Source organism: Ursus maritimus (genome assembly GCF_017311325.1).
Source record: "Ursus maritimus isolate PB19 chromosome X unlocalized genomic scaffold, ASM1731132v1 scaffold_X1, whole genome shotgun sequence".
Lineage (NCBI taxonomy): Eukaryota > Metazoa > Chordata > Mammalia > Carnivora > Ursidae > Ursus > Ursus maritimus.
Genome location: NW_024423319.1, coordinates 30,127,189 through 30,197,375, shown reverse-complemented (window position 1 = coordinate 30,197,375; position 70,187 = coordinate 30,127,189). Strand labels below are relative to the sequence as shown.

General features: G+C 44.3%; 2 protein-coding genes, 1 long non-coding RNA gene, 1 other non-coding gene and 1 pseudogene across 5 annotated transcripts; 2 read left to right on the top strand and 3 right to left on the bottom strand.

Moving 5' to 3' along the window:
- Nucleotides 1-24,170: 24,170 nt before the first annotated feature.
- On the top strand, nucleotides 24,171-25,270 carry LOC103677740 (annotated as a pseudogene).
- Nucleotides 25,271-28,097: 2,827 nt separating this feature from the next.
- RPL39 (ribosomal protein L39) lies at nucleotides 28,098-32,488 on the bottom strand. The gene is made up of 3 exons (XM_040628576.1): nucleotides 32,336-32,488; nucleotides 30,613-30,716; nucleotides 28,098-28,352 (listed from the first exon to the last, which is right to left on the bottom strand). Exons 1-3 carry the CDS (start codon nucleotides 32,336-32,338, stop codon nucleotides 28,304-28,306), a joined length of 156 nt encoding a protein of 51 aa, XP_040484510.1. The 5' UTR covers nucleotides 32,339-32,488; the 3' UTR covers nucleotides 28,098-28,303.
- On the bottom strand, nucleotides 28,870-29,001 carry LOC121103865. Its single transcript, XR_005836153.1, has one exon. It is a non-coding gene; the product is annotated as a small nucleolar RNA SNORA69 (small nucleolar RNA).
- A 218-nt stretch (nucleotides 32,489-32,706) lies between the features above and the next one.
- On the top strand, nucleotides 32,707-39,732 carry LOC103677727. 2 transcript variants are annotated; one of them, XR_572510.2, is made up of 3 exons: nucleotides 32,707-32,919; nucleotides 38,733-38,773; nucleotides 39,140-39,732. It is a non-coding gene; the product is annotated as an uncharacterized LOC103677727 (long non-coding RNA). The 2 variants fall into 2 exon arrangements; XR_572511.2 differs by having other exon boundaries at nucleotides 32,707-33,156.
- Nucleotides 39,733-47,131: 7,399 nt separating this feature from the next.
- UPF3B (UPF3B regulator of nonsense mediated mRNA decay) lies at nucleotides 47,132-63,164 on the bottom strand. The gene is made up of 10 exons (XM_008706973.2): nucleotides 62,912-63,164; nucleotides 61,906-62,012; nucleotides 61,630-61,736; nucleotides 58,127-58,225; nucleotides 56,718-56,828; nucleotides 55,225-55,268; nucleotides 54,566-54,748; nucleotides 52,146-52,306; nucleotides 51,524-51,824; nucleotides 47,132-48,148 (listed from the first exon to the last, which is right to left on the bottom strand). Exons 1-10 carry the CDS (start codon nucleotides 63,065-63,067, stop codon nucleotides 47,999-48,001), a joined length of 1,419 nt encoding a protein of 472 aa, XP_008705195.2. The 5' UTR covers nucleotides 63,068-63,164; the 3' UTR covers nucleotides 47,132-47,998.
- Nucleotides 63,165-70,187: the final 7,023 nt, after the last annotated feature.

Genomic DNA, 70,187 nt, shown 5'->3' with positions numbered 1-70,187 from the left:
CTGGTAGAAGGCAGGCGCTCAATAAATAGATACTGATTGGCAACGGAATCACAGATTGAACTCAAAAGCAACAAACAAAACAAGAAATAGATAAATGGGACTTCCTCGGAATTAAAGGCTTTCAGGCCTCAAAGGCCAACTATTGGAAAAGTACAAGGACAACCCACAGAACGGCAGAAAATATTCGCAAACGTATATCTTATAAGGGTCCAGTATCCCGAATATATAAAGAATCCTCAACTCAACAACAAAATAACACAAACAACCTGCCTTATAAATGGGCAAAGGACTTGAACAGACATGTCTCCGAAGAAGACACATATGCAAATCTCCAACGAGCACATGAAAAGATGCTCAACATCATTAGTCGTTAGGACTCGGTTTTGTTTTGTTTTGGGGGAGGAGCAGAGGGAGAGAGAGAATCTTAAGCAGGCTCCACACTCGGCGTGGAGCCCGACGCGGGGCTCCAGCCCATGACCCTGAGATCAGGACCCGAGCCAAAATCAAGAGTCAGACGTTTAACCGTCTGAGCCACCCAGGTGCCCCTGTTCTTTGTTTTTTTAAGTAAGCGCTAGGCCCAAAGTGGGGCTTAAACTCGTGACCCCAAGATCAAGAGTCGCGTGCTCTACCGACTGAGCCGGCCAGGCGCCCGCACATCATCAGTCATTCGGGAAACGCAAGTGAAACCAGAATGAGATGCCACTTTATACCCACCACGATGGCTATGATCAAAAAGTGAGATGAGAACAAGCGCTGGGCGAGGACGCAGAGAAACAAGAAGCCTCACGCTCTGCTGGTACAGCTGTGAAATGGTGCAGCCGCTTCGGAAAGCTGGCAGCTCCTCGGAAGGTTAAACCCAGAGTCACCCTATGTGCTATTGTGATTTATAATAAATATATATTTGGTCTCTGACCCTGTTCCAAGGCACAGAGCTCCTAAAACCCTTGGAATTTCCTGTGATAAGAGTGATCATGGTGTCTTTTGTTATGTTAAACAGGTGGTTTTGGGGAAGCCCCCCCTTTTTTCCTTAAGATTTCATCCCTTTATTTGAGACAGAAAGACAGCCCAGAAGCAGCGGAAGCGGAAGCGGCAGCAGGCTCCCCGCTGAGCAGGGAGCCCGATGTGGGACTCGATCCCAGCACCCCAGGATCGGGGATCATGACCGGAGCCGAAGGCAGATGCTTCACCGACTGAGCCCCCCTGGCGCCCCTGGAAAGCCCTTAAGATGGGGGCTGGTTGCCAGGGGAATCAACCATGTGATTATACCTCCCCCAAAACTCCTGGGAGGGAAGAGGGCTTGGAGGTTGAGTCAATGGTCAAAGGCCAACGATTTAATCAATTGTGACTATGTAATGAAGCCTCGACAAAGACCCAAAAGGACAAGGTTCTAAGAGCTTCTGGGCTGGCGACCACAGGGAGGTGCTGGGTGAGTGGCGCCCTGGAGGGTGTGGGAGTTCTGAGCCCCTCCCCGTGCCTTGCCCTGGGCATCGCCTCCATCTGTCTCTTACTGAGTTGTAGCCTCTTATAATAAACTAGGGATCTAATAAGAAAAATGTTTCTCTGATTTCTGTGAGCTGCTCCAGCAAATTAATCGAACCCAAGGAAAAGGGCCTTGGAAGCTGCCATCTACAGCTGGTCGGTCAGATGCTCAGGTGACACCTGCGTTTGTGACTGGTGTCCAGAGTTGGCAGGGGAGGGGGCAGTCTTGTAGGACTCTGTCCTCAACCTGTGGAATCTGAGGCCAGCTCCCAGCAGACGGTGTCAGAATTAAGTGAAATTGAGTTCCATTGTGGGATACCCAGCTGCTGTCAGAGAGTTTCTCCTGGTTAGTGTGGGGACCCCCTGATACACACACACACACACACACACACACACACACACACACACACACACACACACATATTGGAATTGGTACAAGAACCTGTTTACTATACGACCCAGGAATTCCACTCCTAGTATCTAGGTATCTACCTAGGAGAAATAAAAGCAATGTCCACACAAAAACGCCATGAATGTTCATGACGGCATCATTCATAATAGCCAAAGGGTAAAAATAACCCTACTGTCTATCAACAGATGAATGGATACACAAAATGTGGTGGCACCATATGATGGAATATTATTTAGCCATGAAAAGGAATGAAGTTCTGATCTATGCAATAACGTGGATGAACCTTGAAAAGGTTATGATATGTGAGATAAGCCAGTCACAAAACACCGTATATTATAAGATCGCACTGATATGTCCAGAATAGGCAAATGCACAGAGACAGAAAGGAGATTAATGGTTGCCTAGGGCTGCAGAGGATGGGAGACTAGACGGTGATAGCTAAAGGGCAGGGAATTTCTTTTTAAGGTGATGAAAATGTTCTAAAATTGACTATGGAGGGGTGCCGAGCTGCGTCAGTCGGAATAGCGTGCAACTCTTTTTTTAAAAGATTTATTTATTTATTTTAGAGAGTGAGAGCAGGGGGAGAGGCAGAGGGAGAAGGAGAGAGAATCAAGCAGACTCGGAGCTGAGCGTGGAGCCAGCACCGGGCCTGGTCTCACAACCCTGAGATCAGGACCTGAGCCAAAATCAAGAATTGGACACTTAACAGACTGCATCACCCAGGCACCCCAAGTGTGCAACCCTTGATCTCAGGATGGTGAGTTAAAAAAATAAAAATAAAAAATTTAAAAAATTGACTGTGGTAATGGTTGCACATAGCCGTAAATATACTAAAAAACCACTAAACTGTACACTTTATTTTTTTAAGGTTTTCTTTTTAATTTGAGAGAGAGAGCACACACATGAGCAGGGGAAGGGGGCAGAGGGAGAGAGAGAGAGAATCTCAAGCAGACTTTCTACTGAGTGCAGAGCCCGACGCTGGGCTCGATCTCATGACCTGAGCTGAAATCAAGAGTCAGATGCTCAACTGACTGAGCCACTGAGGCGCCCCTACACTTTATTTTTTTTTAACTGAAGTATAGTTGACATACACTATTAGTTTTAAGTGTACAACTTAGTGATTTGACAATTATATACATTACAAAATGCTCATCACGACAAGTGTAGTTATCATTTGTCAACCATACAAAATGATTATAATATTACTGATTGTATTCCCTGTGCTGTATTTTTCATCCCTGTGATTGATTTATTTTATAACTGAAAGTTTGTACCTCCTTTTTTTTTAAGTAGGCCCCATGCCCAATATGGGGCTCTCAGCCCTGCGATTAAGAGTCACGTGCTCTACTGACCGAGCCAGCCAGGCGCCCCAAAAGTTTGTACATCTTAATCCTCTTCACCTATCTCCTCTGTCCCTCCACCCCTTCCCCTCTCGTAACTACCATCTTGTTATCTGTGTTTATGAGTCTGTTTCTGATTTGTTTGCTTGTTTGTTCTTTTGTTCTTTAGATTTCAACATATAAGTGAAATCTTTCGGTATTTGTCTTTGTCTGACTTATTTCACGTGGCGTAACACCCTCTAGGTCCATCCACGTTGTCATGAATGGCAAGATTTCATTCTTTTTTATGGCTATGGTTCCATTACAAATATATACACCACAATCTCTTATTGATGGACACTTAAGTTGCTTCCGTATCTTGGCTATTACAAATAACACTGCAATAAATAGAGGTGTGCATGTATCTTTTTGAATTACTGCTTTCAATATCTTTGGGTAAATAACCAGCAGTCGAACTACTGGATCATATGATATTTGTGCTATTAATTTTGGGGGGAACCTCCACGCTGTTTCCCACAGTGGCTGCACCACCTTCCATTCCCACCATCAGTGCATGAGGCTTCCCTTTTCTCCACGTCCTCACCAACATTTGTGATGTCTTGTCTTTCTGACACTAGCCATTCTGACAGGTGTGAAGTGGTATCTCACTGTGGTTTTGGCTTGCATCTCCCCAACGATGAGTGACGGTGAGCACCTTTCATGTGTGTTGGCCATCTGGAGGTCTTCTTTGGAAAAATGGCTATTCAGGCCCTTTGGCAATTTTTAAATCAGATTATTTGGTTTTTTGTTTGATTTTTAGTGTTGAGTTGTATGAGTTCTTTATAGATTTCGGATATTAACCCCTTAGCAGATATATCATTTGCATATATGTTCTCGCATTCAGTAGGTTGCCTTTTTGTTTTCTTGATGGTTCCCTTCTCTGTGCAAAAGCTTTTTACTTTCATGTAGTTGCAATTATTATTATTTTTTTTTTTTTGCTTTTGTTTCCCTTGCCTGAGGAAACAGATCTGGAAAAATATTGCTAAGGCTGATGTCTAAGAGATTATTGCTTTTTTTATTAAAGATTTATTTATTTGAGAGAGGGGGAGAGAGTGGGAGGGTAGGGGCAGAGGGAGAGAGAGAATTTTTTTTTTAATATTTCATTTATTTATTTATTTGAGAGAGAAAGAGCACACGTGAACCAGGGAGGGGCAGAAGGAGAGGGAGAAAGAGAATCCCAAGCAAGCTCCAGGCCCAGCACAGAGCCCCACGCAAGGTTCAATCTCCTAACCCTGAGATCATGACCTGAGCCAAAATCAAGAGTCAACTGCTTAACCCACTGAGCCACCCAGGCGCACCCCTTTACTTCTTCTTTACCAATTTCAATGCCATTTATTTATTTATTTATTTAGTCTGCTTGCTGTGGCTAGGACGTCCAGTGCTATGCTGGATAAAAGTGGTAAGAATGGACATCCTATTTTTGCTCCTGATCTTAGGGGAAAAGCTTTCAGCTTTCCACCATTGAATATGACATTAGTTGTAGGTTTGTCGTATGTGGCCTTGATGTTGAATTTTGTCAAACGCTCCTTCTGCATCTATTGAGATGATCATACGATTTTTTTAAAAAGATTTTATTTATTTATTTGACAGAGACAGCCAGCGAGAGAGGGAACACAAGCAGGGGGAGTGGGAGAGGAAGAAGCAGGCTCCCAGCAGAGGAGCCCGATGTGGGGCTCGATCCCGGAACACCAGGATCACGCCCTGAGCCGAAGGCAGACGCTTAACGACTGTGCTACCCAGGCGCCTCGATCATACGATTTTTATCCTTCGTTCTGTCAATGTAGTACATCGTGTTGATTTGCAGATGTTGAATAATCCCTTGCATCCCTGTAATAAACCCCACTTGATCATGGTGAATGATTTTTTAATGTCTTGTTAAATTCGGCTGCTAATATTTGTTGAGGATTTTTGTATCTATGTACATCAGGGATATTGATCTGTATTTTTTTTTTCGTAGTGCCTGATTTGGGTATTTGGGTAATACTGGCTTCACAGAATGAATCTGGAAGCTTTCCTTCCCCTTCTCTTTTTTGGAATAGTTGGAGAAGGATAGGGATTAAGTCTTGTTTAAATGTTTGGTAGAATTCACCAGGGAAGCCAATCGGTCTTGGACTTTCATTTGTTGGGAGTTTTTTGATTACCAGTTGAATTTTGTTACTAGCAATTGGTCTGTTCAGATTTTTTCTTTCTTCCTGATTCAGTCTCAGAAGATTGTATGTTTCTAGGAATTTATCCATTTCTTCCTGGTTGTCCAGTTTATTGGCTTATAATTTTCCTAGCAGTGTCTTATAATTCTTCCTCCTTGGTGTCAGTTCTAACTTCTCTTTCATTTCTGATTTTATTTATTAGAGTCCTCCCCTCCTTTTTTTCTTGATAAGTCTGGCTAAAGGATTATCAATTTCATTCATCTTTTCAAAGAACCAGCTCTTGGTTTTATTGATCTTTTCTACCTTTTTTTTTTTTGTCTCTATTTTATCTATTTCCATTCTCATTATTTTCTCTATGGTGTCAGTTCTAACTTCTCTTTCATTTCTGATTTTATTTATTAGAGTCCTCCCCTCCTTTTTTTCTTGATAAGTCTGGCTAAAGGATTATCAATTTCATTCATCTTTTCAAAGAACCAGCTCTTGGTTTTATTGATCTTTTCTACCTTTTTTTTTTTTGTCTCTATTTTATCTATTTCCATTCTCATTATTTTCTCCTTCTACTAACTTTGGGCTTTGTTCTTTTTCTAGTTCCTTTGGATGTAAGGTGAGATTATTTATTTGAGACTTTTTTTCTTGTTTCTTGAGGTAGGCTTGTATTGCTACAAACTTCCCTCTTAGGACTGCTTTCTGTATCCCAAAGATTTGGAACTGTTGTTTCCATTTTCATTTGCCTCCAGGTATATTTTGATTTCCTCTTTGATTTCTCTGTTGACTCACTAACTTTTTTTTTAAGATTTTCTTTATTTATTTGACAGAGAGACAGCCAGCGAGAGAGGGAACACAAGCAGGGGGAGTGGGAGAGGAAGAAGCAGGCTCCCAGCTGAGCAGGGAGCCTGATGCGGGGCTCGATCCCAGGACCCTGGGATCACACCCTGAGCCAAAGGCAGACGCTTAACGACTGAGCCACCCAGGCGCCCCTCATTAACTGTTTAGTAGCATATTGTTTAGCTGCTACATGTTTGTGTTTTTCCTGTTTTTTTCTTATCATTGATTTCTAGTTTCAGACTGTGTGGTTAGAAAAAACGCTTGATATGATTTCAATCTTAAATCTATTGAGACTTGTTTTGTGACCTAACGTGGGATCTATCCTGTAGAGCGCTCCATGTGCACTTGAAAAGAACATGTATTCTGCTGTTTGGAGATGGTAGGTTCTGTGTATGTATATGTTAAGTCCATCTGATCGAATATGTTATTCAAAGCCATTTTTTCCTTACTGATTTTCTGTCTAGGTGATCTATCCACTGATGTAAGTGGAGGGTTAAAGTCCCCTACTATTATTGTATTACTGTCACTTTCTCCCTTTCCAGCTGTCAATATTTGCTTTATGTATTTAGGCACTCCACTATCGGGTGCATATATATTTACAACTGTTACATGTGCTTGTTGGATTGATCCCTTTATCATAATGTAATGTTCTTCTTTGTCTCTTATTACATTATTTCTTTTAAAGTCTATTTTGTTTGATGGAAGTACCGCTACCCCAGCCTTTTTTGTTTGTTTGTTTGCTTCCATTTACATGGAGTATATTTTTCCATTCATTCACTTTTTGTTTGTCTGTGTCTTTAAGTCTGATGCGAATCTCTTGTAGGTCGCATAGAGATGGGTCTTTTTTTTTTTTAATCCATTCAGTCACCCTCGTGTTTTGATTGGAACATTTAGACCATTTACTTTTAAACTAGTTATTGATGGGCATGTACTTATGTCCAATTTTGTTCATTGTTTTCTGGTTGCTTTTGTAGTTTTCTGTTCCTTTTTTCTTCTCTTGCTCACTTCCCTTGTTGATTGATGACTTTCTTTAGTGTTACCCTTGGCTTTCTTTCTCTTTATTTTTTGTGTATCTATCATAGGTTTTTGGTTTGTGGTTACCGTGAGGTTCATATGTAACATTCTAAGGATACGGCAGTCTGTAGTAAGTCGATGGTCACTTAAGTTCAAACACATTCTAGAAGCGCTAAATTTTTACTCCTTCTTCTCCACGTTTTATGTACATGATGTCATATTTTACATCTTTTTATTCTGTGATCCCTGAATTAATTTTTTAGATGTGATTAATTTTATTACTGTGGTCTTTTAATACTCATCCTAGCTTTATAAGTGATTGAGCTATACTACTTTCATTACATGTTTGCTTTTACCAGTAAAATTTTTTTCATAATTTTCTTACTTCTAGTTACGTGCTTTTGTTTTCCGCTTAAAGACCCTTTAACGTTGCTTGGAAGCCTGGTTTAGTGGTGATGAACTCCTTTAACTTTTCTTTTTTTTTTTTAAAAGATTATGTATCTATTTTAAAGAGAGAGCAGGGGGAGGAGAAGTGGGGTGGGAGAGGAAGGGGAAAGAATCTCAAGCAGACTCCGCGCTGAGAGCGGAGCATGACATGGGGCTTGATCTTATCACCTCGAAATCATGACCTGAGCCAAAACCAAGAGTCACACACCCAACTGACTCAGCCACCCAGGAGCCCCGTTAACTTTTATTTGTCTTAGAAACTCTCTCTCTTCATTTCTGAATGATGACCTTGCTGGATAGAGTATTCTTGGTTGTCGGTTTTTCCTTTCAGCACTGTGAGTATATCATGCCACCTTCTTCTGGCCTGCGAGCTTTCTGCTGAAAGATTAGCTGATAGCCTTATATGCTTTCCCTTGTACACAACACACACCAAGGTATTGAATAAATAATGAAGGGATAGTACCAGCTCTTCTTTGTCCCTGTACCCCCAGTCTCCAGCACAGAAATACGAGCGTTCATTTTGTGTAATGCTCTGGGTCGATCCATTTCCTATTTGACACTTGTCTCAACCTCCAGGGCAGAGAGAGACCTGTAGGACTGGTGTCTGTTCCCAGAGAACCTGTGAACACTTGGCTTTCAGCTCCCATCACCCAGCAAAGTTGTTGCGTGTAGTATGTGGGAGGGTCAGGCTAACGACAGTGAGAAGTGGCAGCCTTCAGAAAGGAAAGAAGGAGGAAGTCTGTCAATAGAAGGCCGATGGAGAGGGGGTGCTTGGCTGGCTCCTGCGGAAGAGTGTGTTGACTCTTAATCTCAGAGTCGTGAGCTCAGGCCCCACACTGGGTGTAGAGATTACTAAAATAAATAAATAAACTTTAAAAGAAAGTTGGCCGAGGAACTAAAAGTTCTGGAGCAACGAGGATCCTGGGCTTGGGGGTAAGTTGTCTTCCAGGCCTCGGAGGCCCTGAAGCACCCCTGTGAGTATTCAGTGTTCAGTTGAAGAAGGCAAGAAGTTTATGGTGCGTCCTGAATAGGTCACAGGCGAGGGGGCACCTGGCTGGCTCAGTTGGGAGAGCATGTGATTCCTAATCTTGGGGTCTTGAGTTCAAGCCCCACGTTGGGCATGGAGCTTACTTAAAACAAAACCAACCCAAAAAACCCTCTGTTCTGAATATGTAACAGTCTGAAAGCTTCAGCTCATAAGGGGGTGATGCGCCCCAAGGTGTGATGGTCTTTTTGATGTGTCAGCTTAGCTAGGCCACAGTCCACGCATTTATTCAAATACTAATCCGGGTGTTGCAGTCGGGGTATTTTGCAGATGTAATTAAATCTAGAGTTCGCTTTAAGTAAGGGAGGTTATCCCAGATAACCTGGGTGGGCCTGATTCAATCAGTTGAAAAACCTTAAGAGCAGGGTTGAAGTTCCCCTGTGAAAAGAAATTCTGGGGCGCCTGGGTGGCTCAGTCGGTGAAGGTCTGCCTTCAGCTCAGGTCATGATCCTGAAGTCCTGGGATTGAGCCCCGCATCGGGCTCCTTGCTCAGCGGGGAGCCTGCTTCTCCCTCTGCCTGCTGCTCCCCCTGCTTGTGCACTCTCTCTCTCTTCTTCTTTCTTTCTCTCTCTGACAAATAAATAAAATCTTAAAAAAAAAAAGGAGAAAAAGAAAAGAAATGCTGCCTGGGGACAGTGGCTTCAGCCTGTGGACAGCCCATGCCTGTGAGGTCCGCTGTGCCCTTCTGAAAACCTGCCCTGTGAATTCCCAATTGGCCTAGTCAGACCTCACCATCGCAGAAGTCAGTTCCTGACGGTAAGTCTCTTAATAGGTATTTCCTACTGGTCCTGCTTCTCTGGTTGAACACTGACGGATAGGAAAAATAACTATGTTACTTCAAGATGATAGGTTCGTGATCAGATTAAAGTTTATTCAGATGGAAGATACCTACCACCGAGACGGTGATTTCTAATACCATTCTCCAATAAAAGAAACAAGCTTCCTTGTTTCCTTGGAGAAAAGGCTGATTCTAGGGCTGGGGAGGAACTGGATTATAGCACAAAGTATAAAAGAAATATCCATGTCCATTTTGATATAAAGAAATGATAGAAGGGGGGGCGCCAGGGTGGCTCAGTCGTTAAGCGTCTGCCTTTGGCTCAGGGCGTGATCCCGGCGTTCCAGGATCAAGCCCCACATCGGGCTCCTCCGCTGGGAGCCTGCTTCTTCCTCTCCCACTCCCCCTGCTTGTGTTCCCTCTCTCGCTGGCTGTCTCTCTGTCACATAAATAAATAAAATCTTAAAAAAAAAAAGAAATGATAGAAGGAATGAATGAATGAATAAATAAATAAATAAATAAATAGGAAAGAAGAGACGAATCTCACATGCAGAATAATTCCAAATAGTTTATGGAGATATTCCTTCCTTAAAGGGTGCTCCCCACTCCTTTAAAGAGCACTGTACATCGTGACTTCCTTCCACAGAGTTGTGAAGGGGGAAAAGCAACTTTCCAGTGGAGAACCCTGACCCAGACTACTTCAGCCGGTGATCGAGGTCCATATCAAGGGTGAGAAATCATATTGATAGTATGTACCCTTAAGATGATCTGATAAGAACGGCACCTCCCGAAACTTAAAACCTCAGTCTAAACATGAGAAAAACATCAAATAATCCAATAGAGGAGCACCGTCCAAACTATCTGGCCAGCACTCCTCAGAACTGTCGACGCCACCCGAAAGGAAAGTCCAAGACACTATCACAGCCAAGGGGAGCCTAAGGGGACATAACAACTATCTGCAAGGTGGATGGGATCCTGGGACAGAAAAACTAAGAAGATCCAAATAAACCATGACCTTTAACTCTGTATTACCTTCTCAATTTTTTGGTAAATCTCAAACTGTTCTTTAAAAAGTCTATTAAGACACTGGATCGGGGGCGCCTGGCTGGTTCCATTGGGAGAGCATGTGACTCTTGATCTTGGGGTGGTCACTTCGAGCCCTACGTTGGGTGTAGAGATTACTTACAAAATAAAATCTTCTTTTAAAAAAAGAAACTAGATCAGGAAAAAAATCAGATGAGGGGCACCTGGGTGGCGCAGTCGTTAAGCGTCTGCCTTCTGCTCAGGGCGTGATCCCGACGTTCTGGGATCGAGCCCCACATCAGGCTCCTCCGCTATGAGCCTGCTTCTTCCTCTCCCACTCCCCCTGCTTGTGTTCCCTCTCTCGCTGGCTGTCTCTCTCTGTCAAATAAATAAATAAAATCTTTAAAAATAATAATAAATAAATAAATAAAAGCAAATCTTGATGATTTCAGGGACTGGTAATTTGTTGACCCTCTGTTGATAGTGACTATCCTAGCTCCTAGTCAGTGCAAAAAACGTGGCTTTTCTACTCCCAGAGACATTAGCAGATAGTCCCCCAGAGATAACCTTACCTTCTATTTCATCAAAAGGATATAAAATACCTAAAAAGAATTTGTTCAACTTCCTGCAACCAAGCTCATGAACTGACTTGCATGTGTACCCATTTTTTTTACTCCTGTTATAGTAAGAACAGCTAGCATTGATGCAGTGCCAGGCACAATAGCAAGCCTCTTACATGCATTATCCCCTTTAATCATCAGAGCAAACTTAGGAGGTTCTCATAACTTTCCCACCTTAAAGTTGAGGAAACTGAGACTTGGCGAGGGTAAGTGACTTGTCCAGGGTCTCACAGCTACGTATTAGAACCAAGTATTCCAACCCAGATTCCAGAGTCTGAACTCTTTTTAAGTACTCTCTCCCCACAAAGTGGGGCTCAAACTCACAACCCCGAGTTCAACAGGCACGTGCTCTATGGATGAGCCAGCCAGGCACTCCGGAACTTTTTAAAAAATTCCAGCAGAGTTAACATGGTGTTATATTAGTTTCAGGCATACAATATAGTAATTCGACAATATACATTACTCAGTGCTCAGCAAGATAAGTGTACTTTTAAAGAGCTCACGTGTAAGGACGCCTGGGTGGCTCAGTCGGTTAAGCATCTACCGTAGGCTCAGGTCATGATCCCAGGGTTTCCGGATCGAGCCTGGCGTTGGGCTCCCTGCTCAGTGGAGAGTCTGCTTCTCCCTCTGCCCCTCCCCTCACTTGTGTTTTCTCTCTCTCTCTCAAATAAATAAGTAAAATCTTAAAAAAAAAATACGAAATCTTAGGGCTCCTGGGTGACTCAGTTAAGTGTCTGCCTTCGGCTCAGGTCATGATCTCAGGGTTGTGAGTTCAAGCCCAGTGTCCAGCTCCATGCTGGGCATGGAGCCTGCTTAGGATTCTCTCTCTCCTACTCCCTCTACCCCTTCCCACTTCCTCTCTAAAAACAAAAAGAGAGGTGCATCCTGGTGGCTGAGTGGGTTAAGTGTCTGACTTTGGCTCAGGTCATGATCTCGGGGTCCTGGGACCAAGCTCTGTTTCAGGCTCCCCGCTCACTGGGGAATCTGCTTGTTCCTCTCCCTCTACCCCTCCCCCCCCGCTCATGTTCTCTCTCTCTCTCCCACAAATAAATAAATAAATAACATCTTTTTAAAAAAAGAGTGAAATCTTGCCATTTGCAACAATGTGGATGGAGCTAGAGTGTATTATGCTAAGCAAAATAAGTCAGAGAAAGACAAATACCATACGATTTCACTCCTGTGTGGAATTTAGGAAACAAAACAGGTGAACATGTGGGAAGGGAAAAAAAGAGGAGAGAGGCAAACCATACGAGACTCTTAACAAGAGAGAACAAGCTGAGGGGTGATAGAGGGAGACGGGTGGGGGATGGGCTAGATGGGGGATGGGTATTAAGGAGGGCACTTGCTGTGACGAGCACTGGGTGCTGTAAGTGATGAGTCACTAAATTCAATTCCTGAAACCAATATTACACTATATGTTAACTAACTCGAATTTAAATAAAAATTTTGAAGGGGAAAAAACAGTACAATTTTTTTTTTAAGTGTACCTTTTTTTAAAGATAAGTATACTCCTAATTCCCTTCATCTATTTCACCCAACCCCCCACCAAGAGTCTGAGCTCTTAATTCCTAGGCTCTCCTCCTCTGTAAGACGAATCCCTATTCCTGTGCTGACCCAACCCTTCCCAGCCCTCAGAAGCTTCGATCCATTCACTATTCCTATTGACCCCTCTATCTTCCTACTTCTCCTCTCCTGTGTTCTTCACATCAGTACGCAAACACACTGTCACTTCTAGGTCAAAACAAAACCCCTCTCCTCACCCACGGCCTCCTCCACTTCTTCGGACTTGCACACCCACAACCCAGCTCTCTGCTGGGTATCTTCACCTGGAGGTCTTACAGCCATCCCGAATGAAACAGATGCCAACCTGAACGCTGGATCCCTCCACCTTTCCACCCAAAACTCTATTCTCATGGTCTTTCCCCTCTGAGTAAATGACACCACCACCCAATCCACCCTGTCGCTCAAACCAGAAACTTGGGCATCACCCTTGCCAGCCCTGTCTTCTTCCTCCCCTACACTCAACCACAAGGCTTGTTGCTTCTACTCAATCTCTCTTATCTGTCCATTTCACTCCGTCTCCGCTGCCTCGCCTTAGTGCTCACCACGATTTCTCACCCAGACTACAAACCCCAGCCTCTTACCAGTCCACTCCTAGCCTACCCCGCCTCACTTCCAACCAGTCTGATCTCAGCAGTCCACACAGCAACCCCGATGATTCCTTAAACCCACACCAGAGAGACCACTGTCCAATTTCGAAACCTTCCATGTTTTTCTGGGCCTCAGGATAGAATCCAAACTCCCTCTCAAGACTTAGAGGCTCCCCAAGATCTGACCCCGCTTATGTCTTCAGCCTCATCCCTCATCACCACCCCTGTCAGCACTCTCTCCTGCCATCGCCGAATATATATCCCGTCTGCACTTGGCCACACATAGTGACTCTCAGTTCCCTAAAGTCTCCAGGCTTCCTCTTGCCTGGGCCCTCTCACAGTCTCTTTCTTCTGCAGAGGATCTGAACACGCCACACTCCAACCCCCAGACCTAACTCCTCTTCAGCCTTCAGAGCTCCGTTTGCTCTCCCTCAGCCCCTCCCATGCTCGGGACAGCTACGCAAGCACGTAAGGCCTTCCTCGCCACCGCACTCAGCATTCGGGGCTGCAACTATCTGCGTGCTCGCCTGCAGACTGTGAACCCGTGTAGATGGGAGCCTGTGGCTGTGGCTCACCATTGCAGCCCAGCACGCAGCACGCAGCACCCAGCACCCAGCACCCAGCACTGTGGGTCTGCCTCATAGTCTGTAATGGGTGTTTATGGAATGAACAAGTGGGAGGTGGAGGCAGTTGACCTTGAATTTAGACCCACGGTCCCTCTGATTAAACTAATCGTTTCGTTGTAGTTCATTTGCCTCCCGTTCCCATGCCTTTCTCCTGTCGGTGAGCCCCGTGGAAACACTTTTTCTAGTGAATACTGTATCAAGTGCACATTCAGAGAGTTACAAATGTGGCGCTAGGGGTTCATGACTTTAGAACCAATTTCCTCTTTTCAAGTGGAAGGAAACTGAAGTCCCAAAGCTGAAGCGGTCGGCAGGGGCAGGGCCCACTGCAGCTATAAATCTGGGATGAGACCTCAGATTTCTTTGGGTTTTTTTTTTAAGTTTGTTTATGTACTTAAGTCATCTCTACACCCAATGCGGAGCTCAATCTCATGACCCCGAGATCAAGAGTCACATGCCCTTCTGACGGAGCCAGCCAGGTGCCCCCAAACCTCAGATTTCTCGATTCTCGTACTTTATCACCTCTCTTACATCATACTGTGACGGATTAAAGGTGATCACGAGTTCTTCGATACTCCTCCCAAGGGTGGGTTCTATATTTCCTTCCCTTGCATCCAGGTGGCTTCTGTAACTGCTTAGACCAATAAAATACAGCAAAAGAGATACGCTGGGAAGAGCCCGAACTGAGAATGTAGGATCCCTTCCAAACATTTATTAAGAATTTCAAGATGGTGTGGCACCTAGTTGGCTCAGCTGGGAGAGCATGGGACTCTTGACCTTAGGATCATGAGTTCAAGCCCCACACTGGGTATAGAGATCACTAAAAATAAATACATAAACTTTAAAAAAAAATAGAAGAGGGGCGCCTGGGTGGTTCAGTCAGTGAAGCGACTGCCTTCGGCTCAGGTCATGATCCCGGGCTCCTGGGATCGAGCCCCGCGTCGGGCTCCTTGCTCGGCGGGGAGCCTGCTTCTCCCTCTCCCTCTGCCTGCTGCTCCTCCTGCTTGTGCTCTCTCTCTGTCAAATAAATAAATAGAATCATTTAAAAAAATAAGAAGAAATAAAATATTAGAATAATTTTAAAAAAGAATTTCAAGACGGCAAAAGCAGGGAGGGCGGCTGCAGAGTCAGTACGCCCATGAACATGCTCCTGCCGCCAGTTTCAGGGCTCAGGTCACAAGAGCCTGCCAGCAGCTTCCAGTTCCTGTTTCTTGGAACACGCAGTCAAGCCAGATGCCACGTAAGCAGTCAACTAGCCTGAGATCGCCGTGTTGTCAGAAGCCCGAGCTACATGGAGACGCCCTGGAGGATGAGAAGCCATGCGGAGGGAAACAGACCAAGGAGGGCCGAGGTGCTCAGCATGGGAGTGTAGGGGTTCAGAACGATCACCCCAAGATGTGCCATTTTTGCATGCAGATTATTTTGAGCTAAAAACAATCAAGGTCCAAAAGACTCAGGAAGAAATTCTGACCCTCCCCCTCCAACTGCCTAAAAGAATTTGGATGAAGAACTTGCTCTAGAAAGAGAGCTAACATAATATGAACTAAGTATGAGAGACAAGGAGGCACCTAGCAAGGCCCGTTTGATCCAAGTTCTACGTCCCACCGCTTTGTGTGGCCTAGCCAACACTTGTTTACCAAACATTTACTCCTTTCTATCTTCCTGTGAGTTGCTTTCCTTCCCTTTGAAGTCCCAGGCCCCTACCCTCTTCTTCTTATTTCAGAATGACAAATATACCTCGTTTTACCTGTCTTTGGAATCGCTCATGTTTTGTGGATTCCCCATACATACCTAATTGAATTTGATTTTCCCTGTCGATCTGTCTCATATCAAGACAATTCTTAGACGAGCCAGAAGAACTTTGAAGGGTAGAGAAGATTTTTCCTTCTCAGCATTAAGTGAAGAAACCATCCTGGGAGGGGATCCTCCAGTCCCTGTTGCCCCCAACATCCAGCCAAGGCCTACGCAAGTTCCTGACCCACAAAATGATGATGGAAACAAAATGTTTTAGGCCACTAGGTTTTAGGATAGTTTGTTACCCAGCAATAGATAATGGAAAAACATACTGTCTCTAGTGTTCTTCAGAATGTCAGTGAAAAGCTTTTAAAGCACAAAGCTTTTATTTGTATAAAATGCTACCATTCTGGGATCCCCGAATTACATACAAAATATATGGTTATATGCACATTATAAACATATTACAAATGTCACTTTGGTGGTTAAAGATAAAAAAAATGTAAAAATGAAAAAAAAGATTAAAAATGCCTCTCACCCTAGGGACATACACTGTTTCGGCAGCAGCCTTAACCAGACCTTCTAATTTAAAATATGTGAGTTCAGAATACTTCCCTCGGCCCCTAGAAATACTTCTCTGTCACTGTACTTATGACGCTGTATGATAATTGCCTGTGTGTCTATTTCCCGGACTAGATCAATGTTTTTCAAACTGCGATGCAACCTATTAATGGGTTATGAAATGTCTTTTTTGATGAAATAGAATAAAATAAAAATGAGTATGTGTTGCACACAAGTATTAAATCAAGAAACTTGCAGGGGTGTGTGTGTGTCTGTGTGTGTCTACTGGACGAGACTGTGAGATCCCGGTACGGCGTCCACGCCTAGCCTATTCACCACGGTAGCCCCAGCAGCCAGCATGCTGTCTGGCCCATGCACATGTTCTATAAACATTTGTTACATGAGTGAATGTTATTCTTGACATTTCCTATTTGGAGATAAGCATCCTCATCTTCTTGGGACCCTTTACTGTTTCGTACTAATGCTGGGCTCCAGGCTTCCACTCCTTCCGTAAACTAGGGAGTCTTATCGCAGCTTATGTATTATTTATTCACTTTCAGTTTTTAGTTTTCAGTGTGTTCTTAAATATCTGCACCAGTGTGAGCTTTTTGTTAACTGTCTGCTGAAACAGAAACTGTCCATCCCCTCCCCAATCCAGTCAAAAGATAAAGAAGGAAGGAAAGGAAGGGAAGGAAGGGATGGAAGGGGAGGAAGGGAAGGAGAAGGAGAAAGAGAAAGAAGAAAAAATATTGGTTACAGATTTACTCCAGGAATGCTTAAAGATAACTTGTTACCATCTACTAAGTCCCAACAATAGACCAGGTGTTTTTGACATACTATCTCATTTAATTGTCACAGCAAGTCTGTAACACGGCATTATTAGCCCCCATTTCACATGTCCTCAGGGAGGTTAAGTAACTCCCCTAAGTCACCCAGCTGGCCAGTGACAGGCCATGTAAACCCAGAACTGCCCAGCTCCAAAGCTCCACGAGCTTCCTATATTCTTCTGCTGCTCCCACACAGTTAACGAAAGCAGCTACACAGAGGCTTCTACTAAGACCAGACAGCCTACAAATAGGCCATTTTCTCTGTCAACCAATGGGAAAACAATCTGTGTAGACACAACCTTAAGATACGCGTTACTGACGTAGACATCATCAGTGGACCTCAACAGCTTTTGGTGATGTGTAAGCATACCAGGAACTCACTTTCCAAAAGGCATGCTTCCTTCAACACCACCCTCTAAACTGCATACTTTTTTTTAAGATTTTTTTTTTAAGTAAGCTCTACATTCAACATGGGGCTCGAACTCACAACCCCGAGATCAAGAGTTGCATGCTCAACCGCCTGGACCAGCCAGGCACCCCTATTTCATTCTATTTTTAGACGAATGAGATAAATGTTTTATTTTCAAATAGTTTTAGATTTACAGAAAAGTGGCGAGAATATTACAGAGAGTTCCCGTATGTCCTGCATGCAATTTCCCCTATGGTTACTGTATTTTTTAAATGTTTTCAAACAAGGGGCGCCTGGGTGGCTCAGTCCATGAAGCATCTGTCTTCGGCTCAAGTCATGATCCCGGGGTCCTGGGATGGAGCCCTGCGTCGGACTCCCTCCTCAGTGGGGAGCCTGCTTCTCCCTCTCCCTCTGCCGCTCCCCCACCCTGCTCGAGCTCGCTCTCTCGCTCTCAAATAAATAAAATCTTTAAAAAATGTTTTCAAACACAACCACAATAATGAATTGATAGCAATCGAACAAGTTGCCTCTATCGTGTGCTGTTCGGAACCCATCAAAATACACATTTCAGAGGACTCGGATGCCAGGCGGTGGCGTATAAGGCAGCCACAAGGGCTTCTTCCAGAATAAGCAGCTCCAGATAAGAACATGGGACTCATCCTTGAGTCTCCAAAGAGAAGTAACATTTTATTCTAGTTTGAACTTCCAACTGGCCTTGTGGCCCAAACTAAGAATTTGGTCTAAGGTCAAAAGGGTCTGTCTTTTTCAAATCCCACAGCTCATAAGCTGGTCTAATTTATTTCAGGATTCTCCCTTGTTTACTTGACATGTCATCTTTCCCACATCTCAGTATTCTTGGAAACTTCTGAAAATACACATAGCAAAGCAAACTTCAACAAAAATCAACATAAAGAACCGTAGGAAGCACTGGGTGAAGAGAAGCAACCAGAAGAGGGCAGAGGCCCAGAGACGGAAGATGTTGCTGGAAGCAGCACCAGGACTAGCGTGCAGGTGTCTTATTCCCGGCTCGGAGCTGGGGGATGCTCTTGGGGCAGGTCCCCTCAGTTCCTACTGCTCTCTCTAAGCACCAGCCCACCCACTGGGCAGTCATGCTTCCCCAGGACCCTGCCTATAGTTGCCTGATTTTTGACTGGGCCAATCAGGCTCACCCTCTCATGACCTTGCTGTTGGAATTCAGAGATTTCCACCCATTTCTTCCTGGGACAGAGTGGACGCCATGTTTGGCTTTGCTCTAAGAGAAACAGGGGACACAGGTCTGCCAAGAAGGACAAGAGCAAAGTGGATATTCAGAAAGAACCTGAAAGAGAGGCCCCAGGGGGAGAACAGCCTGCCTGGCTTCTTAATGGCTTTCAAGACTCTGGTTCTGGTTCTTCTCGAAGCCTGCCTGTCCCCTGTCCTGGGGTTCCACAAGACATCTTTGAAGTATACAAAAACCGCACTTAAAAAAAAAAAAAAAAAGCAACATACGTGAGTGGCTCCATTCTAACCCTGAAAGTTAAGTTGACTTTTCCTGTTCTTTAAAAAGAAATTTTTTTTCTGATTATAAACACATGTTCCCTGTAGAAATTTTAATTAGCTTTCTTCCCATTATAAAAACATTTTTGTTAGGCCTATACATCCTGAGAAATATAAAATGAAAACTAAATCACTTGTAATGAGATGCATACACTTGGTTAACAAAAGATATGTGCCAAAATGTTCATAGCAGCTCTGTAAAGGCCCCAAACTGGAGACTATCCAGACGTCTATCAAGAGGGAAATGGGGAAATAAATTGTGTTATATTCACATGCTGGAACACTTGTGAAAATCGAAAAAAGGAAACCTCATTTAAAATGGAGTCAGGAGGGGTGCCTGACTCTTGGTTTCGCCTCAGGTCACGATCTCCCTGTGGTGGAACTGAGTCCCAGGTCGAGAGCCCCACCACGGGCTCTTCGCTCAGGGTGGAGTCTGCTTCGGATTCTTTCTTCCTCTCCCTCTCCTCTCCCCTCTGCCCCACCCCCCGTTCTCTCTCTTTCTCTCTCTCAAAATAAACGAACAAAATCTTCAAAAAATAATAAAAATAAAATGGGAGTCAGAAAGCCAGAAAGGCGAGCTCCCAGGCCCTAACGTTCACGGTCAGTTGCAGACCCCAAGAGGAAGTGTACCTTGCATTTTCCACAGGAAGAAGCCTCTATTACCCTAGGGGAGGAGGAATGATTTTCTCCTTGCAGAGCCAATGACCAACTGTCACAATCCAGCCAATGAAAAACCACCACACTCTGATCTCCCAGTTTAGCCCAGTGGACTTTCTGTTTATAACAGCCCCTTGCAGCTCTCTCCTTTCCTCTCCAAAAGAGCCTTCATCTCCTTTGCTGCTTTTGCCTTGGTTTGCATGTCCTGAAACACAATTCTCTGCTATTCCTGAATAAACTCATTTTTGCTGGTGAAAGAAGTTTTATTTTATTTTTTTAAAGTTGTTATTTATTTACTTGAGAGAGAGCAAGAGAGCACAAGCGGCGGGAATGGCAGAGGGAGAGGGAGAAGCAGGCAGGGAGCCTGACTCGGGGCTCGATCCCAGGACCCTGGGATCATGACCTGAGCTGAAGGCAGACGCTTCACCAACTGAGCCACCCAGGCGCCCCTGTATGTTACATTTTAATAGAATTTTAAAAATAGCCTATAATTCCAGATGAGGGGGGAGGTGTTCAATTTTAAACTTTCTCTTTTTCTTTGCTTCTTCTAGGAAATGACTTGGGTCTGGCCTATGCTGCCTGTCTTCGCTTTTTTGGTTTGCTTTTCTAACATTTCCCTCCCTCCTACTGTTATGTGCATCTTTGTTTTTCTGGAGCCTCTCTAAACTCTCTGTATTATCGGCTTCGCTGGAATCTAAATTATTCAAATTGATCAAGAGAACAGTTGCATTGAAGGTCAGGCTGAGAGCCAAGTCCCGTGGGGCTGCTTGGGTCTCCGTCAGCAGCGTCAGTCGCGCAGCCCCAAGTGGCCTTGTCGGGAACTGTTCTCCGAGCGCCTGTTACTGTGGCCAAGGAGGTGCTCCCACAACCGGGTGAGTGGTGTCACTCCTGCCATGCCTGAGCTGTCACGATAGGTCCCCTCCTCCAGGTCCCTTCCCTAGCACCTCATACTCCAGCTACCTCCCCACCGTGCGTGCGTATGTTTGGGGGGGGTCACAGTGTGTCCCCCTGGGAACCTGGCTGAGGCCTTCCCCAAGGCCCCAGGCAAGTCACTGCTCGCTCACTCCTTGTCGACGTGTTAGGCCCACAGTTTGTACCGCTCTCACTCACGTGCACGCCTGTTTCCCCCGTCACCCGTCTGCGTGCTCGGTCCGTACATCGACGGCGCACCTCCTTTGTGTCAAATGCTGGGTGAGGGGAGAGCAATGCGCAGCCAGCAGGACAGCCCCGTCCCTCTCCCTGTAGAGCCCGGGCCGATTTCAGAGGTACTAAGCACAAGGCCCCAACTGGATCGAGGGCAGAGACCGGGAGTCAGGGAAGGTCTCTCTGTGGAGGTGAAAAATAGGCTGAGACCTGAAGGACGACTGGGAGTTGGCCCAGGTGAAGAGGGAGAACTTTCCTTACCGGGACTAGCACGTGCGAAGGCTCTGAGGCAGGGCGGAGCTTGGGGCTCAGAGACCAAGCGGCCAGTGTGGCTGCATCCAGCTTAGAGTGAAGAGGGGGTACGAGCCATGCCATGTGTCTTTGGGGCCGCTTGAAGACTTGTCCCGGGACCAGTGTGAACTGGCAGGAAAGGGGACTGGTGTGCTGAGCCGATCTGTGTCTCAAAAAGCTCACTCTGGCTGGCTGCCGTGCAAGCAAGCCAGGACTTCTCAAACTCGCCACTATTGACATTTGGGGTCGGATAACAATTCTTTGCTGTGGGGGAATGCCCGGTGCATTGAAGGATGGTTTTTTGTTTTTGTTTTTAAGATTTTATTTATTTGAGAGAGAGACAGAGCACAAGCAGGGGGGCACAGCAGAGGGAGACAGAGAAGCAGACTTCCCGCTGAGCAGGGAGCCCGATGCGGGGCTCAATCCCAGGACCCTGGGGTCATGACCTGAGCCAAAAGCAGTTACTTAACAACTGAGCCACCCGGGCGCCCCGTATTGAAGGATGTTTAGCAGCACCCCTGGCCTCTATCCACTAGCTGTCCGTGGCACCTTCTTTCCCATTGTCGTAAACAAAGAGGTCAGACATTGTCAAATGTCCCCTGGGCGGGGCAGGGAGGGTTCTGGCAGCAAAATCGTTCCCAGCGAAGAACGACTGTCAAGCCATTTATTTCGGTCAGGCCAATCAGTGTTCTCTGATCAGGGTCTGCCACCATCCCTCCCTCGGTTCCCAGACACGCACATATGATGGACACAGGCACACACACAGGTGCACGCGGCCCTGACCACAGTACTCTTGCAAGTCATACTCGCCTCTGGCTGCCCAACACCCACCAGGGTTTGCATGGGCAGGGGTTTCGTGTTCACTTCTCTGGAACAGAACAGGTCCAGTGAGGTGTAAATGGTTAATACATTTACCATTTACATTTACATTACATACCATAATACATTTACCATTTACCATAATACAGTGAAATGGTTTCACTCCGTTCGATCTGGTTCTCAGTGCCATTCCTGCTTACAGCAGCCACCTGGCAGCTTAAGCACTCAATATGTTAGCTGCTATTTTAGCAGGAAATGAGAGTTGCAGAACCTTCTTTAATCTGTACAGTGGGAGAATACCCAGTACAACTGATCTTTTACAGACATTATCAATCCTTACAAACCCAAGGTAGGTATGATTTTCAACAGAGCACAAGCAGTGGAGAGGAAGAAGCAGGGAGCCCAAGGTGGGGCTCGATCCCATGACCCTGGGATCATGACCTGAACCCGAGGTGGACGAGTGATGGACTGAGCCACCCAGGCTCCAGAGATGACAGCTGGTTCAGGGATGGAGCTGGGACTCCACCCAAGGCCTGAATGCATGGCCCGGGATTTTCACTCTCATGTTGCCCTGCCCCCTCTCCAAGCCCTTGAGGGGTTCATGTACTCCGAATTAGAATCCTGGAATTGGAAGGGAACCGGCATCAATCTAAGGCTGACACTGAGCACCGACTCCCAGCCGGCTCTGCCTGACTTCTCCCTTGACCATCTGCCCCTCCCCACTAACCCACTTTTTTTCCCTGCTTTATCCAGCACATCGCTCATGTCTGCTGGGGAGGGATCCACACCAAAACTTTAATCCTGCTCACTCCCCGTCCCTCTTCTTTTCCTAGCCAGGTACCAAACCAAGTGCTGTAGCCTACAATCACATCTCGTGCTCACAGTCCTCCGAGGGAGCTCCCCCTGGCCTCACATCACAGATGGGGACGCCGAGGCTTTGAGTGGGCAAAGGAAGAGCAGCACTGGAATCCCAACTCTGCAGTCCCCGCACACCCCAGACCTCTGCGGCCGGAGGCAAGGGCTGGGCAGTAATAACACAGGGTCGACCCCACATCGTCCCAAACTGACCTCTTAGTGCTACGCCTCCTGTAGTTTGTCCGTGTAGATCTTAAGTGTCTCAGAGCTCCCAGTAGTCCCCCTTCAGGAAGCACCATCCTAGTCCTTCACATCTGGGAAATCGAATACAGGCAGCTGTACGAGCTAGAGAGAGACCAACGGAACCAGGATCTGCACCGACCTCCCAGGCTCAACAGTAACCCGTTATGCACAAGCAGCTTGCCCTCCTGTCCGCGTCATTTTCCCCTTTCATTTCTACCACTACCTGTCAGGTCTGTAGGGACACTCACTCTGCAGCAGGGCCACCTTCGCCCTGTCCCAACCTACTCTGAAGAGGCTAAGGCATTTTTAATGCTCCAAAACATCACATCACACGACTGCCAGTTAGACCAAGTCCCCCCGCTGTGGCCCGGTGGAATATTCTTAGCAGCCTAACGCTTACTGCTATCCACACAGCCGCAGCTCCCAGGTTCCTAGGCTGCTTAGTTGGTACTCTGAAGCCCACTCTTCCAACTTCTGGTCAACACTGGTCCTTAAGGATTATGGTCATCGGAGCCTGCTACCGGGGTCCTAGGTTAGACCCCTGTGCCATGCCGCCCGTACCACTTGCTGCCTCTGCTTCACCCAGCACGGGGTTCCTACAAACTAGATATGGGGTTGCCACCAAGCTTGATTCCCCCCTTTCTCTTGCTATAGCTTCACCTTCATTCCACAGGTAATTAGGGAATTTCTCCCTTCCCACCTTTTCCAGACATTTGCTTTGGCTTCCGTAGTGGCCTGTTACTAGCCTAGCTAGCATACATGTGTCTATCCACCAACTAATCCCAGGTACCTAGAACAGGGCCTGACACATAAATGCCCAGGAAATCAAATGTAGTAGGTGCCAAAATGGTCTTTTGATTTCTCTCAACAATTTTAAAGATGCAGAAATTTAGTTCACAGGTTCTACAAGACCAGGCAGACCAGTCTGATTTTTCCTGGTTCAGCGGATTCCTACTTGTATTGAGGACTGGCATCAGTCCGACCCCGGGTCCCGGGCCGTGAGGAGCCCGCCGAGCCCAGCTCTGTGCGGAGAGCGGAGCCGAGGCCGACCATCCGCAGGGGCTGTGAGGAGCGGCCCGGGCCACAGCCACGTCCCAGCCCACCAGCCGGTGGTGCACTTGCTCCCTGCGCCCCCGGGGGGCGGCCGGGCCTCAGCATGACCCGCAGCCACCAGGTCGCAGCAGGCAGCGGCTGCCTGGGCACCGTGGAGGTGAGGATCAAGTTTGCAGCTGAACTTCGTCGGTTTTCACTGGAAAGACCAAAACCTGGAAATTTGAGTTTTATGGATTACTGCAACAAGATACCCAATGTTGACGTTTTAGCAGGCTATGCAGACATCCACGGAGACTTACTACCTATAAATAATGACGATAATTATCCCAAAGCTGTTTCCACGGCCAATCCACTGCTTAGGATTTTTATACAAAAAAAGGAAGAAGCAGACTCCAGTGCCTTTGGCACAGCTATACTAATAAAGAAGAAGAAGTATCTAGATTTGTCCCAGGAGGCCTGGCTCAAAGCGCAGGACTATTAGCTGTTAATGATGAAATTTTAGAAGTTAATGGCATGGGGGCGCCTGCGTGTCGTTAAGCGTCTGCCTTTGGCTTAGGGCCTGATCCGAGGGTGCCAGGATCCAGCCCCGCCTCAGGATCCCTGCTCCGCTGGGAGCCTGCTTCTTCCTCTCCCACTCCCCCTGCTTGTGTTCCCTCTCTCGCTGGCTGTCTCTCTCTCTGTCAAATAAATAAATAAAATCATCAAAAAAATAAAGGAGAGGAATGCATATTTATAAAAAAAAATTAACGGCATAGAGAAGAGTCTTGATCAAGTAACAGACATGACACAGACATGATGATCGCCAACAAGCCGCAACCTCATTATATCGCTGAGACCAGCAAACCAGAGGAGCAATGCTGTTCCGAGCAGTCGGACTTCTGGCAGCTGTGGCCAGTCCACAGGTAACAGCCTCCTGGGCAGAACCAGCAGGCAGAACCGAGCTTAGAGCCAGAGGACCAGGACAGTGAAGAAGATGACATCATGGTTGAAGATAACAGAGTGCCGCAGCAGATTCCTAAGGCTGTTCCTAATACTGAGAGCCTCGAATCATTAACGCAAATAGAACTCCATTTTGTGTCTGAACAGAACACTTTTCCTCCTTCTAATGAAGTGAGCTTAGCACCTGTAGCAAGTGGCACAAATACAGAAACACATGCTCCGGATCAAAAACTCTTAGAAGATGGAACAATCATAACACTATGAAACCTTTGTCTGAATGTCTTCGGAATGAGGAGGCCATAGGAACTTGTAAATTTGGCTAGTTTAAAGCATATATACCTCCGAACCAGTAACCGGGAGGAGGCATGAGAAAAATAATATTGCAAGCTTAAAATGTTATTAAAACAGTAGTTTGATCATTGTTAATATAAACTTCGGTTTGTCAGAGGTGAGTTTAAGTCTAAAAGGGGCCTTGGCTAATGAAACTAGGTGCTTTTGCTATTTTGTCTCTAGAGAACTGGATGATAGAGGACATCTCAGAACTATGAGAGGACCAGATCATTTCCCTTCCAAGGGGTTGCATTATCTAACCTGCCGTGCAGGGCCCAGTTAGCTTTTCCTTTAACTATATTTCTTGAAATTCTAATGTGAAGAGGTCTGACTCTGTCCTTTGGTATCTTGGGGATGTCAGCTCCTATGTTCCCTGTATTTCATTTTGATTTTTCGATGTTGTTCCTCGGTTGCTAATTGTTACAATTTTTTTTTCCTTTTTAAAGGTGTTATTTGTCAGAGAGAGAGAGCACAAGCAGGGGGAACGGCAGGCAGAGCAGGCAGAGAGAAGCAGACTCCCCTCTGAGCCGGGGGTCCGACATCGGACTCAATCCCAGAACCCCGGGATCAAGACCTGAGCCACCCAGGCATCCCACAAGTAATTTTTTCAGATGCTTTTTTTTTTTCTCTAATATCTAAGAAATCAAACCAATTGCCTGTTTTGGGGAGTTCCTTTCTATGTCATGCTCCTGAATTAAGAAACTGTTAACAGTTGCTCAAGTTCAAAGCTTATTCATCCTATAGCGTTCATTTACAGACTCATTCCATATGCGTATAACTTCAAGTCACAAAGACAGTTCCATCAACTGGTAACATGTGAGACTCCCTTATCTCACACTCATTCCCATCTCACTGGCAATCATTCCTGTTGTTGTTTTGTTGCTGTGCTTTTATACTCTGATGTATTTTAGTATGAACCATTTTGGATTAAAAATTGCACCCAGATTAAGAGATTTTTTACACACAGGACAAACTTGTGCACTTTTTCATGAGATATTTGGTTTTTCCTTAATGGGATTTCTAGGAACACTGCCTACACTTTATGAAAAAATAGAGTATTCACTGTGGACAAGCAGAGTTTATTGCTATTAATTTTATGAGGCCATTTTATTACTTTTATTACTTTATTACTTTTTGCATCCACTTAGACCAAGTGAAGGGTAAGGGGGCTGAGTTCCATTCCTCACCTGATTTCCCTGTACAAAGTGCACGAGCACAGCAGTGGGCTTGCATATAGAAACCCAAGACCATGTGAAGCACGTTAAGATCCCTGTGACTTATGGCTATTTCTCAGTTACTTATTAATTTGATGGTAGCGCTGGAACGGTACCTTTTTAACAACTGCATGCTATGGAAACAATTAAGTGACTCTTTTGAAGGATATTTTCTATGGTAAAGATGTATGAAGTCTTGGACTAAAGGAAGGTCACTTGACTCAGAATACTTAATGTACTTTGCTGAACTATTAACTGCACATTATGTAATGCAATGTACTTTTTTTATTGAATTCACCAAAGTTCTTCCACTTCTATACCATTATTTGTTAATGGCATTCCAGCTTTAACCTTCTGTGAGGTACAGAAATTTGACTCTATAAGGTCAAAATGTTAACATGTAGGCTAAATTTCACTTAAGTGGTGCAGGGGTTCAACATTTTAAGTAAAAATCCTTTCACACACTTGTTAACAAAGTCTTAACATCCGAACTTTTCTCGGGGCAAAAATACTTCACGGCTTGACTTTTTGTACAAATTTTAACTATATAATGTACAGATCTGTCTTTTATGTATTCATGAAAATGGTAATCAAAGCTGCCAGTGCTTTTTAATTTTCCTGCTAAGGGTGTAGGTCAGTGGTGTTAAAACTAAATTTCTCATTTAAATTACTGGTGAAATAATTACTATACATATTGTAAAACCAATAGATCTTGGTTATACAATGTCAGTCCGTTGGTGGTCCAATTATTTCAAGTATACCTTATTAACAGAAATATCAGTGGATTCAGCATAAAACTCTATAGTACTAAATGTCAAGCCTGTGAATTTTGTTCTGTATCTTGAGTAAATTTATAATGTTCTCATGAGCTATCAACAAAACATATGTACTTTTATGAACTATGAATTTCCTAATTTTACATGCGACATGATTTTTACAATACTGTTTAAACTAACAAATGTATTTTACTACAATTTTATTATAAAATGTACATTATCACTAAATGAACTTTGATTTTAAAAATCAAATTGGCTTCAGTTGTTTATAATTTTTTACAAATAGACTTGTAAAAAAAAAGACTGGCATTATACAATAGCAGATAAAGATGCTATTGAAGAATGCTACCCACAGGTATGAGAACACATATACTCACTTCCCGTAAGGTGTAATGTAAGAGCCATTAGCCACAAGGAGCTTCGTAATTAAATAAAAATTCGAAAGTCAGTTTCTTATTCAAACTAGCCACACTTTATTTTTAAAAAAGATTTTATTATTTTTAAGAGAGGGCAGGGGGAGGGGCAGAGGGACAAGCAGACACCCCACTCAGCGGGGAGCCCGATCCCAGGACCCCCGAGATCATGACCTGTGCCTAAGGCAGACGCCCAAGGCACGGAACCACCCCACCCAGGCGCCCCCTAGCCACACTTTACATACTTGATTATCAAGGGACAGTTCGATCACTGCAGAAAGTTCTATCCGACAGCGCTATACATCATCTGACAGGAGAGGGGAATTCTGTACTTCACAAATGAGAAACACAACAGCAGTAGAGCTGAAAAGTCTCACATTTATTACTGAGCCAATCTATTGGTGCAGAGGCCTAGGAACAGAGAAAAACCATCTCCCTGATAAAACGTGGCTCATGGCCAGGTAGGAAGGATGTTTACAGAGCGATAGAGAATACATTATCTGTTACGCAGCTTAATTAAATATGAGCGCCAATTAGGTGTTTCGTCTCATGATGTGTGACGCCTTACAGACCCAGCTTGGTTCTTCGCCAGTGCCTCCTCTTGGAGTTGTACCTGCACAGAAAGAACTGTAGGTTACAAAGGCAGTCTGACCTCAATTTCACTGCCCTCATTCACCACAAACTTTGCCATGTCAGTACCATAAAATCCTTGAAAGGCGAAGGGTCCCATTTTTCCTTCCTTTAACAGGTTTGGAGCTCTCTTTGGGAGTAAAAAGTGATTTGCTAGATGCGTTCAAGAACTCGTCAAATCAAATTTTTACCTCTCGGAATGATTCTAGGCTAGGAAAACACACTGGTTCTTAATTGAGAGTGGACGAGTCTCTCCCCTCGAAGAGCAGAAGCCTCCCCCCGCCAAGAGTACACCCACCTACTTTTGATTCAACATACCTGGGGGGGTAGACCCAGACACATCTCTTTTGAAACCCCCCCTTCTAAATTTCATCAGAAGCAACACTTCTACATCATGGACCACACACACATAAAAGCCCCTGCATTAAGTGTTACACTAGGAACACCCCCAATCATTTCAATATCAAAGCAAGAGATCTGCAGAGCTAAGGCCACCTCGGAATTGTCCCTGTCAATCTGTCACGATTTTACCCTCACAAAGGCAAAATCCAACACGACGGACACAGATTTTCTTTCAGCAGGATAATGTCAGTACTTCCACAAGAGGAAGCACTGTAATTGCAACCTGCTTTCAATACACTTCAAAAAGTTGCAAGACAGCCGAGGTAAGAGAATCTTTCAACTGTTGCCAGTTCTCTGGGCTGAGCGTATACTCTTAACCACACATTTCTTTCATTCCGCACAATAACCTGGGAACGGCAGGGGATAGGACGGAGAAACCGATGTTCATGTCAACACATTGAAGAGGGGCTTTACTAGACACACCTGAGGTTCTCAACACAAATCCATCAAGCTTGCACAAGGGCTGAGCTGCCGAAGTAACCGTTCCGCCAAGCGGCTCAATGCTCTTTTCTCAGTATTGTTATGAGGGCAACACATGGGTTTTAAGATCTAGCTGCACTTCCAACAGTGAGACATCTCCTACACATATCGATATAAATAACAAAAGCCAGTGTTCAGTATACGATAAACTAAAGGCAGAAACTGGCCTCTAACGTGACAGGGTGTGGTGATTTCCACCCGTCTTTTTAGCTGCCTCAAAGAATTAAGAAAACAGGCCCCCAATTCACATCTTCGTCTTCACACCAGCAAACTAATCCCACTTACATCTGCAATTCAATCAAATCAGAGTGCTATACTCGCGTGAAGATCTTGCAAAAGGGACCCACTTGCTAGGCCCGTTCTGGAGTCTCAGCTTCAAAAGGCTTTTCAAATAAAAATCCTGGCAACAGTATTTGCTTCCTCCTCCTCTGTGGTCCTTTGGGCTCACTTATTTGGGAAAGCCAGAAAATCTAATACTTCATTTTAAACACACCCAAGTTCTGGAAGCTGTTTAACACCCAGGGGCTTGTCACTGGTTGTGAACCCTTGAGCAAGTATCACCCATTTCTGATGCTTATTCTTCTTCCTTTTGAGACCTGTCTCAAGGTCCACCTGGTCCCCCATAAAGCAGTGAGACTGAAAGGCATGCAGGAGACCTGCGTTTCCGGTTTAGCTTCGCCTGTTAGCTTAGGTGACCCTGGAGGCCCTCCGCAGCCATTTGAGTAAAGTCTTTTTTCCAAAAGCATCAATTCAACTACTTCTGCAGTAAAGAGCAACTCCCAATCTTTAGAAAAGACAAACACCTCAAGCTGGACTGGGTGAGCAACATCGTCTTCCCACTGCGATGATAACGAAGACAGCCCCCACCTCACGTTCTGGTGCAGACTGAAGACAATGGGAAATGAACACTGGAGTGTCTGCCCCCAATCCCAGCTGCGGGCTGGGTTGCTGTCTAGAAACACCGAGGGAGGCACGTTAAAAGAACCACCACAGGGCAACCCTCTCAGGTCCCCTCTCTCCTTGGGAGCTTTGTACTATCACTTTGCTACCTCTCAATGAACTCTGCTGCCCAGCAAAAAATTAATTAATCAAGAAACAAAATAAAACCGCAACCACCAAAACAAGCAGGTGGCTGTGGGGATTCCTTACCTGATTTTTTTTTTAAGATTTTTTATTTATTTATTCGACAGAGATAGAGACAGCCAGCGAGAGAGGGAACACAAGCAGGGGGAGTGGGAGAGGAAGAAGCAGGCTCAAAGCGGAGGAGCCTGATGTGGGGCTCGATCCCATAACGCCAGGATCACGCCCTGAGCCGAAGGCAGACGCTTAACCGCTGTGCCACCCAGGCGCCCCTTCCTTACCTGATTTTATTACCAGTTTTCATCCGAATCCACTGGGGAATGGGACGGTTCTGCTTTTGTTTCTTGGCCAGGAATCGCTTGATTCTGAAAGTCTTGTGAGAAGACTGGGAAGGAAACGCAATCAATTTAGACAGCAACACCAGAGCCTGCTCCACTGATTCAAGGTCAGGAACACCCTCGATCCACAAACATCTGAATGTTTCATCTCTACCAAAAACAACGCTCTCAATGCTAAACCCATCACGCCCTTTGCTCTTTTCCTCACAACTTCTGGACGCACATACCATGATCCCCACTGTTCGAATAAAAATCAGCCAAGGGTCAGGAAAGTAAGTAACCTACCCCAGATCAGAGTTATTAATGCGCACAGCTGGCATTCAAACCCAGGTCATCTATGCTCCAAGGCCAATACCTTCCAGTCTTCCCTGCTGTCACCCCAGCACCCAGGAGACCGGTGGGGATGGCTGGGAAACTTGGTTTTCACAAAAGAACACAGCCTTTTGTCAACCAGAACAATTTAGCACTTGCAAGTCAATGAGCTTCAGTGCACTACGTAAACCAGGGGTAGCTAAGGACACGGAGAGCGCGTGCGCCCCAGAGAGCGAGGGGCGGGACAGAAGACGTCAGTCCCAGAGTAAGCCGATTTCTCGCTGAAGGCGGAGCCAAATGCAGGCCTGGGTCCCAAGACCCTGGGATCACGACCGGAGCCGGAATCAAGAGTGGGTCGCTTAAACAACTGAGCCACCCAGGCGTTCCCCCCACCCACTGACCATTTTGGTGTGAATTCTATTCAACTTAAAATATCATTTTCAAGGACAACTTTCCCAGTTTCCCATTTCATTTTTTGGCTTTAAGAACTTGGGTCATCTAAGTCCAACTCCAACCACCCCCGCTCGAGTTTGCAGGACAATCCAGAAATGGCAGGTAGTCTCAAGTCTAGCCAACGTGGTCCAACACACCCTTGCACCTTGCATAATAGGAGCCCGTTACAAAGACGGCAAAGACTACACTTCTCTCTCCCAGCTCACTATAGCAGTTATAAATTTCCTGCCAACTAAAAAAACCAGATACTGATCCTCTCCATACCTAGAAGCATAGAGCAATTTTAATTTCTCAGAAAACGATCACAGGTAAAACCCACGACCATAACTGTCCGCAGTTAGCATTTTAAGAAGAACGCCCGAATGGCACACAGATCCACACCGCAGCACTCCTTCTTCCAGGTGCTTCCACGGGGAGGTGCGTTAGGCCCCTGAACAAAGGACTCAAGCCCTGTAAGCTCATAACATGGCATAATCCTGGCCGCCAACTTAAAAAAGTTCCGAAAACCAGCGGACCGCATTCTCTTCTCGATGCCTGGCACGTGTGACGGGCAACCCACTGTCGGGCCACGATTTCTGGAGTGAACCCCTCGACCTCTCTCCCTCCGAGTCACAGTTCGTTCCAGAAGGGCGAAAGGCAGTGGGAACCCCCGCTAGCCCGGGCGGCGCACAAAGCACCAGCCCTCGGACCTCGCATGGCCAGCCCAGCTGGCCCCTCCTCGATCGCTTGCTAGCTTCCCTCTAGGCCCGCGGACTGGAGCGGTGGCCCAACTCGACCTTCCCAGGACAGAAGGCTTTAAAATGCCCCCCGCACCTCGACGCAGTGTGCGGCGCCAGCAAGCTCGCAGAGACCTCAGGTCTCCGGAAACCACCCCGGAGCCGATGGGAACGGATGGACTTACCATGGCGAGAAGCAGCCAGCCACACGCAGCAGGATGGCGGCGAAAAAGAGAAAGGAGGAAGTGGGCGGAAGGACGTATTTAGAAGACGCCGCCGAGGGCGGAGCTTAGAAGATGAGGCCAGAGGCCGCCTTCTGCGGCCCTCACTCCGCCCCCCGCGTGCGGCCGCGCTGGCGTGGGAACTTGGCGAACAGGGCAGTCCGCGCGAAATGACATTCGCTTTGCAGCACTTCCGTAAGTGCGGTGCTCAGGAGCCTGTCAGTGTGCTTCGTGGGTGGGGCGCACAGCCCGCGGTAAACGCTGAAGTGCTACGCCTTCCCGAAGGCACAGTGAGCACAGTGGGCGGGGCTAACTCCAGGGGCGGGCAGGGGAGACGTCACGTCCGAGTGCAAGGGACTTCGGTCCTGGGCTTAGGAGGGAGTGGCCCGAGGGCTACCCTCCGCCGGGGTGGGCCGGCGGCCCCCCATCGCGGCCCTATCTCGACTTCTAGAAGTGGTTTCGACCTGGCCGGGCCGTGCTGGACGGGAAGGGATGGTGATGATGGAGGAAGCAGGAGAGGGCGGCGGGGGCTGCACTAGGAGGGTCCGGTAAGCCTAGGCAAGAGGTTGCTAACCAGGGTCTCAGCTGAGAAAGTTCGGGACAACCTTTTCCTTGGCTACTAGGAATCCCTGGCTTTTAGCCCACTTTGCAAAATGTATAGGAATTAATGGCATACGTTTTGGATGTTAGTGACCCCCGTTTTCATGTTTTTCTTCACATTTAAAAACAAAAACTTCTAAGTATCTTTGCAGTCACCTCAAGCAGTTTTGCACCAGTAGATTAAGGTAAGGGTTTTTAACCTGGGGTCCACAAATGGTCCATGTGTAGAATTCACAGAGTACATGAACTTGGCTGGGAAAAAAATCACAACTTCGTTTTTATCAAACTGTCTGAAATTTAGCGCTTTCTTTACAAACGTAGGCAGTAAATTGTAGTGACATTAACAGTACCTATGACTTTGTCACCAATAGAAATCAAAGATGGTTTCATATCACATTGCAGTTGATGCAGACGTCTTGAAATATCATTTATACACTCATCACTTCTTTGAAATTACAGTACAGTTGACCCTTGAACAATATGGGTTTAAACTGCATGGGTTCACATATATATAGGTGGATTATTTCGATTAATACAGTACAGGACTAAAAATGTGTTTTCTCTTCCTTATGATTTTCTTTTTTTTTTCTTTTTCCTTTCTCTTTTTTAAAGATTTTATTTATTTGACAAAGAGAGCATAAGCAGGGGGAGCGGGAGAGGGAGAGGGAGAAACAGGCTCCCCATTGAGCAGGGAGGGCGACGTGGGCCTTGATTCCAGGACCCTGGATCATGACCCCAGCTGAAGGCAGATGCTTAACCGACTGAGCCACCCAGCCACCCTTCTTTTTTTTTTTTTGTGAGGGGGGGCAGATGTATAGAGGGAGAAAAAGAGAGAGAGAGAGAATCTTAAGCGGGCTCTAGACCCAAAGCGGAGCCCAACGCAGGGCTTGATCTTACGATCCTGAGATCATACCTGAGCTGAAATCAAACCACTGAGCCACCCAGGTGCTCCCTTATGATTTTCTTAATAACCTTTTCTTTAGGTTACTTTGTCTTAAGAATACAGTATATAATATATATACTGTATAGAAGATGTGTTAACCGACTGTTCACGTTATCAGTGAGGCTTTTGGTCAGCAGTAGGCTATTAAGTTTTGGGGGAGTCAAAAGTTACATGCAGACTTTCCACAGCGCAAAGTTGACACCCCTAACCCCTGCGTTGTTCAAGGGTCAACTGTAGTTATTAGACCCATAAGGAGAACTGTGTTAAGAAGCCCGTATGTTACTACAGCACACATTTCTTTTAAGAAAATATTTTGGTAACTGTATTGCAGTGTAATTGATTTTCTTTGTAATCCTATGTACTTTGTTTTATGCATTTAAAAACATTCTGAAAATGAACTTCATCAGACTGCCAAAGGATTCCATGGCACAAAAGTGGTCAGGCATCCCTATACTGACGTATAGTGACAGACGGTGGAACAAACAAGCTAGCAGGAGACTTTGGAAATAGTCTGGGCAACAAATGGTGGCCCGTGGGGCACCTGGCTGGCTCAATTGGTAGAGCGTGAGTCTCTTGATCTCGGTGTTGTGAGTTTGAGCCCCACATTGGGTGTAGAAATTACTTAAAAAGAAAAGGAAGGAAGGGAGGGAGGGAGGGAGAGAGGGAGGAAGGAAGGAAGGAAGGAAGGAAATGATGACCCAAAGTAAAGTCCCCAGGATGTTGAATAAGGAGAAATAAAATCAAGAGATGATTGTGACAGTAACAGGACATGGTCTCCAGGTTTCTGTCTTGAGCAACTGGATGCTGGTGCCTTAGGTCTAGAGAGGAAATACACAAACAATAGGAAGCTTGAGCCCAATTTAACAACCATTTTTTAGCAGCAAAAGTTTAGTTACTGTAATCCCATCCAGTTTTTAAATTCAGGCTGTCATCCAGATAAGTTTTTTTCTTCATCCAGATAATTTTACGTTTAATTGAAGTGAGACCTCAGGCTTCTTAACCTAAAGTTTTACTGTTTATTTGAGAGCCAGTATTTTCTTTTTGGTGGCCCAAAGGAGCAGCAGATAAGCCTTTAGTTGCTAAATTATCATCATCATCATCATTATAACTACCATTTACCTCAGGTTTAGGGTGTGATTGACACTGTGCTAAGAGCTTATATAAATCATCCTTTAAAAAAAAAAAGATTTTATTTGTTTGAGAGAGAGAGAGAGAGCACAAGCTGGGGGAGGGTCAGAGGGAGAGGGAGAAGCAGACTCCCCGCCGAGCAGGAAGCCCGATGCGGGGCTCGATGCGGGGCTCAATCCCAGGACCCTGGGGTCATGACCTGAGCCAAAGGCAGATGCTTCACCAACTGAGCCGCCCAGGTGCCCCTAAATCATCTTTTTTTTTTTTGCCTTTTATCTTTTTAAAGATTATTTATTCATTTGAGAGAGAGAGCACACATGCGCAAATGGGGGGCGGGGCAGAGAGAGAAGTCATAGGAGACCCACGGAAGGCATGTAACAAAATGATTACAACAAAGATACATTGAGAACATGTAAGTTTAGGAAGCAGGTGTGTCTTCCTATTAACTTCAGGGAGAACATCAAGATTCAAGACAAGGCAAACCTCATCACGATGGTCATGGTGAGAAGGGTCACCGTTAACCACCCGCAGACTGACTGAATTGCCCCCCACTCCCGTCGGCTTTTCCCTCATTTCCCCTCGGCTGTCTCCCCTTCTTCCCAGTCCTTTCTATATTCTCTTCTCTCATCCTTGCCTGCGGCTCTCCAAGCTTCTGAATCAGGGCCCACCTATACTGCAGGCTGGGCTGCCTATCGGGGGGCCGCTGCCGAGGATTGACTCTAGGCACACAGGACTCACCAGCTTCCAAAGGGAGGGCCAAGGGCTCTCCTTTACCGGCAACGTGCTCCTTTTCCTCCTTCTGTTCTGTTTTGTTTTCCTGGTTGGCATTTTCCGTATTGAGATTTTTTTACTCTGTGTTCCTCTTTGGATGCCATTGGTCCTGGGCCTACCCTTGCAATCTCCTCCTCCTGCTCCAATTCTCGCCAGGACGGGACCTCTACGACACTTAGACCCACACACCAGCTCCCCCTCCGCCTCCTACTCTGGCCTGCGCACCCTCAGGGCCACCAGGAGCAGGTACCAAGGAGGGGAAATCATCTTTTTAATTCCTACAGCTTTATAGGGCACTCTTCGTTCTACCTGGTTTTCCTTCTACCTTGCACGCTACCCATTCGCAGTTTCTTTTGCTGGTTCTTCCTTATGTCCATTCCTTTCTAACATTGGAGAGCCCCAAGGTTCATTTTGGACTTCTTCTCTTTTCTATATACACTCCCTGCTTTGGCGATTTCATCCAATATCATGGCTCTAAATACTCTTGGTTGATGATACCCAAACATATGTCTGGACCTTCCGTGAACTCCTTCTGCCTTCCCAACATCTATTAAACTTAATATGTCCCCAAGAGAGCTCCTGATCTCCCCCCTCCACCTGGGTCACTCAAAGTCTCCCCATTATGACAAATGGCACCTCCGTTCTTCCTGTGGCTTAGGCCAAAATTTATCTTCCACTCTTCTCTTTCACATCCCGCATCTGGTTTGTCAGCAAATCTGGTCAGCTTGACTTTGAAATTTTATCCAGAATCTGAGGACTTCTCTTCACCTCTACATTGGTCCAAGCCACCTGCTCTCACCTAGATGACTTTAAGGCTCCTCGCTGGTCTCCCTGCTTCTGTTCTGGCTTCTCTACAGCAGCCGGAGTGACCCTTTCACGACCTAAGGCAGATCACATCACTCCTCTGCTCAACGCTCTTCATGGGCTCCGCATCCCTCTCCTAATAAAAGAAAGTACTGGAATTTGCAGTGGCCTGAAAGGCCGTACCCGGTTGGTTGCACTACCTTACTTCTCTGACCCAGCCTCCTGCTACTCTACGGCCCACTTACTTGCTAAAGCCTCACCTCCCCTTGCTCTTCCTCGCACACACCAGACACAGTTCTCTTCACAGCCTTAGTACTAGGTGTTTTCTCTGCCTGGCACTCCCATTTCCACAGGTAGCCCGTGGCTGGTCTCCTCACCTCCTGCAAGTCGAGGCTCAGATGTCTCCATTTAAGAGAGACCATCCCCCAAACAGTCTGTAGCCCCATTCCCTGCTTTTCTCGGCAATACTTACCACCTTCCATCCTGTCGTATCGCGTATTTATCGTCTAATTCCACATTGGAATGAAGCTCAATGAGGGCAGAGAGATTTTTTTTAACTTTTTATTTTGAAATAATCGGGGATCCATAAGAACTCCCCAAATTCTACAGAGAAGTCTTTCTCTAGCATCAGTGTCTTGCGTCACTAACATACAATGTCCAAACCAGAAAATGGTGTTGGAACAATCCAGAGAGCTTACTCAGATTTCACCAGTTATGTACGCACTTGTCTGTGTGTGTGTGTGTGTGTGTGTGTGTGTGTGTGTGTGTGTGTGTGTGTGTAGTTCTATACTGTTTTATCCTATGTGTCACTTTATGGGGTGTGTGTGTGTGTGGTTCTATATAGCTTTATCCCATGTGTAACTTTGTGAAACTACCACCACGATAAAATACAGACCTGTACCATTACCACAAGCCTCCACGAGGGCAGGGTTTTTTTTTTCCGTTGGATTTGTTTGCCCCTGTACCCCCAGCCCCAAGATCCAAGCCCGACACATGGTAGGCGTGGGTGTCTGTTGAACTGAAAAGGGCACGAAATGAAGGCTGGCGGACTCTCAAGCCAGGACTACCCGCGTTTGAATACCAGCAGTGCAACGCACTAGCCACGTGACCTTGGGTCCCTCACTGAGCCTGTCTGTGCCTCAGTTCTCTCTTCTGGAAGAGGGGGAGCACTACTATTACTTAACTCCTAGCGCTGTGGCGAGGATTCAGAGTCACTGGCAAGACACGTTAAGCACCTAGGAAGCCCTGCGTCCATATGCACCCGGCGCATCACGGCAGCCAGCCCCGTGAACAGCAGCCGTGACTACTTTCATTCCCTTGTATTGTAACAGGGCAGACAGCGCTAGGCACCAAATAAACTATCACAAGAATGTTGAAGGGGTGCTGATTGCCAGCTAAGGGGAGGAGGCGGCATTTGAATCCAGCCTTACAAAGGGAGTGGTGGTGTTATGGGCTGACTTGAGTTCCCCTAAAATTCAGATGTTGAAGCCCTAGCCCCCGGTACCTCAGAATGTGCCTATTTGAAGGTAGGGCCTTAACAGAGGTGATTAAGTTAAGATGAGGCTTGCCAGTGTGGGCCCTAGTCCAATCTGACTGCTGTCCTTATCAGAAGAGATTAGGATACACAGACAGCAGGGATGCTCAGAGACCATGTGGGGTCCCACAGGTGTCAGAAGGGACACGGACTATGAAAAGGCTCCAGGATTTGCCCTCAAGTGCTCCTTGGTGCCCCCGAAAGGTGGGCCAGGGCTTGAGGGGAGGAGAAGCTTTTAGGACGTTTGAGTGAAGAGAAGGAGATAGAAGGGCTACGAGAGAGGGCGGTGAGCTTAAGAGCTGATCATTTTTGGTAGATCTTGGAGAAGATGGGAAGGAAAGAGGTAAAAGATGCAAGAAGTGCAGGGATCGTGTGTCCTGTGGGGGCTTGGAGGACACGTGGGGGCAGGCTGAAGGGCATCAGGAGAGGCGCTGCCCTTGAAAAGGAGAGCAGTCGTTTCCGGCAGTGGGAGGGAAGAAGAAAGCCATGAAGAGAGAATGTTTTTTTGTAAATTTGGTTTTTAAATTCTGTAAATATTTTACGTGATTGGATCCTATGTAACCCTCCACTTCCTCTCCTAGGTGTTTCTCCAACAGGAAGGAGAACACATGTGCATCCAAAGGTACGTACTAACTTGCTTGTCGCAGAATTCTTTGTAACAGCCCCAAACCGGAAACGGTCCAAATCTATCACCATTGCGTATTTTCCAAGCGCTCCTACACAGGGGCGGTTCTCAAAGTGTGATCCACGGAAGGCTAGGGGCGGTCCTTAAGACCCTTTCAGAGGGTCCGCAAGGTCAAAAGTATTTTTCTAATAATGCAAAGAAGTCACTTGCTTCTTTTCCTCTCACGCTGTCCCACGTGTACTGTGGAGTTTTCAAGAGGCTGCACGGCTCAGAATGACTTCCTTGCTCTGACAGACGGTAGACTGTGTGCTCGTGTGTTTTAAATATTGCTGTTGCAGTTTCTAATACAGTATGTATCGGTAGATGTCATCCACACAAACAAAGGTCCTCCGGGGTCCGCAATGATCTTTAAGCGAAAAGGAGTCTGAAGACTAAAACATTTGCCAACCATCCCTATCCAGCAATGGAAACGGACTCCAGCTACCCACGGCGGCGTGGCCGATCCCGTAAACATCTGCAGGACCGCGGTACGAAGGAAGCCGGACAAAAGCACGCATACTGTATGGTGGCATTTACATGAAGACCCAAGCCCGGAGAACAGACTCTGTGCCATGAGAAGCCAGGATAGCAGTGATCCTTGCGGGCAGGGGGTGCTGGTCACGTTCTGTGTCTCGCCCTGGGTGCTGTTTCCGTGGATGTGTTCACTTTTAGCTGTACACTCTGGGTTTGTGCACTTTTCCATGAGTGTTCTGTTTCAACATAAAGTTCAAAGCACATCTAGCCGGGCCTTCAGACAAAACTGTAGATGACAGGGTCTGCAGAGGACTTTCTGCCATCCCAGTCGGCCCCAGCCCCTCATCGGCTCTTTCGTCCCCGTAGGTAATTTTTCTTAGTTGCTGATTTCTCCTTCCATTGTTTCTTTTGGAAAATATCTAGATATTTTCTTTTTTCCTTCAGATTTGTTTATTTATTTGAGAGAGGGAGAGAGAGCGAGCACGAACAGGGGGAGGGGCAGAAGGAGCGGGAAAGAGAGAATCTCAAGCAGACTCCCCGCTGAGCAGGGAGCCCGACCTGGAGCTCGATCCCATGACCCCGAGATCATGGCCTGAGCCAATACCAAGAGTCGGCCGCTCAACCGACTGAGCCACCCACGTGCCCCCGAATATTTTCATTTTCATGTCATTTCAGATATTCATATATTTGTTTGACTAACCCCCACCCCTGCCTTCCTATGACAAAAGCAGCCTGGTGTATACAAGAGAGAGCCTGTGAGGTAGACGGAAGGAGACCGAGGTGGCGCACAGTGGGTGGAGTGGAGTGCAGGCAATGAGGCCCACCAGCCTTCTCAGGAAGTAAAGGCGTCTGGAGGAAGGGGAAAGGATGTGGAATCGGTATGTGCATTCGCTCGAGAAGTCGGCCACCCTTACTGTGCACAGTAGTGGGATCGACGGTATTGTCATTTGCAGCACAGTGTGGCCCACTTGCTGAGAGGGGTACATGGGATGCTGGGAGAGCACAGAGCATCACCTCCCCCAGCCTGGGCCGGAGAAGGTCGGGGAAAGGGTCTTCAGAGAAGTGACTGCTCGAGGGAAATCCTGATGAAGGAGCAGGAAGGGGCAGACAAGGGGAGTGAGGGATGGCTTTCCAGGAAGAGGGAACTCTCTATTTGCAAAGGTATAGAGACCCAGAGCAGGCATCCTGGGCCTGCCAGGGCAGGCCAGGAGTCTGAGCTTTATCCTGGAGGCCGACAATCTGCAACTTCTTCTTCTTCTTTTTTTCTTTAAAGATTTTTTATTCATTTATTTGACAGAGAGAGAGTACAAGCGGGGGGAGTGGCAGAGGGAGAGGGAGAAGCAGGCTCCCCGCTGAGCAGGGAGCCAGATGCGGGGCTTGATCCCAGGACCCTGAGATCATGACCTAAGCCAAAGGCAGACGCTTCACCGACTGAGCCACCCAGGAGCCCCTTCTTTTTTTTTTTTTCAGTGTATTTTTTTTTTAAAGATTTTATTTATTTATTTGAGAGAGAATGAGTGAGAGAGAGAGCAGGGCAGGGCAGGGGCAGAAGAAGCAGACTACCTGCTAAGTAGGGAGCCTGATCCGAGGCTCGATCCCAGGACCCTGAGGCCATGACCCGAGTCAAAGGCAGACATTTAACCAACTGAGCCACCCAGGCCCTTCTCCCTTTTTTGACCCTACCCCCTTCCAGTCTCTTCTCAGTACAGCAGCCAGAGTGGTCCTGTTAAAAACCTGTCACATTGTGTCACTCATCTGCTGAAGTGGCTCTAATGGCTCATCATCTCACTCTGGGTAAAACTGCAAGTCCTTGCAGTGACCTACAAGGGGCACACACCGTCAGACCCTTCCATCCCTACCTCTGACCTCTCCAGCTGCTCTTGCCTTCAACTCACTCTGCTTCAGCCGTGCTGGCCAGTTACAATCCCTCTCAGGGCCTTTGCACTCACTGTGCCCTCTACCCAGAAGCTTCTTCCATCAGTCTCTTTAAGTCTTCATTCACAGGTCGCCTTCCCAGTGAGGCTTCCCCTAACCACGGTATCTGTCTACAGTGGCAACCCCTGCCCCCTACCCAGCATTCCCTACCCCTACTCCTACTTTGTCTTTCTCCATAGAACATATCTGACTGGCATATGTTTTCTATCTTTATTGTCTGACTCCCTCCCTAGAATGTAAATCCTGTGAGGTCTTGTGTTTTGTTCACTGCTGTCTTCCCTGAGCCTAGCCTCATGCCTTGCAGAAGGTGCTCAATAAACATTTGAAGAATGAATGAATGGAGTCTAACACAGCAACCAGCCAAAATACAAGAACAGGCTCCTTGGGGCAGTTTACGTCTTCATTGTTTGGCCTTGGCACTTCTTGCTCTGAGGGACCCCTGAAGCACTTCGGCCCAGCCAAGAAGGTTCCTCAGTGTGGCTTCAAAATGACTGCTGAAGGCAAATGGGAGCCATTGAACGCTTTGGAAGGGTAAGCGGCAATTATGGAAGTCTTTTAGAGAGATGCTATGCGCAGTTGTGTGGGGAGCAGATGGGGCGGAGGCAGGAGTGGAAACAAAGAGACCCACAGGGGGTGCCACAGCCCCAACACCACCGTGTTCTCTTTTGTTGCAGTTGCCTAGTGGTCCCCGAGTCTCTCCTTCCTACTGCTTGGCGACTTAGCTCCTGGCTTACTTGCACTCTCTCGAACACCACTGCTGTCATAATTCTTTTTTTTTTTAGATTTTATTTGAGACACAGAGAGAGCACAAGCAGGGAGAAGTATGAGAGGGAGAGGGAGAAGCAGGCTCCCCGCTGAGCAGGGAGCCCAACACGGGGCTCAATCCCAGGACCCCGGGATCATGACCTGAGCCAAAGGCAGCTGCTTAACCGACTGAGCCCCCCAGGCGCCCCAGTCATAATTCTTGAGGAGTGCTAGATCTATGCAGATGCTTCTAGCTCCTTGGCCTCCTCTCCTCCAGTGATCTTGTCCTCCCCACATTGCAGCCACTCGAGCCCTTGCCATACCTCTGACCTTGGCGTTATCCCGGTCTTGCTCTCCGTGCCGCTCTCCTCCTCGGCCCCCTCCGCACTAGCCCTGCGTGCCTCTCACCTAGCCTCGCCCCCATTCTAGAGCAGTGCCGCTCGAGGTTGCATGTGTACACGAGTCGCCTGGGGATCTTGGCAGAACCCAGACTCGGAGTCTGCATTTGTGACAGCTTCCTGGGTGATGCGTGTGCTTCTGGGCCGTGGACCCATACTTTGAGTAGCAAGGGCCTAGACCAGAGGCTGGCAAACTTCTTCTGGTGGTAAATAATTTAGGCTTTGCGGGCGACCTACGTCTACTCCAGCTCTTCAGCTCTGCTGTTGCAGCTAGAAGATACATAAACCCAGGGGTGTGGCTGCGTCCCAATAAAATTTTAGGTACAGAGGCTAAAGTATGAATTTCAGAGAATTTGTGGCTGTCACAAGCAATCCTTCTGATTTTTTTTTCAACCATAAAAAAATATAAAAACCATTCTTAGCTCGCAGGCTGTACGCAAATAGGCAGTGGCCGGGCGTGGTCCACAGTCGGCCAGCCCGTGGCCTGGATGACAGTGTCAAGCCTCTCCTCTGTCCTCAGACCTGCAGTCCTTCCTCTGTCCTCTCAGTTGATGGCCTTGCTTCCCAGTCAGCGAGGCACCGTAAGCAACCACGGGAGAACGTGCGTAACTCACCTGCCGCATCCCAGCACCAGCCTGCGCCCACCTTCTCTGCCTTCGTCCCTCTTCCTACAGATGAAGTGTCCTCACCACAGCCCGCCTCTGTCTTAACCCCTGTCTCCTATTCGAGAACCTTGTTCTGCCAGTTCCTCCCTTCCTGTCCCCACTGCTCGTGGCATTGTTCCCACCCACATCTGAGTACACAGGCGGTCGCTTCTCCCATCTTAAAAAGTTGCGACCGTCATTTCTCCACTAGATTACTGCAGTAGCTTATCCTCTCTTTGTCCTTCTCTCCCCTGCGTTGGTCTGTTTTCAACACAGCAGCCAGAGTGATCCTTTTATTTTAAAATAGTGAGTCAGATTATATCACACCTCTGCTCAAAACTGTGGTGGTTCCCATGTGGTTGGGAAGAAAAGTCCAAGTCCTAACTCTGACCTAAAAGTCCCAAGTCCTAACTCTTGCCCCGTTAGCTCTCTGACTTTACTCCATCCCTTTTGGCTGACCTCCTGCTTGCTCACTCTGCTCCAGCTGTTATACACTCTTTACCGTTCCTGAGCAGGCCAGGCACGCTCCTACCCCAGGGCCTTTTCACATACTTTTTCCTTTGGAGGCTTGTACCCCCAGATACCCATGGAGCAAGCTCCCTCATTTTCTTCTCAAGTCTTTACTCCAGAGTCACCTTCTCAATTAGGCCTTTGAACCCCCAACCATGAACATCATATTCCCTTTCCCTAATGTATTATTTCTCTCAAGCACCTGTCACTTTCTTTTTTAAGTCATCTCTACACGCAGCATGGGGCTTGAACTCACAACCCCGAGACCAAGAGTCGCTTGCTCTACCAACTGAGCCAGCCAGGCGCCCCGCACTGTCACTAACAATGCTTATTTTGCTTGTTTTATTCACTTTCTCCACTTGAATGTAAGCTCCACAAAGGCAGGAATTTTGTGTTTTAGTCACTGATGTAATGCCAAAGTCTAGAACATAAGTGGCACATGGTGTATGCTCAAAAAATAGTGAATGAATGAATGAATAATGGTAACCTGAACAAGGGCTGTGAAGGGATGGGCGGGGGGAACCGGCTGTAGGGAGTGAGGATGGAGTCAAGTATGACCCTCAGTGCTGAGTGGCTAGGTGGTTGACATCCTCGACAGGAGGGGGTGGAACCTGAGTTCAAATTGGGACCAGAGATACTTGTGGGTCATTTGGGTACAGATGTCTAGTAGGCAGCCGCATCTGAGATTAGGGGGTGGTCAGGGCCGGAGATACGGAAGAGAACCTCAAAGTCTGGAAATATAGATAATATACCACATATTACAGTAGTGATGAACAATTATGTATTTACCCATGTCTCCAGCATAGGAGCTTGATAACTACTGATAATTATTTGGTGAATGAATAAATGTGAGTTTTCTAAGGATGGCTAATCCTATGTACGTAGCTGTCAATATATACTTTCCAAGAATTCACCAAATGTGGGGCGCCTGGGTGGCACAGCAGTTAAGCGCCTGCCTTCAGCTCAGGGCGTGATCCCGGCGTTATGGGATCGAGCCCCACATCAGGCTCCTCCGCTATGAGCCTGCTTCTTCCTCTCCCACTCCCCCTGCTAGTGTTCCCTCTCTCGCTGGCTGTCTCTATCTCTGTCAAATAAATAAATAAAATCTTTAAAAAAAAAAAAAGAATTCACCAAATGTGAACCTATCTTTGCTACCTTGCCTTCCTTAATAATGACATAAGTGGTCATAATAGATTTTTGTGGTATAGAATACAGCCCCAGAGATGATAAAGAAAATTCTGGGCAGGCCCCATAAAAACATAAAACATGCAGTTTCTGTATACTAACAAAAGGCTACAAAACTCTTATTAAGCTTTCTCTTATGGAATTAAAGATAGCATCTGCGAATACCACCGAGTTAGATCTTCATGTATCACCAGAGTTAAATTACTGCCTCAGAGTTAAATTACTGCCACCAGAGTTAAATTACTACCTGCTGCATGCCTGTTGAGGAAAGGGGCTGCGGTGCCTGATTTTGAAGGCCTCAGCGCCCCAAGCCATCCGTTTGTCACTGCCCTGAAGGTACCTAATCCCACTGCCCTCACCCCTTGAATTTGTCCTGCCTGCTTCCCTTAGCCTCACTCTGTCCACCAGAGCAGCAAGCCCCGCACAGCTGTATCATGAGGGCAGGAACCTTGTTCACCACCGTAGTCTTCGTGCCAGCATGGAGAAGGTGCTCAACGAATGTTCTGATACCCGGCGTCTGAGCTGTCTCTAACCTGTCGTTATTCCCAAACCAAACCTTTGAAGTAGGCAAAAATGGAATGAATGCTTACTTTTCCGTTGTTTACAGCAGTTTGTTTTCACTAAGACCATGAAATTAAGAGTTATGAGGAAGTGGTCCTCACCCCCTTCCTCCCGACACAAGAGAGCAAGGGGAGCGAACTAGGGAAAGCAAGGCAGCGCGGTGGAAAAGGAAGTCAGGATGGTTGTTTTAAGTTGCTCAGCAGGAGGCAGGCCCTCCTGTAGTCTCACCAGCTGATCCGGTTTAGGGTTTTCTCCAGCAACACCTGGCAGCTCAGGGGCAGAGATTCCTACACCCGGCCATGCCATCATAGCCCTCCTCACGTGGTGCACCGTGCTCTGGTTATTTCTAGTTGTTTCTTGCCACCACTGGACCATGGGCTTCTGAAGACAAGGACTTGAGTCCTTGACCCCCCACCCCCCCAGGCCCTGGCACACCATCAGTGATTGATAAATGCTTGCTAAAATGAATACATAAATGGAAAAAATGTAAGGGGCATAGGGAAGTGTGGTTTACCGAGTTGGACTGGCAAGGCAAGTAGAACAGACAAGGGAGGTGCTGATGGGCAAACAGCCCTGAGAGGCCTGGCTGCAGGCGCCAGGCTGGGGAGGGAGGCAAGCGACGCCAGCTCAGGACTGACGGCTGTGGAGCATTGCTTCTCCGCAGGCCAACTCTGCCCTGTGCTGCCCTGCTATCACCTGCCTTCCCAGGAGACCTGCGCTACTGATGATCGCTTCCCCTGGGTCTTTCTCAGAGCTTTCCTTTTGGCTTCTAAACATGCTTTAGTAGTTCTCATATTTAAAATAATCCTTCATCACCACCATTTACCTGTCTCCATTTTTTCACTGCCAGACTTCTCGTCTGTGCTGTTTCCATTCTCAATCTAGTCTGGCTTCCATTCCCTGTAATTCCAGGTCATCAAAGATTTGTAAGTCACTGAAACCCATGGCCTTTTTTCAGGCATCACACTTGACCTTCCAGCAGTGTCCAACCTTAATGGCCACTTCCTTCGCCTTCTTTAGTCTTTTCTCTTGGGTTAGGGAATATTGGAGTCTTCTGGTTTTCCACCTACTCTCCGGCTACTCCTTTTCTGTCTTTGTAGATACTTTTCCTTACCTGTAACCTTAGGGTTCTTCAAGACTGGGCCCTAGGTCTACTTGTTCTTTCTTCACTCTCTCCCTAAGTGACGAAATCTAGACCCATGGCTTCAGTGATCACCTAAAAAGAGATAAATTCCAAATCTGTAATCCAGCCCAGATCTCTTCTCTGAGCTCCAAGGTCCATTTATCCAGCTGCCCCATCTGCATTTCCTACCTGCCACTCGCCCCTCACCGTAACATGGTTTCTGCCTCAGCAGTTCACTACTGACCTCAATACTGCCAAGCCCGATGAACACATCTCAGCTTCCCTGACCTCTCCATGGCACGGACCACTGCCAGTCCTTCTCTGAAATTCTCCCTTCCTGTATTTTAGTCCTCTCTCCCAGTTGAGGACCATTCTCTTTTAGTCATCTTCGATGCTCTTATCTGCCTCTTGGGATACTGGTTTCTAAAAGCTGAGTAAAACTAAAGCAGTGACTGACTAAGTAAAGGCAGACCGACGCCACATTAGGAGAAGCTGGCAGGATGAACATTAAGCAGCAGCTCAAGGATGCTGTCCAAACATTTTGGTTCTTGTGGAACAAGAGTAGTGAACCATGATTTGATCTTCTTGGTGGGTAAAATAAAGGCATAACGCTAGGAAGACAGAAATGAGTATCCTTCATCCCCTTTCAAAATACCCAAGAGGTTTAATTCCGTATTGAAAGTTTAATGTCTCAAAATGAATAGCTATCTAGTAGCGTTAACAAATACACTTAGCTTCATACTTGGGTGATGTTGGTATTTATTGACATCAATGCAAAACAAGCCAGGACTAAAAGTTGCTATTTGACAGGAACAAATATTGGTACAGTTTTCTTCCTGGAGAGGGTATGCGCTCAGATCATGAGACCTAAGATTAAAACAAAGACTGGATTGTCAAGAACCAAACAAGGGTTAAATTTTACTTATTAATATAAAAACTGCTAAAGGCAAAAGGAGATGTTTAAAAATACTCTTTATGCTAAGCTCACATAAGCAAACAAAAAACTAAAACTAATCCTAAAACTTTAGGACACAGGATATAGACACAACATGACTATTAAAATTTTTGTACAGGCAAAAATTTATTATATCCTCCACTGTCCTTGTACTACAATTACATGCTTGTTGCATCTACACTACACAAAGTCAACAGGTATCACCAACAATGAATGTAACTAGATCTGAACAAGACTTCACAGTGACTCTGTTCCACTCAAATTAAGAAAATTCAATCCAGGATTTAACAGAACCTTGCTTTTAGAACCAGCTGTCTTTTTTCCCCCTCTTCGTGTCAACCTAATTAAGTCCTCACCTGACCTTTCCCGCCTGCAAATTGCAATGCATGTCCTCTCCCTCATCTTTATCTGACACTTGAAAATTAATTTGTAGGAACTGCATAAAAAATGAAATTGAACTTCCAACCTGAACCTGCGATCAGGTTCCTGCTTTGACGCAAAGAAAAAAAACATACTCCTCTGCAGTGTACCCCACCAGCACAGCGATCCCCTTTCTCTCTCTCTACTCCTTTGCCCTGAAGGCACTTCTGGATTGCTTAATACATGCTCTTTGGCTGCCTAGACAGTCAGGACACCTAAGGCCTTTTGGACTTATCACTCCTCTCCTCCTTCTTTTCTATGGCTAATACCACTTTCCTGCTTTTTTTCTATTGCCGAATCTCCAGACTTGGTGCTGTCATCAGGTGGACAGAGTCGATTTCGGCTTCGAGCTCCTGGTTGGTAAAGCTGCATTGCTGGGCGATCCTAAAATAAAATTAAATGTTAATGTTACAACATTGCTACTAAACGTTTACAGGGGATTTTCTGAGTCCTATGTACTGATATATACCAAAAACAACTCCTACAAGATCAAAAATGTGAGGGCACAGTCCCTAACAGTGTTGATGGTTAATTTGCCTCTAACTGCCCACTTCCTTTCCCCATCTCCAAATAAAAACAACCATTTTGTAAGTATTATTTTATATGCCTATTGTACGTTTTCAATAAATTTAGTTTTCTTAACCATCTCAAGATGAACTGAATTAGCTTGAATTTCCTTCACTTCAAAACCTCAGCCATTGCCTGTCTCTTCCCTATCAGTACGTTGACTTTAACATTCACTACCACATAAGAAAATTTTAGGAGTAAAACAGTAATAAAGAATGCAAAGTCCTCCCTGAAATTATGAGCTCAGACCCCATGCAACTTGCCACAAACATGATTATTTCTTAATTCGTGTACGGCGACTTAACACCCCAGCCCGAGACTCTCTAGGTGGCATTTTAGATCTCAAATTCCTAAATAAGCCTCAATAAAGTCATCATGCACCTCTCAGTTCAAGTAACGTGTGTGGTTTATGACAGTATGGTCCTGGAAAACTTAGATGTATAGGCCCTTTTTAGAATTCAACAAAAAATTACATGAGCCTTCCTTACTCTTTCTCCCTGGTGTATGAAAGTTAGCCTTAAAGCATTATTCTCAACTGAATAATTCCAGCAAAATGTTTCACTATTTTTATAAGATGAAATGTTGAAACGGGTTAAGATTCCTGCATAGTATTTAAAGAAATGGATGATGGGGCTCCCACTGTGCAAAGATGGAACAATGTAAACATCAACAAGGACAATAACTGATAATAACAAGTTGGAATATACCAAGTATTTCTAAATCCACAAATTATTACAGACAAAACAAACTCACTGGTTACCTAGAAGTGGCTGGGACACCAACTCATTACTCTGAATGCTGGTACATAAAGGGAAAGGATCAAGTGTTTATCCTGCCTTTCCTGTATAAACTGAATTTAAGGCAAAAAAATTTTTATACTAGATGGATCAGGCTTACAATACCTGAACCTGCTGATCAGTTGTTTTTTCAACTTTATCACCTTGAGAAATTTTGAGTCTATAGAAATGTTGCAAAACTTGTACAACGAATACCTAATACCCTTAAGATTCACAATTATGAACATTTTATCATGTGCTGCTTCTGCCTCTAGTGCTCATATATACATATGTTTACAGAACCATCTGCCAGTAAGTTGCAGACATCACGACCCTTCATCTCTAAATATTTCAGCTTGTATATCCGAAGAACAAGGACACCCTGTTCCATAACCACAACACAATTGCTATCGATCAGAACCTTACACTAGAAAGACACCCGTATGTCCCATGCTTCCTGATATGATACAGTAGGAAGTACACAAGACAATCTATAAAGGATTCTCTTTTTAAGATTTTATTTTTAAGTAATCTCCATACCCAACGTGGGGCTTGAACTCACAACCCTGAGATCAAGAGTCACATGCTCTACTGACTGAGCCAGTCAGGCGCCCCTCCATCTTTGAAGTATTCTTTCTTTTTGTTTTTTAAGATTTATTTATTTATTTATTTGAGAGAGAGACAGACAGTACACAGGGAGGGGCAGAGGGAGAGGGACAAGGAGAGAAGCAGATTCCACTAAGTGCAGAGCCTGATGCGGGGCTCAATCCCACAACCCTGAGATCATGACCCGAGCCGAAATCAAGAGTCTGATGCTCAAATGACTGAGCCACCCAGGCGCCCCAATCTATGAAATATTTTTGCCAAAAACGGAGTGTGAATATATTCAGGCCTAGAGGCGAGGAGCCACTTGTTTTTATGAATAAAGTCTGACTGGCACACAGCCATACTCATTCTTTTACATATTATCTATGCCTGCTTTCCTACAGAGCTTAGTGGTTCTAATAGAGACCATATGGCCAAGGGGGCGCCTGGGTGGCTCAGTCGTTAAGTGTCTGCCTTCGGCTCAGGGTGTGATCCCGACGTTCTGGGATCGAGCCCCACATCAGGCTCCTCTGCTATGAGCCTGCTTCTTCCTCTCCTACTCCCCCTGCTTGTGTTCCCTCTCTCGCTGGCTGTCTCTATCTCTGTCAAATAAATAAATAAAATCTTGAAAAAAAAATAAAAAAAAAAAAATAGAGACCATATGGCCAAAAAGGCCTTAAATATTTACCATCTGGCCCTTCACAGAAAAAATCTGCTGACCCCTGCCCTACATATAACTACTAGTTTTCAAGTAAACAGAGAAGATAGAGAAACATGTTAAATGGTACCACAGGGATGTAATTAGCCCAACCAATTTAGAGCCGATAGGTCCTCAGGACAAACCGGTTTCTGTAGCAAATAAATGGCAGGAAAACAAAAGGAGGGGGGATTATTTAGATTAAAAGAGAGTTAAGGATACAATACAATTTGTGGACCTTGTTTAGAGCCTCTAAAGAAGTTATTAGTGAGACAACTGGGAAAAACAACTCAGTAGGTAGGACATTAAGGAATTAGTATTATTTTTTTTGGTATGAAAATGCTATTGGGGTTGTATTAAGAAAAAGAATCTGGGGCGCCTGGGTGGCACAGCGGTTGGGCGTCTGCCTTCGGCTCAGGGCGTGATCCCGGCATTATGGGATCGAGCCCCACATCAGGCTCCTCCGCTATGAGCCTGCTTCTTCCTCTCCCACTCCCCCTGCTTGTGTTCCCTCTCTCGCTGGCTGTCTCTATCTCTGTTGAATAAATAAATAAAATCTTAAAAAACAAAAAAAAGAAAAAAAGAAAAAGAATCTGTCTCTAATATTGATGTATTTAAAGAAGATGGTATGTCTAGGATTTGCTTGAAAATAATTCAGGGGCCCCCGGGTGGCACAGTCGGTTAAGCGTCTGACTCTTGATTTCAGCCCAGGTCCTGATCTCTGGGTTGTGAGATCGAGCCCTGCACTCAGTGTGGAGTCTACTTGAGATTCTCTCTCCCTCTCCCTCTGCCCTCCCTGCTCGTGCTCTCTCAAATAAATAAATCTTAAAAAAAAAAAAAAAAAAAGGGAAGAATCCAGGAGAGGTAGGGATCGGGTAGAGTAGAAAGATTGGCCATGAGTTGGTAGCTGTTGCAACTGGCTAATGGGTGTGTCCTATTCTTCTCCATTCTACTTTTGTGTATGTTTGAAATTTCTACAATGTTAATAAAAGGACCCAACTGAGACTGAAAAAGTTGCAGATAGTTCAACTTCCCCTTTAAAAAGTCTGTCATAAACAGGGAGCTAGCCCTTTCCTTTACACTTGCAGAACAAAAAAAAATCCTCATGAAAATAGATATAACGAAAAGCAGCACCTTGTTTCTTATGCGATCTCTCTTAACCACTTCCTCTTTCTTTTCAGTTTTTTCTGAGCTGCCTACTGATTCTGTACTTTCAGTCTTCTTTCCTTTATCCCGAACTGCTTCTTTCTCTTTTTTCAATTCTTCTTCCTTTCTTTTAAAAGCCTTCTCCTTCTCGTAGCGCTCCTTCTGCCTGCGGCGCTCCTCTTCCTGCCGCTTCAGCCTCTCCCTCTCCCTCTCCCGCAGGATGCGCTCTTGGTCTCGCTCGTAGTCCCGCTCCCGCTCCCTGTAGTCTCTGCCACTGTCCTCTTCGGGCCTGCACGGGAAACAGATCTGAGCTGGCACCCTCAAAGCCGGTCTAGTCACACGTGCACGAGTGCTCAGATTAGGACTTGGTCACTACAGTGAGGTGGCACTTTCGGAGCAAAGTAAAAAAATACTAGCGTTTTGAAAAACAGTTAAAAAAAAGCACACGCCAGAAGTCATTCGCCCAGGTTAAGATGCTAGAATATTTGAAACCTTTCCTCCTTATCCCCCTACCCCTCATAATTCAGGCTTGAGTCTGGGACGTGGCAGTAAAACTAGCACGCAGAAACACGTTGAAAACAAGTGTACCAAAGAGCCCTCAACCACTGACCTCTTAGGCTTTTCATCTTTAGGTTCGCCATCAGAGCGCTTGGGCAGTGTACAACTCTGCCCACTGGCTCTTTCATCATTCAGATTCTCTTTGTCCAGTTTCTTGGCTTTTTCTCTTTTATCTAATTCTTTTTCATCTCCTTTTTCTGGCTTCTTGAGTAGCTTTAAAGAGAACAAATTTGTTCTTATTTTGAAGCGTAGGACATTCTCTTCTGCTTCTCACAAAGAGAACAATATACTAAATATTTTTAAATCTAGGCTATAGAAGGCCTCTTTCTGCAGGTACTCTTAAACTTACAGGTGAATAACTAGTGCATAAGAGCAGTGATTGACTATAAGGATGCTATTAATGCGAAAGTGTTACCCACTCGAAGTGGTTTAATCACTTGTGGCAATAGGATCAAGACTCCTTTGGCTTTAGATGGGGCAACCTTTCAGTGAACATTTCCAAGTACGCCCTCTGTAGCGAGCAAGCATATCGATATAACTTGATGAGAAAATATGCCACAAATTTAAAATGCTAGGCAGATTACTACTGGACTATTTTCTTGTAGTACTTGGAATGACAAATACCTTTGTCACCAAAGGAGAGATCCATTGCAAGAATAATTTTGCCTTGAGCCTGAGAATATCATACTTATGATGGTACGATCATAATTTTCATTATTTGGTTTAAAAACCCAAAGACCTCATAGAACAGTGAAGTTCCATCTCTACTAAGTAGGAACTCTGCTCAATGTCACATACATACATATATATATGAGACACACATATATATGACAGAATGCAATTCTCAAATAAACGTGCTTTATAAAGTCCAAATTGCTAACAAAATAGTTTCTTTCTCACACCACTGCCACAAACCTCTCTAGAATACCCCCAAGCATTGGATATTCAGAGAGATTCTTTGGCAAAAGAGAAGAATTTCAAGTCTCAGAGTGAAGGCATCATACAAAGTTTCATCTCAGGGTGAAGGCATCACACACAAGTCACCAAGCAAAAGGCAAAGCACCACAAGACTTAAGCACGAAGTATTTCAGCACATAGCCACTGCAAATGGCGAGTCCAAACTGGACACTGAGGAGGCACCAATGTAAAGTGAGGGTTCCATGTGCACGTTTCATTGGAAGTGTTCTTATTTTTCTAATGAACATCTTTGTTAGAAGCCAGGATGTTCATTACTGTATTAAGAACATTAATGAATGTTTCTAGTCTGGCTGGCTCTACCTTCTGCCTTGCTGATGGGAATAGCAAGTCAGGTCACTTGTGGCATGGGAGAGAGAGAGATCACTAGAAGGAATTAAGATGGGAACCTTTCCACCCCACTGCCAAGCTCCTTACCGCCAATAATGAGCCCGGGAGAGCCTTGGGGGAACAAACCCTGGCCACGTAAACTGCTTAATTTTGAGGAGGTAAAAGGAGGAGACCCTGCCACCATCTCTGTGACATTTAGTACTAGGTACTAGTACTTCCCCGGGAAGTTTGTGGAGCAAGAGCTGCCTAAGCCATGCCCTCAGAAGGGAAGCAGTAAGGCTGGGACTTTTCTACAAGTTTTCCCCTTCCTACATGCAGTGTGTTAATCAGAATCTGCCACTCACAGATTCCCAGGTAGAGGAAAGAAGGTAACGTGGAGAATCATGTGAGAGGGGAAGCATGTGATACAGGATATCTATCCCTAACACTCCCACAAGGCAGCCAGTCAGGAGAGGCACATGAAGAGCAAGAGCTATTCAGGCACGGTTGTCCTCTAGCTGTATATTGTTGAAGCTTCTGGGTACCCAGCAGAGCATCAGGAAGTCATCTGGGCTTCCTTCTAAAGTAGAATTTAAAATGACTCGGATTTTAAGAAGACTCAAGTCAGTCTGAAGGAGTTTTCTACAGGTATCACTACCACCACCACCGAAAGGACTTATTATCAACTAAGACCTGTGTGTGTGACATGATACTAGGTGCTCTGTATCATGTACTTGGTCCTTACATTTTTCTGATTCACAGCTTGTAACAGAAACCTGTGTACCTGAAGACAGTGGAAAACAAACAGATGAGGCAACTTCATGTATCAAATATGAAGGAAAAGCTGAATAAAACCCATAATTCATGCCAGCCAGCCCTAAGCCCTTACTTATGAAGAACTGAGAGAATAATCATCCAAACATTGAACATTCTCAATGATAAAAATAACGCAGATCTTCACTGAAGAAATATCATGTAAATTACTTAATCTGTTTAAATTATCTCCGATTTTAAAAAATAATACTATTAGCCTTAGAGGAAAGATTCCTATCGGTTCACCTCCTCCCCCCAAAAAAAGACAACAACAAAACCAAAAACACTATATTCACACCAACACAAGATGCATGCATATTTAAAGAAGTAGATACATGCAATTTTTAGCAACATGCGGTCAGTTTATTTTCATACCTTAATCTTTGGTTCATCCTTTAATTTGTCCCTTTCTGGAACTCTGTCTATCTTCTTTAGCTTTTCTATATCTTTCCTTTTTCGTTTTTCTTCTTCTTTCCACTTTCTCCTCTCTTCTTCTCTTTGTCTTTTCCTTTCTATTTCTCGCCTCCTTCTTTCTTCTCTTTTTTCTTCTCTCATTCTCTGGAAAGAAACATCAACATAAGCCTTCAAACAAGATAATTATCACCAAAAACTTAATCCCAAAGGAATGGTGAGCACCCACTAAACTGGATCGTCTTTCCTTCCTACTTTCTACAAAGTGGCACCCTACCATTAACCCCTCCCCACCCCATTGTGAATATGAGAACAAAGACCAAGGCCTGCTAGTATCAGAGTCTCCCACCGTTGCCTTGCTATATTTCCAGAGGCTTTCACAAATTCAAGGGAGTGTCTCTGGAACAAGCTAAAGACTCTCTCTGGGTTTGCAGAGTGAATCCTTGGTCCAACAACCAGACTGAAGAAGAGGGCCAGAGAGTAAGGCCAACAAGCCAAAACTTTAAAGAATAATGGTGGAAAAAGGAGCTATTTCTCCTCTAGGATCCCAATGCTCGTATGTTTACAGACTATGAACGAATGAAATAAAAGTATTGAAAGAACTATAAAAACAAAAGGTTTACCTGCTTGTTTTTCAGGAAGCTCAAAAGTGGGGTTGTCTTTTTAGCTACATAAATGTAAACAGATTATTAATAATACTTATCAACCCCTAGAAAGGATTCCATTTTCTGACATTCCCTGCCAACCACCCAAGGTGGGAAAAGTATACCCCTTAAAATAGTTCACAAGTATGTTATCAGAAAGAAGTTTCACAATATTCTACTTCAATTCTGAGGATTTAAAATTTTTTAAAAAGTGAAGAAATTCAAATTAAAACAGTTTCTTAAAAGAGTAATTCCCAGTGTCAGTGAGAATTGAGTGCAAAGGACATTCTCTTGTTTACAGATGGGACTATAAATCTGTTCAACTGGGAAGAAACTGGAAGAAGGAGCTAAAAATATCTAATCTTTTTGACCCCACAATTCCACTTCTGGGAATTCATTCTAAAGAAATTATCAGATGGCCTTATACTCTGCATCTATTAATAAAAACCGTTTTAGGGGTGCCTGGGTGGCTCAGTTGGTTAAGCGTCTGCCTTCGGCTCAGGTCATGATCTCGGGGTCCTGGGACTGGACCCCATGGGCTCCCTGATCAGCGAGGAAACTGCTTCTCCCTCTGCCCCTCCCTCCGCCCCCCCCAACCACTCGTGCTCTCTCTCGTGCTCTCTCAAATAAATGGACAGATAAAAATCTTAAAAAAAAAAGTTTTAGGAGAATATGTAATTCGATTTTCAATATTCTGAATAATGCTATCTAGTCTTGTAATTAATTTTTAAAAAATGTTTTGGGTTTTTTTGTTTTTAGAGAGAGAGAATGAGTGGGGAGGGGCGAGGGGAAGGGAGAGATCTTAAGAAGGCTTCATGCTAGGTGTGGAGCCTGGTGCAGGGCTCGAACTCATGATCCTGAGGATCATGACTGAGCCGGAATCAAGAGTCGGGATGCTTAACTGACTGAGCCACCCAGGCACCCCGCCTTGTAGTTAGCTTTTTGAAAGCATACATCCTTTGGATAAATTCCTAGGAATGGAAATCCTGGGTCTGAGGCTTTGCTTATGTTTAGAGCTGATGGAGGAGTGACCATTTATTACTACAAGGGTGACAATTTACTACTAGAACATCCAAACTAGACTTTCTCAAGAAGTTTCCAATTTTGCAGTAGCTAATTTCATCTTTTGATATTTTCAAAATTTTTTCAGGAATGTGAGCTGCTTGTTACTAGAAAATACCAGTTGATCTTCAAAGGCTTACCAACATCTAAAGGTCCCATGAGTCTTCAGACTTTTTCTACTTATATTTATGTGGCATTAAAATAGGTCACAGAGAATTTTCCCCATCTTATGAATGCATTTACATAACCCTGTGAGGCAGGGACTATCTGCATTTTACGGCAGAAGAAACAGAGTCTCAGAAAAGTCAGTGCCTTCCCCATGGTCACATAGCTAGCAAATGCCAGAAGTAGGAGTCAGACAAGTCTTCAGAGGAAAAAGCCATTGTCCTTAATTCCTGTTGCCCACTTACCTATTAATTCTCTATTTTTGGCTTCTATTTCCTCTAGCAGTGTCTCTGGAGTAGATGTCATTTTCTCATTATCTGCAGCATAACTTTCCAAAAATTTTCTATATTCTGGATCTAAATCATTGTTCAAGTAAACAGAAAATATAGACTTTAAAAAAAACTTTCTACATCATGGAAGATTAAAAATAAACCTAAACATACCCACTAGACTATTTAGGGCTTTATTGGTCCCTTACTCTCAGAACTCCTATTCCCTATACACACTAAGGGAGTCTGGTGTAACATGGAGTCAGGGATAATTGGACACCACAGGAATGTTAAGTAGTTTGCTTTTAAAAGTCACTGCTCCAACTGACCCAAAGTCACACTTATGTGAGAACTAAAAGTTGTAGTTATGGGACCTTCACAGCATTATAGACAGCATGTAAGCAATTCCTGTATGGGTATACCTTGTTTTAAGTAAACCCAACATATGAAAATCAGATGTTCCAGAAAGATAAACTGAGGTCCTAGATGTTGCACTGGAGCTGATGGTAATTCCTGGAGTTGTTTTTTAGATGCATCTGACAGCAGAAAGGGTAACACATCTGAGTCATTCCATTGCTTGTATTTGTGGAGTTTCTACGCACTGTGGAGCATGTCGCTGATCTAGTCTCCCAGATGTCAATTTATGGCATAATCATTAAGTACCTGTGTGTTGAATCTTTTCCATGTTTTCTTTATAAAATACCCACTATAATAAACAATGGAAATCAAACTAGGTGATTGCAAAATGTCAGTCAGATATAAAATATTACATCTAAGTCTTTATCTAACATAACATTATACAGAGCTCAAAATCTGGATCCAGTTTACCCCACATGGCAATTATTCTAGTTTTCCAGTTCCTCTATTCCAGTTCAGTATAATTACTATGTGTGCAGTTAGTTACATAGTCAAAGCCTAAAAAAAATAGGCCACTTCAGCTACTTTATATTAAGTTACTTGAGTTACTTGAGTATAGAAATTTTTCCATCCCAGCTCTCAATGATAAACCTCTTTATAAAAACAGAAACCAAAAAAATCATCATAAAACAGTATGAGACCTTAAGGAGTTGTATTTTGATACATCTCATTTTTCCCCAGTGTCTTCTAATCAACAAACCAAAGGTAATTTACTGCTCAACAGTCAATAATATATTGCTTGATGGTGGAGGAACGAAATGGCAGTAGCCGGAAGAGTGGGAATTCTACAGGAAACCCACTTCCATTCTAACGATTAAACAAAGCTTTCATCAGTAAATTACATTTCTCATGAATTTTATCCCATATGTTTTCCTACTTAAAAGACTGGAATCCAATTAATTCCCACAAAGACAGTATTTTTAAAAAACCCATGGCAATAGCATTACATAACTAGAGCTATACTGTACCATCATCGATAGTCCCAACTTTGGTATCTCTTTTCTTAGTCTTCTTTTTTGCAGCTTTTTGAAAAGGTGCAAATTCTACTATAGCAGGATATTCCTGACCTGTTTAGAAAAAATACCACACTTGCTATAACCAAAAAAAGTCAAAAAGTGGATACAAGAGTCAACCCACCGCTCTCTAGGCCTCCTTTGATGGGAGTCATCTGAATAGGCCCTCCCAATGGGCATAAATCACATGGGCACAACTAAAATCAATGTGTTACCAAAGGAGCCCCAAATTCACACTGATAACATAATGAAAAGATATGGCAGGGAAGTAAAATATTCATTTAAATTCAACTTCTAAGTGTGTTATTTTGATTTGTGGGGGAAAAAATCTACAAATCAATTTTCATTTAAAAAATACATCAGAAATCTCTAGACTAGGCACAATCTATAGAGATACAGAGAAGATCAGTGATTGCTTAGAGCTGGGGCATAGTTGGGAGAGAGTGGGGAATGACAGCTAATGAATATGGGGTTTCTCTATGGAGTGCTGAATGCATTCTAAAATTAGATTGTGGTGATAGCTGCACAACTCTGTGAATATACTAAAAACCACTTTAAAAAGGTGAATTTTATGGTGTGTGAATTATACCTCATTAAAGTGGTTATTTAAAAAATACACCAGGAGACACCAAAAGCACAGGCAATTCAAGTGAAAAATAGATAAACTGAACTATATCAAAACTAAGAACTTCTGTGCATCTAAGGACAAAACAGAGTAAAAAGGCAACCTACAGAACGGGAGAAAGTATCTGCAAATCATTTACCTGATTAGGGGTCAATATAGAGAATATATACAGAACTCCTACAACTCAGTAACAACAAAAAAACCCAATTAAAAAATGTTCAAAGGCCTTGAATAGACATTTCTACATAGATGATATACAAATGGCCAACAAGCATACGAAAAGATTAAAATATTACCTCACTAATCATTAGGGAAATGCAAATCAAAACCACAATGAGGTATCACCTCACACCCATTAGAATGGTAGCTATTAAAGGAAAAAAAAAACAGAGCATAACAAGTGTTGGCAAGGACATGGAGAATTAGAACCCTCGTGCATTACTGGTAGGAATGTAAAATGGTGCAGCTGCTATGGAAAACAATATGGTGGTTCCTCAAGAAATTAAAAATAGAATTACCATATGACCCAGCAGTTCCACCTTTGGGTATATATTCAAAAGAAGTGAAAGCAGACTTGAACAGATCTTTGTACACCCACATTCATAGGAGCATTATTTACAACTGCCAAAAGGTGGAGGAAACTCAGATGTCCCTCAACAGAGAAATGGATAAACAAAATGTAGTGTGTGCATATACACACAATGGACTATTACTCAGGCTTAAAAAGGAATTTCTGACACACCCTACAACATGGATCAACCTTAAGAACATTATGCTAAATAAATAAGCCAATCTCAGAAAGTCAAATACTATATGGTTTCACTCATATGAGGTACTTAGAATGTCAACTTTATACAGAACGATGGTTCATAGAGATAGAATGGTAGTTGCCAGGGGCTGGGAGGAGGGAGAAATGGGGATATGGGATTTATTGTTTAATGGGTATAGAGTTTCAGTCTTGCAAGATAAACAAGTTCTAGATATTGTTGCACAACAGTGTGAATGTACTCAACACTACTGAACTATACACTTAAAATGGTTAAGATGGTAAATTTTATGTGTATTTTACCACATTTAAAAATGTAAACAAAAAAATGAATCAGGTAATGATATATGCAGTAACACAGATGAATCTTGAAACTATGCTAAAAGAGGCAGTCATAAAGGCTACATATTATATGATTCTGTTTGTATGAAATGTTCAGAAGAGGGAGAAGGGGAGATGATTGCTAATGGTTACAGGATTCTTTTTGGAGTAATGAAAACATTCTGGAATCACATGGTGGTGATGGTCGTACAACTTTGTGAATATACTAAAAACCACTGAATTTTTTGGTGAGTTACATCTCAATACAAAAAACCAAGTGACTGCTGGAAAATGAAAATACACCAGATCCCTGCTCTAGAATAATGTCATAAAAGGTATAAAATACTATCATTGGCATGTAGATGTAAGCCAGAATAGAATAAGTAGAAATGACCAGAAGGCATCACAAAGCGATCAGGGAGGAAACATGATTTTGTAAATCCTAGTGAATGCAGAATCAGATTAGCTTATTAACTGATCTATTTGAGAAGGAATAGATGAACTAGACTGAAGCAGAAAGAACTGTGGAAGAGAGGCTGAAAAAAACAAAAACAGAAGTGAGGCCAGGCTCTGAAGGACTCTACCAGGCTAAGGAATTTGGACTTTTTCCCCCTGCAACTGCTATCTTTAATCAGTATTTTCAAAAACATTAATTTCACAGCAATATAACAGACTAAGTTACACAAAAATGAAAAAAGAAAAGAAAATTCTGTAAGTTTAGAGACAGTGGTTGTCTAAACATTAGGAGGGAAGGACACAGTGTGAAAGTATTAGTAAGCAGATGAATAAGATATTTAAAAACAATAAATTGACAAGATTCATCACGTGTTTAAATATAAGGGTAAGAAGGAGCGGAAAAAGTTAAAACACAACTCAAATTTTCAGGAACACATTGCTATCTACTGGAATAAAGCTGGAGTGGAGAAGTAACTGCTTTTGGTGGGGAAAGAGGGGCAGGGATTAATAAAAGCTGGTCAAACACAGTGGCAATCCTTCAACTTTTACTGGCATATTCCCTGACAAAGATTTCATTTTTATCAACTCTGAAGTAATACCGAGAAAAAGCCCAACAAAAAGACACGTCATTTACCTATGATCACAAAGCCAAAAGAAAAGTGGTAAATGGCACCTTGGACATTTTCTGGCTAAATGTTGCAAGTGGCAGATAATAAATAAAAAGAGTTAAGGCTGAAGTTTTTCTTCCCTATAGACTCCTGGATACAAAGTGGGAGATCATCAAGGTCGATGTTTTAAGTACAAATACAAATTAGAAAGATGAACAGTATTCTTACTGGGAATTACTGGCTTAAAGGATTTAAATTAAAATGAATAAATGTTGGTCCTTGAAGCAAGATGACATGTAAATATTTAAAATGTGTTGTACAAGTTCAAAGAGTCATTTATCAGTATTACTGCTAAAATTAGTAAATAGTCAAAACAACAGATCATCTAATCCAGGGCAAAAAAAAAATTGCCACAGGAAGAGAAAACAGTGGCAATTTCATTCCGTTGATCAAACTACAGAAGTAACAGGTTAATAAAAATACCCAAGGGCTGTGAAAAGTCACACATCTGTTTATAAGACTGCAGTAAGCTCAGCAAATGTGTAAAACTCTTCAAATGTTGCACATTTTATCACCCAGAATTTTAGAAAAGCTATGAAGGCATTGAGAAAACACTGTGATACACACATTGTCTTAAACATACAAATGACAAAGAAACTCCCCTTCAGTGACAAGGACTCACCTTTATTGTCAAGGAATACATAACCATCAAAGCGATCCCTGAACAAAATAATGTCCTCTTGGTTTTTAAAGTTGATGTATGCTCTGGCATACATATGAGGATACAGACTGCAGAGAGGAAAGCAATTATGTAAATGTGCTTGCAGGTGTCTGGCTGAATTACAAGTATGCATATATTAAAGAGACAGGTTCAAAAATCAAATGGAAAACAGTAGGATAAAAAGAATGGAAGAAAATTTTTCATTTACCCCCGCCCTCTTTTATTTATTCATTTTACCTAGTATCATTAGAAAAAAACTCAAAATAATCATGCTCTGGCATAGGCTGAAGATGTTCCTGAAGCTGCTCCTTGGTCAAAGTGGGAGGTAATCTCCGAATTACCACCTTAAGAAATGAATAAGGAAAAATAAAATTAGTACAAATCATTTTCTGTCATACCTGAAAGACTCACTGTCCCTGAAAACAGATGGTCTTTAAAAGATGAGCTCACTCATAAAAACCCAGAAGAATATTATTCTAGATGCTCAGAATTAGTCAAACGTAATAATAGTGCTGTTTTATAAACTCTTAGAAATGAGAACTGCATGGAGCAAGAAAAATCTTAGGTTCTGTTAAACGGAAGCCCCACAGTTCACTTGGTTTTCGCATCATTTTCTAGCACCCATTTTTCAATAGATGTATTAGCAAGAAATTAGTAGGCTAACCCTAGTCTTTCTGGGTGCCATAAACATTTGACTTCTTATCTCCCTACCACATCCGACACATCCTAAAACAAAAATCCTTCCTCATTCAGCGTTAAGAATTCAAAACTCTAAGGAATACTAAAAGTTTCCTCGTTGCTCCCCAAATAGGATGAAACTGACCTGGCGCCCGACCATTAATCCCCCCACTCTCACTCAACTCGCCTCCTTTAATACTCTTTATCACAAACTCCCCCCACCCCTGCTGGCCCCTTCACTATTTAATAATTCCCCCCAATTAACCTTTTAATTCCTCATTCTCTTTACTATCGATCCCCCTCCCACTATCGTCTCACAGCTCTGACCTAAACCTCTCGTCTGGGAATCCCCCCTTTTCCCTCACTCGCACCCCGGGACTTGGCCGAAAGGGGCTCCCCCCACCCCATCTTGGACGAATGGATGAAGACAGGGTGACGCGATTTTCACTCAGGTGAAGAAACAGAAGCGCAAACTGGGAGAGGAAGAGGGCAGCCCCATTCCCAACCATCCTCGCGGGTGGCGGACCCGTCCCGCCCTCTCCCGGGCCAACAGCCGGCCAGGCACCTTGCTCAGCGCCTCTTTCTTCTCCTTATTTCGATCCTGCTTATCTTCCCCTTTGGTGCCGTCCCCCGAAGCCCCAGCGCCGCTGCCTGCGGCCCCCGGGGGAGTCAACAGGGTTACTCGCTTCTCTTTAGGCCTATGCTCCTTCTCCTCCTTCATGGCCACGGCTTCGCTCCTCACAGCGGCTGCCCGGCCTAAACGCCGCTACGCCGGGCACCTACGACGCCCGGCCCACTCCGGTCAAGCTCCGCCCCCAACAAACGCCCCTAGTGATAAGCCAGGCCCCGCGTTCCATTGGGCCCCGCCAGGATCTCGCGAGACTTCAGGGCACCAGGCTTCCTTTGAAGGAAAGGTTTTAGCACCTGGTCTTAACTTCCCGCCTGTCGAATCCCCGCACCGCCCAATCCCCTCGCGGCGCATACTCCCTCGGGGCCGCTCTTCTCACGTCATTAACAACTCCGCCATCTTGCTAGAACGACTCTTTCGCGGACTACAAATCCCGGCATACAAAGTAGTTAGCCGCTTCTGGCCGGGCGTTCTGGAGCCTTAGTTTTCTCAGTGTCCCTGTTTGTAAGTAAGTGAAGTCTTTATTCTTGAAAGTTTAGTGTTTTTCAGATCAAAAGGTAGGTTTTGCAAAAAAAAAAAAAAAAACACAACTCGGTGTGTAGGCTTCGTGTTCCTCAGGTAACCCGATGTTATCCAAAGTTTACCTCGCTGGGGGAACGACTTGCGTTTTCTTTCTTTTTAGATTCGTGTTTTCTATTATCGACTCTAAAGTGTACTTTCAGTTTGGAATTTCTTTTCCTGACATTGATTAGGATTCACAGATAAACATTCGCCATTCACTGATATTTAAAGGAGTAATATGACCAAAATGTATGAGATTTGTTTTCCTCATCCTTTTTTAAGTAAAGGGATTCTATCATGGTACTCACGCCTCACGGGGAGGAGAAAATAAAATATAACCCAACTTGCTTTAGATGGGTTTACGCTTTTTCCCCCGCTTTGAAAAAGGCTAATTATTCATTTTTTATAATAGCCCCAAACTGGAAACAATTCAGATGTCTCAACTGGCGAACGGACAAACAAAATGTGATACATTCCTAGAATGAAATAATACTCAGCAATAAAAATGAACTGATACGTCTGTCAACATGAATGAATCTTAGAATGATTATGCTGAGTGAAAAAATCTAGACAGAGAGTACATGCTGTACAATCTCATTTATATGAAATCCTAGGAAAGGTGAAACTAGTGATAGAAGGCAGATCAATGATTGCCAGGGGCAGGGGTGGGGAGAAGGGAGTGACTGCAGAGAGACTCCAGGAAACATTTTGGAACGGTGAAAATGCTCTTTATCATGGTTGTGGTGGTGGTTGCGTGACAGCATGCATTTGTGTAAGCTCGTTGAATTGTACGCTTAAAATTGGTGAATATTATTTTAAGTAAATTAAACTTCAAGGAAGTTCAACCCCTCAAATTTTAAAAAATGCAAAATTTGAAAAGTGTTTCCCTAAATGATAGAGCATTTGTATTTCATGAAGTCAGAGGTACCATTTGAATCTAAGACCACCATAATTTTACATACCAAGAAAGAAAAAAATGCTGCCCATTGAACTATGACACACCGTCAATTCTAAGATTCATCCTGATTTCGGAGGTGTTAAAATGTGAGGGGGAAATGTCAGAATCAATTGAGTATATTATTTCTGTATTATGTGCAATTAAGGAAAAAGGAAGAGAAATGAGAAAGAAGGGCAAATGATAAGCTAGAAAGATACACAGACACCCACAGGGGGCCGGAATCAAGTTAAGGATGCAATAGAAGCCCAAGGCAGAAAGCTGGCTCAGAGCCAAGGTTCCATCTTTGCTGACATCTAGAATATATTACCCAGACTCTATCCTTAAATTTTTCTCAACCCCTGTTGCCAAGCATATGACTGAGTCCTCTTGCCAAAACTGTTTCTTTGTTTTTGAGATCTGTTACTCACTCCTGTCTCAAGTACCCGCCTGTTCTTACAAGCCTAGCTTAAGTATCTGCCTGAGCATTCACATCTTGGTGTCTGCCTCTGTTTTGGAGTGCTCACTAGCTTTTTTTTTTTTTTTTTAAGATTTATTTATATATTTGAGGGACACCTGGGTGGCTCAGTCAGTTGGGTGTCTGCCTTCAGCTCAGGTTGTGTCCTGAAATCAAGTCCTGCGCGGGGCTCCTTGCTCAGCAGGGAGCCTGTTTCTCCCTCTGCCTGCTACTTTCCCTGATTGTACTCTTCCTCTCTCTGACAAATAAATAAATAAAATCTTTAAAAATTAAAAAAAAAAAAGATTTATTTATATGTTTGAGTGGGGAGAGGGGCAGAGGGCGAAGGAGAGTGTCTTAAGCAGACTCTGCACTGAGCAGGGAGCCTGAGGCAGGGCTCCATCACACAACCTTGAGATAACAACCTGAGTGGAAACTGAGAGTCAGACACTTAACTGGCTGAGCCACTCAGGTGCCCCAGAGTGCTCACTAGCTTTAAATAACCAGCTATATGTAAGCTGTCAGATTTGAGTGTTCAGGGCTCAGTCCTTAGACCTCTTTTCTACCTACACTCACTCTTTGTTAATCTCATCCATTCTCTTGGCTTTTCTCTCTTCACTGACAACTCCAGAATTTGTACCTCCAGCCCATACCTCTCCCCTGAATTCCAGACTCCTATCCAGCTGCCTATTTGGTATCTCCACATAGATGTCTAACATGTTCAGATTCTCTGAACACTTGATCTTTCCCCACACCAACTGTATTAGTTTCCTGTTCTGCTGTAACAAATTACTACAAATGTAGTGGGTTAAAATAGCACATCTTTATTATCTCACAGTTCTGTAGATTAAAAGTCCAACACGGATCTCACTGGACTAAAGTTGAGGTGCGGGCAGGTGTACCTGCAGACTGAGTTCCTTGCTGGAGGCTCTAGGAGAGAATGTAGTTTTTTGTCATTTCCAGAGTTTTGAGGCTGCTCATATTCCTCCACTCATGGCCCCTTCCTCCATCTTCAAAGCCAGCAACATAGAATCTCTCTCTGACCCTGCTTCATCTACCTCTTTTTCACTCTCTCTTCTAACTCCTTCTTCCACTATTTTTTAGAGAGGAACCGGGGAGGGGCAGAGGGAGAGAGAGACTCTTAAGCAGGATCCATGCCCAGTGCGGAGCCCCAGACACAGGGCTTGATCTCAGGACCCTGAGATCGTGACCTGAGCTGAAACCAAGAGTCAAGAGTCAGATGCTTAACTGACTGAGCCATCCACGCATCCCTCCCCTTCCACTTTTAAAATCCTTGTGATTATATTGTTCTGGATAATCCAAAATACTCTTCCTATGTTAATGTCAGGTGATTAGCAACCTTACTTCCCTTTGCCATATAATTTATGTTAAAAAACAAAATTGCTGGATAAATTTGAAGATCTAATTGGCTTTATTAAGGGATTCATGAATTGGCCAGTATCCCATCTAGCAAACAGAGAGATACTCAGAAGAGCTGTACAAAATGGAAGATTTTTATAGGTAGGAGGGTGGGGCAAGGACGTTATTAGCAAAAGGAAAGAAATGATTGTTTGAGGCTGGGACAGCTTTCTGAGAGGAAAGGAAAGGTAGGGTGTTTATCATGCAGATTACCTCCCTAGTGCTGATCAGGAAATTTCAGCTTGACTGTTAAAAGGTCACATTCCTGGGATAGTTTGAAACTGGAGTTAAATCTTGGTTTGCTGTTGTGGGGGGCCACGGGACTCCATCTAAGTGTTCTTTTTTTTTTTTTTTTAACACTTAACATAGTCGTAGCTTCTAGGGATTGGGGTGTAGACAACTTTGGGGGTATTGTCTACCACATACTATAAAGTTTCTTTTTAAAATATTTATTTATTTATTTATTTATTTATTTAACAGAGAGAGAGAGAGAGAGAGAGAGAGAGCGCACAAGCAGGTGGAGTGGCAGGCAGAAAGAGAGAGAGAAGCAGACTCCCTGATAACCGGGGAACCCAATGCAAGGCTCAATCCCAGGACCCTGTAATCATGACCTGAGCCAAAGGCAGACACTTAACCGACTGAGCCACCCAGGCGCCCCCTGTAAAGTTTCTTTTTAATTAAACTTTTAACTAAGATATAATACATGTGCAGACAAGTGCACAAATAATAAATGTACAACTTGATAAATTTTCACAGAGTGAACACACTCATGTAACCGGCACTGAGAGCAAGAAACAGTGTTGCCAGAAATCTAGACTCTCCCTTTGTTTCGCTTCCAGGTCACTTCCTCTACCAAGAATACCACGATCCTGACTTCTAACACCATTGGTTAATTTTGCCTGTTTAGAAGTTTATGTAAACTGAACTACATGGTGTGTATTCTTTATGTCTGGCTTCTTTCTCTTAACATTTATGACTATGAGATTCATTTATATTCTCTTGTGTAGCTTTGAATTGTTCGTTTTCATTGCTGTATAATATTCCATTGCATGAATCTACCACAGTGTCTCCATTTTACTATTTGGGGTGCTGCTTTGAATATTCCAGTACAAATCATTTGGTGATCATATGTATGCATTTATATCAGATACATACTTAGCATTGGAATTGCTGGATCATAGAGTAAGCATATGTTCCATTTTAATAGAGGAAAATTTTTACATGACCTGTTAAGATTCTTCTAGCTGCTCTAAGAATTACATTGACATAAGACAGACTAATAGGAGAAAAAAGCCACAGTTTAATTATATGTGCCCAGAGGCCAAATAATAATATCGAGACCCAAAGAAATGACCAAGGCAGACAGCTTTTTTACTTTTTTGGCAAAGAAATCTGTGAGGAATTGACAGGACAAAGAAAACTTATGTTTGGGGCACCTGGGTGGCTCAATCAGTTAAGCATCTGCCTTTGGCTCAGGTCATGATCCCAGAGTCGTGAGATTGAGCCCCACGTCAGGCTTCCTGCTAAGCGGGGAGTTTTACTTGGCACTTCTCTGATGATTAATGAAGTTGCCCATCTTTTCATATATTTCACTGTGTATCTTTTTAACCTTTTGGTTATTGTACCATGTCAATATATTACTTATTCCAAAGCAAAAGAAAAAAACAAAACCCAGGGGGAAGAGTGTGGTATGGCCCCTTTTTACGAGCTAAAGGGGAGAATAAAACACAGAGAGAGAGAGAGGTAGAGAACTCTCCCAAAGTTCCTTACATCATCGACTGTCACAGTTTCACTGTGTAGTCCAAGATCCTTCTTCCCCCTTCCCAGGCTGGGCAATCATGGTTGGGGTTGTCCCCCTACCCCGAAAAGCAGAAGGGAAAATGTCTATATACACACAGAAAAACCTTGCTGTTTTTCTTCTGAAATTCTACTGAAATTCTTCCCTGGCCTTCACTGAGCAGGCCATTTTCTATTAGTTGTATTGCCCCTTTTATGTGAACTCCTTTCACAAATAAAACTTGTGGGAATCATGAGGGACTGCTTGGTGTTCAACTTGACCCAGCATAATGGGAACTGTAAGACTAACATTATTTCAAGATCAAAATGACCTTCATTTAAATACTCTTGTATTCACTGTTGTTTGTAATTAATTCTTGACCCAGACCAGCTCCGAAATTACCCAGATCCCAAGCAGACAATTAGGAAAAGAGTTGGATATTTTGTAAACTACAAAAAAATTATTTCACACAAATACTTGCTGATTTTAATGTTATCTGTAAAGGACAGGATGATATTATATATTATATATTAGCCAAGTTAAAGGTATTTTTGAGGACTTTGGATTCCAACATAAAAAAGAAGCTTATGAAGTATAATTATTTGAAGTATCTTACTATCAGTTAAGGATTATAACAAAAGATGTTAAGCAGCCTTTCACCATGTCTGCTGATGACATATAACAAGAGGTAATGGGAGATGTGACATAAAGAATTCATTCACTTGGGGCGCCTGGGTGGCACAGCAGTTAAGCGTCTGCCTTCGGCTCAGGGCATGATCCCGGTGTTATGGGATCGAGCCCCACATCAGGCTCCTCCGCTATGAGCCTGCTTCTTCCTTTCCCACTCCCCCTGCTTGTGTTCCCTCTCTCGCTGGCTGTCTCTATCTCTGTCGAATAAATAAATCTTTAAAAAAAAAAAAAAGCATTCACTTTCAGGGCACATGGGTGGCTCAGTTGGTTGAGCATCTGACTCTTGGTTTCAGCTCAGGTCATGATCTCAGGGTCGTGAGATCAAGCCCTGAGTAGGGCTCTGCACTGGGCATGGAGCCCGCTTGGGACTCTCCCTCTCCCTCTGCCCCTCCCCCACACTTGCACACTCTCTAAATAAATAAATAAAATAATGTTGGGGCGCCTGGGTGGCACAGCGGTTAAGCATCTGCCTTCGGCTCAGGGTGTGATCCCGGCGTTATGGGATCGAGCCCCACATCAGGCTTCTCCACTATGAGCCTGCTTCCTCTCCCACTCCCCCTGCTTGTGCTCCCTCTCTTGCTGGCTGTCTCTATCTCTGTCGAATAAATAATAAATAATCTTTTTAATAAATAAATAAATAAATAAATAAATAAATAAATAAATAAAATAATGTTTATTAATGGAAATTTACCCAGCCATAAAAAAGAATAGAATCTTGTCATTTGCAACAACATGGTTGGATCTAGAGGGGATAATGATAAGCAAAGTAAGTCAGTCAGAGGAAGACAAATACCATAAGATTTCACTCATATGTGGTATTTAAGAAACAAAACAAAGAAAAAAAGAGACAAACAGACTCTTAAACATAGAGAACTGTTGGTTACCAGATGAAATAGGTAAAGGGGATTAAGAGTACACTTACCATGAAGAGCACTGAGTCATGTATAAAATTGGTGAATCACTGTATTGTACACCTATAATATATGTTAATTATCTGGAATTAAAATTTTTTAAAAATTAAAGGAAAAGATGTTTATGTTATATTACAAAAACATGAAAAGATTTCATGTCAAATATTAAGTACTGTAACACATTCTATAGGTATAGAAGTAAAGGAAGACCATTAGATAAATAACAGAATTTAGAGAAATTCAGGTTGGGAAGATTTGGAGCTATAAAAAAATCCTGAAGTAAAAAGAAAAATCTAAGAATATATAAAAAAAATATTAAGATCAGAAATGTTTCTCATTTATTTATGGTAAACAACTACTAAACAGCCATTATTAGGCCTAACGGGGAAAATGGTTCAAAATTAATACTTTCCTAATTTCTAGTAGGGCAGTATCCCGAAGACAAAAAAAAAAAAAAAAAAAAG

Coding starts and splice junctions, on each gene's coding strand:
- RPL39 (XM_040628576.1), bottom strand. Junction 28,353..30,612: donor AAAACTGGTAATAAAATCAG/GTAAGGAAGGGG, acceptor CTTTCTGTGCAG/GTACAACTCCAAGAGGAGGC.
- UPF3B (XM_008706973.2), bottom strand. CDS start 63,067: ATGAAGGAGGAGAAGGAGCATAGGCCTAAAGAGAAGCGAGTAACCCTG. Junction 54,749..55,224: donor GCTTCCTGAAAAACAAGCAG/GTAAACCTTTTG, acceptor GTTTCTTTCCAG/AGAATGAGAGAAGAAAAAAG. Junction 51,825..52,145: donor AAAGATGAAAAGCCTAAGAG/GTCAGTGGTTGA, acceptor TTTCCCGTGCAG/GCCCGAAGAGGACAGTGGCA.